The sequence below is a fragment of the Artibeus jamaicensis genome, unplaced genomic scaffold (assembly GCF_021234435.1).
Source record: "Artibeus jamaicensis isolate MK-2021 breed Jamaican fruit bat unplaced genomic scaffold, CSHL_Jam_final scaffold_537, whole genome shotgun sequence".
Classification (NCBI taxonomy): Eukaryota; Metazoa; Chordata; class Mammalia; order Chiroptera; family Phyllostomidae; genus Artibeus; species Artibeus jamaicensis.
In genome coordinates this window covers 24,022,728-24,094,478 of record NW_026522047.1, presented here as the reverse complement: position 1 = coordinate 24,094,478, position 71,751 = coordinate 24,022,728, and the positions used below count along the sequence as shown (strand labels likewise).

Sequence of the window (71,751 nt, the reverse complement as noted above, 5' to 3'; positions counted from 1 at the left end):
CATTGTTTACTTCCTTGCTTATTGGCATTCTTACTTCAGACCCCAGTGTAATTGTTACTTTCTTTGAGAAACATTCTTTGAGCTCTAATATTCTCTACCACAATTTGTTTTTGGCAGATTACTTATTAGGCAAATTAATATTCATAATGATTGCTAAAAATTTACCCAAATTATTTTATTTTTAAATTTTATTTTTCAATTATAGTTGACATCACCCACAGTTTAAAAAATTCAAACATTTATTACATGCTACCAATCCATAAAACAGTGAGTCATACAAAGCAAAAACTATACAGAATCATAGTTGATGCTTGTCAATCTCGTTGCCAGGAGCAGCAATTAAGTAAAGAGGCATAAAGAAGACTGAATAGTATTCGAGTGACTTGGCTTCCAAATGACTAATGAATACTGAAATTGTTATAATGAAGTTATGAGCTCAGGTGTAAAATTAGATTTGGTTGAAGTGTGAAAAGGACACCAAGATATAATTTCTTCAAATGTCCTATTCTAGAACATTAACCCACTGGGATTCTGTTTTCCCCCAGAGCATTACTGTATTCTAACCCATATTGCCAACGATGGAACTTACCCGCCCAACAGTGAGCCCACTACAATGAATATATATTAGCCCTAGAGAAGACATATTTTCTGAAGGAATATATTGGTAGAAAAGGGAACATGAAAGGTCCTTTGGTGAGAGCTCAGATGGAAATGTGATAAATATTAAAAGAGACTGGATAACCCTGACAGGTGTGGCTTAGTGGATTCAGCACCAGCCTGCAGACCAAAAGGTTGCTAGTTGGATTCCTGATCAGGGCACATGCCTGGGTAACAGGCCTGGTCCCCAGCTGGGACCAGGAGAGAGGCTACCAATAGATGTTTCTTTTGCACATCAGTGTTTCTCTCCCTCTCTTTCTCCCTTCCTTCCCCGCCCTCTAAAAATGAATAAATAAAATCTTTAAAAAATAAAATAAAATTTTAAAAGTGTTTCAATAGAGTTACAAGCTCAGGGGTAAGATTGTGATTAGTTAAAGTGTGAAGAGGACACCAAGATGTAATTTCTTCAATCTCCTATTCAGAAGATCCAATCGATGAAGAACAATTGTCTCTTTAACTCAGTCCCATCAAGATTCTGCTTTTCCCCAGAGTACTTCTGTATTCTAACCCTTACTACACAGAGAAACCAGATTTACCAGCTCAACAGTAAGACCATCACAAGTAATATAAATTAGCCCTTGAGAAGACATGTACTTTCTGAAGAATGTTGGTAGAAAACTGAATGAGAAAGATACTTTGGTGACAACTCCGATGAAAATGAGGAATGTGTTATATGAGACTGAAGAAAAGGTGATTCTGTTATACAGTGACAGAATATAGCCAAATGGTATACTACTGCTGTGTAGAAAGCAGAGCTTGTAAGTGATGAACTCGCTGACGAGAGTGATCCTCTGTGGCTGGAGACTGCATCCTCTGAGCCCATCTTGTGGCTATTTTAAGAATTACTGTTAATTAAAAAAAAAAAGAATTACTGTTAATATACCATGTTTAACTGAAATTTAAACCTGTGGCATACTTCCGGCCAAGATGGGGGTGTAGGTGTAAACATTGTGCCTCCTCGCACAACCAAATTTAAAGACAACGAAGATTTAGAAACAGAAACGCAACCAAACTGACAGAAAAGTAAACTATTCCGAAGTCTGACAACAATGAACCATTCATCCAGACCAGTAAGAGGGGCAGAACCCTGGAGAGGGGTCCTGGCAGGAAGAGGCGGTGATTGGCGACTTGGGTGGGTGCACTCAGAAACCCAGTAAGGCTCGCAAGGTGGCTGGCTGACCTTGGACACACATTTGTGCACAGAGAAACCAGGCAGGTTTAAAAATGGTCAATGAGACAGACCACACAACCCAGGGCCCCAGTGAGGGGAATTAAAGCCTAAAAGCACCAATTGGAAAAACTTTCGGGGCCTGAGGTGCCGGGAGAGGCTCCTAGCCCCACAGGAGAATTTGTTGGGGAGACCCATGGGGTCCTAGAACGAACACAAGCCCACCCACACAGGAACCAGCACCAGAAGGGCCCAATTTGCTTGTGGGAAGAGGTAGAGGGGACTGAAATCTGAGAGAGAGCACAGAACAAGTGCCATTGCTCCCTCTCTGACCCCGCTCCCAGTCACAACCTAGCGACTGGGCTGACCTACCCCGGTGAACACTAAGCTTTCGCCCCGCAAACATAACAGGCACGAACAGACCAAAACATTATGGCTCAAGCAGAAGAACAGCTCAAAGCCCCAGAGCCAATACTTTTAAGTGACCAAGAGATAGCCAACCTGTCAGATGCACAGTTCAAAACACTGGTGATCAGGATACTCACAGAATTGGTTGATTTTAGTCACAAATTACATAAAAATATGAAGGCTACAGTAAGTGAAATGAAGCAAATTGCATAGAGAACCAGTAGTGATGGGAACAAATCTGGGACTCAGATCAATGGAGTAGACCAGGAGGAAGAAAGACACAACCAAACCAAACAGAAAAGAATGAAGAAGCAAGAATTCAAAATAATGAGGAGAGTCTTAGGAACCTCCAGGACATCTTTAAACGTTCCAACATCCAAATTATAGGGGTACCAGAAGGGGAAGAGGAACAGCAACAGGTGGAAAACTTATTTGAACAAATAATAAAGGAGAACTTCCCCAATCTGACAAAGGAAATAGACTTCTAGGAAGTCCAGGAAGCTCAGAGAGTCCCAAAGAAGTTGGACCCAAGAAGGAACCCACCAAGGCACATCATCATTACATTAGCCAAGGTTAAAATGAAGGAGAGAATCCTAGAAGCAGCAAGAGGTAAGGGTACAGTAACCTACAAAGGAGTTCCCATCAGACTGTCAGCTGATTTCTCAAAAGAGACCTCATAGGCAAGAAGGGGCTAGAAAGAAGTATTCCAAATTATGAAATCCAAAGACTTATATCCAAGATTGCTCTATCCAGCAAAGCTTTCATTTAGAATGGAAGGACAGATAAAGCACTTCTCAGATAAGGTAAAGTTCAAGGAGTTCATCATCACCAAGCCTTTATTATATCAAATGTTAAAGGGACTTATCTAATAAAAAGAAGATAAAAAATGTAAACAGTGAAAGGACAGAAAAGTCACAGTTATTAACCACACCTAAAACAAAAGCAAACTAAGCAGACAGCTAGATCAGGAGCAGAACCATAGAAATGAAGATCACATGGAGGGTTAGCAACAGGGAGTGGGAGAAGGAGAAGGGAGGAGAAGGTACAGAGAATAAATAGCATAGATGGTAGGTAGAAAATAAGATGGGGGAGGGCAAGAATAATATGGGAAATGTAGAAGCTAAAGAACTTGTGACACATGGACATGAACTTTTAGGGGGTGCAGGGTGGATAGGAATGAAGGGGGGAAATGGGACAACTGTAATGGCATAATCAATAAAATATATTTTTAAAAAACCTGTGGCATACTTGGGGGTATTTAAGTAACCATGGCAACTGGATTTTGTGCACATTGGAACACTGCAAAGGTTAACTGCCTGTGTGTTTCTGGTCTAAACATACCTCAGCACTTCACCTGGCTTTCAAATGTCACAATAGCCCTTTAAGTAGCTTCTAGGCAATAGATTTATATAAATCCATCTGCATACATCCCATTGAGTTTTATTTATTTATTTATCTATCTATCTATTTATTTATTTATTTTAGAGAGGGGTAAGGAAGGGAGAAAGAGAGGGAAAGAAACATCTGTGTGGAAGAGAAACATGAGTGTCCTATTGTGGAAGATTCAATCCATTGGGATTTTGTTTTTTCCCACATAGTATTATTGTATTCTAACCCATACAGCAGACAATGGAATTTACCAGCCTGACAGTGAGCCCATTACAATTTAGATAAATTAGCCCTAGAGAAGACACATTTTTTGAAGGAATATATTGGTAGAAAAGTGAATGTGAAAGGTCCTTTGGTGAGAGCTCACATGGAAATGTGATAAATATTAAATGAGACTTGAGAAAGTTTATTTCTGTTATCCAGTGACAGAAACATAGCTGAATTGTGTACCACCATTGCATGAAAAGCAGAACTTGTAAGTGATAAACTTGGATATTTAGCTGAGGAAAGTGGTCATCTCTGGCTAAAGATTCCACATTCTCAGTTAATACACTATGGTTAACTGAAATTTGAACCAGGGGACCTAGGTTATTTAGTCCCTCTCTTTCTCCCACACTTCCCCTCGCTCTAAAAACAAATAAAATCTTTTTAAAAAGACAATGATTTTATAAAGGATGAAACAAAAGCAGAACAATTAGAATTCCAAAGAATATACAAAAATAATAAATAGTAAATACAATGTCATCCTTATCTAGACTTCTGACTTTGGTCAGTTAAATGTACGGCACAGCCTTGTGACATCTCGGCTAATGCAGCACAAAGCTGAATTAGCCAGGGCACTCTTGCCTAGTAAAGTGGAGCCTGTTACACAGGAAGCCAGAGCAGAAGAACCCCCTAGCTGGAGGCACTTCACATCTGATAATCTTATTCACAGTGCTAACAGTGGTGACCAGGTTACATAGCCTGGGGGTGAGGGGAATGTATCCCAAATTTCTGTCAAATGTTAAGACTAATGATGATTCACCATATACCAGAAGAATATAAAACAGATTATTACTTACTCGATGAGGCTTTGTGGGGAGAGTAGGGTGGATCTCAGAGTATGTCCCAAAATAACTCAGAGCACAAGGAAAAGGGAGTAGCTTGTGGTGTTCATGTTGGTTACTGGGTGCTGGGGGAGGGAGGGTGCTGGCACTACTAGGGACTTGCTTGGCTGGAACTTCCCACCTACCTACACCAAAGGATGGAGCACCTGGGCTTACTTTTCAGCTTTCCCAGCTGTGAGTTAAGGGAAGCAGAGAAGCATGAGTCCCAAAAGCTTTCAACAGTCAAACATCAAAACTGTAATCAGAATCTTCATAAGTCTCAGCCTATTCCAAGGGAGAGGTTTTGTTATCAAGCCCCTAGGGAAAGCATGAAACTGTTCCCACCCCCACACTACTCCCTTGAATACCAGGCAGTGTGATGGAGGGTGCAACTATCAGGTGGAGCTTGGTTTGTCAAGAGCCCTGGGATGAAGAACTAAAGATGTCAATGAAGAACAAAGCCATGGGAAAGAACCTGAGAACTCACCCTCCTTTGAGAAGGCTTGTAACAGGGTGCAGCCAAGTGGGGGCCCCAAACGGGGATTTCTAATGGTGTCCAGAACTCAGGGTGTCCAGAAATATTGGAGAAAAAAATATATATGATGTCCTCACCTCCACCAGTCTGAGCTGGGGGATGGGACACATGGAGCAGGTCCATTGAGAGTTGTTTTGCATAGCAACAGCTTTCCTCAAGCATGGCCACTTAACATATCTATAACCTTCAACTGGTTTCATAGATATGTTAAATAGCTGTGGCTATGCTTTAAGCTAAGGGAATGGGAATGACTTCAACCCAGGATGTAACTGGAAGCAACGCCCCCTGGTTACAACACCTGCGTGAAAGTTTGGAGATGATTGCCTCCACGCCATGGGACTATGCCTGCCTAGACTTATTATGGTAACCCAGTAAAGCTGGAAAAAATATGGTAATGCTGGCAGGTGTAACAGATTGTGGGAGAAGTTGGAAATGGGGCTGCAGAGGAAGATTGGCTCAGGGATTTAAACCCAGGTGCAGCAGCCATGCCAGGTCAGGACTACGAGGCTGTGGCAGAAGTCTGGGGCCACATGGCTTCGGGTTGCTCCCTTTTGCCACATGGGAGCAGGAGAGACTTTGCCTGGAAGAAAGGGATGAAAGGACTCTTGCTGGTGGACCATGAGAAGGTGCCACGTGGCTTTGGATTAACTGGAGATCATGGTAGCAACACAGCTGATGGTGCTGGGAGCCTGGATCATGGACTTCTACTTCTTTTCCTGAGATACGGTACCCAGACTGGGCAGAGGGAGAAGGAAGGACTATGTGCATCTGTGGGTATTCTAAAGGACTTTAGTATTTTAATGAAGACAGTAAGTCATTACTCTGTCTGTATAACTTAAATAAATAATTTCTTTCCTTTTCACCAGTCTCTGGCATTGAGAGATGTCTTTCCTCTGTTGGTGGGCAAAACGAACCCAGTGTGGGGGGAACTCCCGGAGAAAAAAGGGGGTCCTTTCGGTAATAGTATATGTTTACTTCCCACCCTCATTCTGTTCTGTAACAGGCTGAGAGAGAGAAACTAAACTGTTAAACAGACTGAGGATGTACAGTCTGAGACCAGACGGCAACATTTTATGTTGCTTGGCTAATAATGCAATATGAGCAACTATGTTCTATGTCTTACACTTTGCTTTCTTTTTTTTTTAAATTTTTCTGTTTATTTGAGCCAAAATTGGTGACAATTTCTGGGAAGCAAGATCTTACATGCTCCCTACATTTTGCTTTTTATAAAAAGTATGTCTAAAGGGTTTTTCACACTCATGTACATAGATGTATTTCATGTATTGCTATAAGCATGAACTGCTTCTTCAATGTAAAACCAAATGAGATCAATTATATTTGCCAGATTTTTCTTTGAAGAAACAGTACTGTACTTCTATTTTTTGTAATATTTTATTATTTTTGTTGTTGCAGTTTTATAACTTTATTTGACAGCCCGCAGTTCATTCTCATCCACATTACTTCTTTGTAGATTTTAGAAAGTGGTGACAGGCACATAGGTAACCAAGACATAAATCTTGTTTGGAGAATCTTTATCCTCGTTCCGTTTTCTGGACACCACCCCAGAATACGCTATGGACATTCTTTATTCCTTTGGTCCAGGCAGCTTTGCTGTGCCTAGTGTCAACATGTATGTCTGGAGTTCACATCTCTTCATGACATATTTCTGGGTCTCTCTGAGAGCCAGAGTGGACCACTTCTTGAAAATCACTGCATGGATGCGCTTGTGAATGTTGATGGTGTATTCTGTGTCACTACCTCTTTGATGGCACAATGGCTTTTTCTCTTCTCCCATCTTGACAGGAGCCATTATGCAGGGCCAAGATGAAAAGAATTATTTTACTTTTATTTTCTGGTTTTTTCTCAGCAAAGATGGGATTAAAGGGTGTTGAGAAGGTCAAGAGAGTATTACAGATATGCAAATTAGATGGTGCATTATAACACAGGGTTAATCTCTATTAGCATAAGGTGATAATAGGAGATCTCCTCTCCATCTACCAGCACTTCTGAACACCCCCTCACACTCACTCTTGCCCATACCCCCTACAAGGGAGGAGCAACCAGATTTTGGTGAGCAGTGCTCTAAATAGTTCCACCCTCCGAGTGGTATATATGTGTGTATATATATATATATATATATATATATATATATATATATATATATATATATGTGTGTGTGTGTGTGTGTGTGTGTGTGTGTGTGTGTGTGTATATGCCATGGCCACATTATAACATGCTAGACTAGCTTAGAGACTGGTTCTGAAGACTTTTCCTGGTGATCCTCTTCACAGACTCACCCAAAGCAGCTGGTTCCAAGTAAATTGGGAGTCCAGACTATATGGGAGTAGGAGGCAGGAGCACTGGGAAAGCACTGGTCTTGTGTGTGGCTGCTCTAGGAAGACCTTGACCACAGCTTGCAAGGGAATCCTAACTTGGAGTCAAGTTAAGACACATGCTTTTATTATTGTTCATCTCCCTCAATGAGCCTTGCTCATCAAACTGTTTGCTAAAAATACAGATACTGTGATACCAATTTGAGGGGTGACCGATATCTCCATGTGCAAAGCGCCCAGAAGCCCTAGTCTGAAGCCACCTGTTGGAATCTTCTAGAATATCTCAATGTCTAGTATCTATTACTGTGTAAAACCAGGTGCTCCTAGAGGTTTATCTAAATTTTGCCCTGGCTGGTGTAGCTCAGTGGATTGAGCGTGGGCCTGTGAACCAGAGCATCGCAGTTTGATTCCCAGTCAGGGTACATGCCTGGGTTGCAGGCCAGTTCCAAGCAGGGGCCCATGAGAGGCAACCATACATTTATATTTCTCTCCTTCTCTAAAATTAAAAAAAAGAAAAAAAAGAGAAATTGATGGGTATGCTGACACAAAACTGAAAGGGAAGGTGAGTGTTATTTTCTTTGTTTCATGTGTCCCTGAAATAAAACAAGATCAAAGACCCAACCCCAATGACACAGGTAGTCTGAGTTCAGGCCTCAGATTCAACCGAATTAACATACAAGCAGGTGGAATTTTAATGCCTGCCTTGGTCTTCCCTCAATCTCAGTATTTCTCAATTTAGGAGATTTGTTAGTGGGGAGAGGAAGTGAGAACAGGGCAGAAGATGATGGATTTGGAGTGGAGAAGAAAGGGGAGTTGAAAACAACTGTGGGGAAGGAAAGAAATGGAATGAAGCTGAGAGTTTTGAGATGAAAGAAAATATTTAAAGAAGAGAATAAGAATAATCATCTCTGGGCTAAAATAGAGCAGAAAATTATTGCCCTATTTAAATGGCAAACTGAATTCAAAAGGTAAATCTTTCTAATTATTTTTAAAATCATAGAATGTTTAATGCATCCAGAATGGGAGAGAAAATATTATAATCTCGTGTAGGAAAAACTCATGCTATGATTATAATCTTTTTGTAATTTCCACCTATAGTCCTATAACATTTTGCCATTTTTTTTACAAGAAAACCCTAGCATTTCACTTGTAGACTTTTTAGTATATATTTCTAAAAAAGATTCTTTATTCACATACTTCTTATGCCATTTATTATCTCAATGTAACACAATTATCATTTTTTAAATCCTCAGATACCCAATTTCCCAACTGAATTTTGATCAAGTATTTCTAAATCAAATGAAATTAGATTTACAAATAATATTTAATATATTTAATATATATTAACATTTAATACATATTTAATACATCAAATATAGTATTAATATTATTTAATTAATCGAATAATTATTGTCATTTAAATAATGACAATATATTTGACAATGACAATGACAATAATGACAAATAGTTTAAATAATTATTAGTAAATAATAATTACTAAATTATTTATAATTTAAATAATTACTTGTAATTATTTAAATGATAATTATTATTTATATTATTTAAAGTACATTAAATATATTAATGTTATTTAATATATATTTAACATATAAATAACACACATTTAATATATTAAATATATTTATTTAATATATTTAAATGTTTATAAATAAATATGTAATGTTTATTTGATATATTTATTAATAGAGTAAATAAATTTTTGGAATTAGGAGATAGAATAGGTGCTTGCTCTATCCACTCCACTTATTGGCCTGGTATTGCAGCACTTTCAGGAACAGTGTACCAAGACAAGCAAACAAAAAATGGTTTAGTATAGCTTTTTTTAAAAAATATTTTATTTATTTATTTTTAGAGAGAGGGGAAGGAAAGGAGAAAGCGTGGGAGAGAAACATCATTGTGTGGTTGCCTCTCATGTGTCCCCTACTGGGGACCTGGCCCGCAACCCAGGCATGTGCCCTGACTGGAAACTGAACCGGCAACCCTTTGCTAAACAGGCCCATGCTCAGTCCACTGAGCTACACCAGCCAGGGCTAGTATAGCTTTTAAGTCTACTTTAATTTCCACATTCACCCTCTATGAGATGTTATTTTTTCTTTATATTTGTGTTGAAGAAGTGAGACTAAATTTTTAGTAGAGTTTGTCGCAGTCTGGATTTTACTGATCATCTACTCAACGTCTTGATGATGGTTTATCAGAGAAACAGAACCAGTAGTATGTATCTAAAAACATTATTAAAAAATATTGGCTGACAAGGAAGTCCCGTGATCTGCTATCTGTAAGCAGGAGACTTGGGAAAGATGGTAATGTCGTTGGAAGGCAGAAGAGTTTTAGAACGCATGGTACAGATTTCAGTGTGTGTCTGAAGTGCTGAGAACCAGGAACATCCAGGAGAGGATGTGGATGTGGAGGCTTATTCTGTCCAGCTGAGAGTGAATCCAGTGTTCCTCCAGTTTTTGTTCTCTTCAAATCCCCAATGGACCAGTGGATTAGATAATGCTCATTTGGGGCAGGGCCATCTACTTTGCTCATTCACTGATTCAAATACTAATCACTCCCAGAAATGTCCTCACAGTCACACCCAGAACTAGCATGTCACCAGTGATCCACGACATCCAGTGGCCCAGTCAAGTTTCACATAAAATTGACCAGGTAGTCCTTCACATGTTTCTCCATCTCTCTTATTTCCTGTAAATAGGTAGCTGGACTTGTGCTTGATGAGATTTAGGTTAATTTTCTGCCAAAATTTTTTCACAAATAGTGTTATGTACTTATTTCAGCAATTCTATGATATGCTTATCATTTAAAAAATATATTTCTGTTATTGATTGAATTAAATTTTGGAGAGCCAAGAGGAGAAAAAGAGAGGGGGAGAGAGAGAGATGGACTTGTTTTTCCACTTAATCATGCATTTGTTGGTTTATTCTTGAATGTGCCTGGACCAGAAATTAAACCTGTGACCTTGGCTTTGGGTGAATGCTCTGACCAACTGGAAACCTGGCCAGGATCACTCTTTTTGTGATGGTTGAAATGAATGATAAATTTGCTTAGATTGACTAATTCATTTGGAGTTGCAAACAGATCAAAGTCTTTACTGCTAACTTATCCTTAAATATTGTCATAATAACTAATTTTGTCTACCTGACACATTTCTTCCTCCAGAAATGGAAGGGTTGATGCTGGTTGAACTTTTAAATGCAATCTTGTTTTGTCCACAAAACCACGTATGACTTGGATTGTCCTGGGTTTTTTACCATGTAACTTGGGAAAATGTGTCAGTATATATATAGAGGATGAGAAGAAAGATTGAATATCTCCTGGTGGCTTGAATTCTTCTTAGAAGCTCCTGCTGCCTTCCACAGAGAGCAAGAACTGGGCAGACAGCAGTCCACAGTCCTAGGTTCTGAAGGATCATACTAACTGCTGAGAGTTTCTTCAGACAGAAACCTGCACTGCATAATGGACTTTGCAGCTTCTCTTGTTGAGCTCCAAGCAGAGGCCAGCTGTCCCCTCTGCCTGGATTACCTGAGAGACCCAGTGACCACTGAGTGTGGATATAAATTCTGTCACTCCTGCATCCACCAGCGCTGGGAAGATCTCTAGGACATCTTTCCCTGTCCTGTCTGCCTCCACCACTGACCTGACAGGAACTTCAAGAACAGTCAATTATGTCACATAACTGATATTGTGAAGCAGATTCCCACCATAAGGAGGGAGAGAGAACTGCAGGAAGAAAAACCCCTGTGTGTGAAGCATCATGAGGTTCTGACCCTGTTCTGTGAGGAGGACCTGGGGCTGTTGTATCCCCAATGCAGTGTCTCATCAGACTACGAGGATTAGCCCCTGATACCCGTTGAGGAATCTGAACCCAGTAACAAGAGGAAAGGTATGTTGTGCACCTGAGTAGGGAGATTGAAGATGCAGGAATTGGATAGAAATATCAAGCTGCAAAAACTTTGCAAGTGATGAGGAAGATGGAATATTGGAAACGGGAATTACACTATGAATGTAAAGAAGTTAAGCAAGATCAAATTAGAGCAAGATCAAATTAATTCCATTCTATTAACGGAAGAAAAGGATGTTGAAGAAAAACTAACTGAAAATAGAAGACAAATCTCAAACCATATGTTCATGTTAAATAATATATTAAGCGAAATGGCAGGGAAGTATTTCCAGACAGACCTGAATTTACTGAAAGGGATCGAAAGTATCCATAAGAGGTATGAACACTTAGAGACCCCAGCAGTTTTTCCATATGAATTAAAGGAGGAGATTTGCATCCTCTCTCCACATTATTTTGGCCTGCATAAAATGATCAGCACATTTCAGGTAGATTTGACCCTGGATCCTGAAACTGCCCACCCAAGTCTCATTATCTCAAGAGATAGAAAAAGTATGACATATAAGGCACCGAGTGGTCTTTATGATCCCCAGGTACGCACTTCTTACCCAGCAGTCCTCAGTTCTGAGGCATTTGATGCTGGCAGGCACTATTGGCAGGTAGACATAGGAGGCACAGGTAAGTACTTCTTAGGTGTGTGTAAAGAATCTTTCCCCAGAAATACTCTTAAGTCACCATTCCCAAGCAACAGATGCTGGCAATATCCCCTCTGGACAAGTTCATGTTGTCTATGCTCTATTCGAGTGATTGGGTTTTCTGGACTACAAGTTGGGATAGGTTTCATTTTATAATATGATCAACAGGTCATATTTGTGTAGATTCATTGATATGTCTACTGAAAATCTTATACCTTATTTCTCTAGTGCACCTTCTTCAAAATCTCTCAAAAACTCTCACAGAATCAGTATCATCAGAGACAAATCATGAAAAACTTGAAGAACAGTTTTGTATGTGGTTATTTTCTTCCTTTGTTTTTTTGGAAGCAATAGTTATAACGAAGATTCTGGTTCCAGTTTTGATGTTTGACTGTTGAAAGCTTTTGGGACTCATGCTTCTCAGCTCCCCTTAACTCACAGCTGGGAAAGCTGAAGAGAAAGCCCGGGTGTTCCATTCTTTGGTGCAGGTAGGTGGGAAGCTCCAACCTACCTATTGCTCCTGGTGGCTTTATTTCACACAGAAGTTAAAAACAAACCCATGTGCAACTGTAACCCTGGTGTCCTTTCTGAGCTCATCAACCCCAGGGTGGTATCTCCTTTAATTATTCACCAGCAGACCTTTTATAAACTTGGATTAGATGTGAGCCGCTGTTAGAAGTCTAGATGCCAAGGTCCCATCAACAGACACCCCACCCCCCGCCCCAGGCCAGAACTGGCCAGTACAGACAACATCGAGATAAGATGCTTTAAGACTTCCTCCATGTGGGTGTGTGTCTAATTTGTGAATAGGATATAGGATCACGGCTTTCTTTCAATCAGCAACATTATAACATTATAACTAGTAATTTCTCAGTGAATGTCTAATAGGCTTGTGTTGTTAATTTTTTTAAAGGAGGAACTATATTAAAAATTCGATAACAGACCCCATATTGTAGGGGGTACATTGAAAACCAAATTGCTTTTTGACTCCAAACCATCAGGATCCAGGCTATTTCTCAGCCTTACGATTTTTATGTTTCTTCTGCAAATTTCAGGAATGTAGTGTTCATATACAAATATACAAACAATTTTTCTTTATTGATTTTCCAATATGAATATGGTATGGCCTTTGCTTTTTTCACACTTTTTAAGAGTACTATCTGGAGATATTTTTCAAATTTTCTTATGTAGATTTATTTCATGTATTGTTTTTATTTTTTCTTTTTATTTTTTTAGATTTTGTGTGTGTGTGTGTGTGTGTGTGCATTTTAAGAGAGTAGAAGAGAGGGAAAGAAACACCAATTTGCTAGAGATACATGGATCAGTTACCTCTTGCACACCCCAAACTGGGGATGTGACCAGCAACCTGGCATGTGCCCTGACTAGGAATGGAACCAGTGACTTTACGGTTCCCAGGCTGGCCCACAATCCACTTAGCAACACCACCAGGCTTTGAGTTGTTTTTGAATATTCACTGCCTCTTCAAACTTTAAAAAAAAAGAGAGAGATTTGTGGTAGATTTTTTTCAGAAGAAACAGTGATGTGATACTTTTATTTTATATAAATATAAGTGTATAGAATTTATAATAGACTTTCCTATTTTTCCCAAGAGCAGTGCGGAATCACAAATAAAATGTAGATAAGATCAGAAAGTGAGGGACGAAACTGCTTGTCTCATAATAGCTGGAAAACAAACACAAATACACCATTCTTCCTGGGGTCAGAATATCCCAGGAATCGTGCAACATGCTAAGTGCTATGATTATGGCCATGCCACATGGCAAAACTTTAAGCCACTAAAATTTGGTTCTGGTGTGAAGACTGTGGCACAAACACACCAAGAGGGTGTGAAATGGTTTGTTGTTCACTTAATGAGGCCCTATATAATTCTGTTATACAGTGACAGAAAACAGCCAAATGGTATACTACCGTTGTGTAGAAAGCAGAACTTGTAAGCGATGGTCGCTGAGGAGTGATCCTCTGTGGCTGGAGACTCCATCCTCTGAGCCCATCTTGTGGCTGCTTTGAGAATTACTGTTAGTATACCATGTTTAAAATTTAAACCTGTGACATACTTGGGCTATTTAAGTAACCATGGCAACTGAATTTTGCGTATGTTGGATCATTCCAAGTGTGAACTTCCTGCCTGAGCTCTGTTCTAAACATGCCTCAGCTCCACCGCTGGCTTTCAAATGTCACAACAGTCCTTTAAGTAGCTCCTAGCCAATATATCCACAGAAATCCATCCCAATTGAGATTTTTATCCCCATTCATCCTACTGAGTTTATTTATTTACTTACTTATGGATTTAAGTAATTTCTTATTTTACAGAGGGGAAGTGAGGGTGAAAGAGAGGGGAAAATCACCCATATACAAAAGAAACATCAATTGCTTGCCACTTGCCCACCTCCCTCTAGAGACCAGGCCAGTGCTTAATCCACTGAGCCACACCAGCCAGGATTCATTGAGTTTAAACATTAGTCTCAATGATTCATTTCTTAATGAATTACCAAAATTTCAAAATAATACTAGTTTATTATTCTACCAAATAAAGAATATTGTAAGGCTATTTTACTTAAAGGGAGTATCTTCTTTATTGTGGGAATTTACTGAACCACTGTAGGATTAGATATTGTAAATGTCTGTTAAATCTGTTTACAAGTTATAGTTCAAGACTTTTAAATCTAGCATTCATCATTAATGGAAATTTCACTAATATCTAATTGGATCAGGAATTAATGGCAAACTAGCTCTTCACCTCACAATACATGCATTCTTCCACACCCCTTGCAGACAGAGGCTTGCAATTACTTTTAGAAAGTAGAGTGGGGGTAAAAAATGTATCTCTTCCTGATGTTGGCCTTCGAGGCCCAGTGTGCAATTTAGCGCTCCCTTTCTCTAGTTGTAGTGAGCCAGTGCTGTGACAACCCATGACTGAGGGAGTTAGATTCCTGAGCGGGTAATGCAGCAGTGCCCCACACCGCACTTTGTAAGAATGAGTACTTGTTTTATTCTTGCTAAGCAATTGAGATCACCACAGCATGGTATGGCTACTGTGACCAGTGCCAGGGTCCCTTGCACCTCAAGGAAAGCTGTGCTAAGCATCTTTTCAATTATGAAGATAAATAAATAGTAAGCACAGAGATATACAAGGTAAAACTTTTATTTTGTAACACTATGAACAATACACATACAGGCTTTCAAACATGGGCATGTTCTAAAAGGTCAACAGTTTCATATAATGTTAAACATGAGTATGTGACATTTGGAGGATATACATGAAAATGATTTTATAAAATAGCAAACAAATGAAAATAATTAGAATTCCCCAAAATTATACAAAAAATAATAAAAAAATACAATGTGATCCTTATTGAGACTTCTTAGGTCAGTTAAATGTAAACAAAGCCTGGGGAAAACTTAGCAAAGCAGCACAAAGCTAAAGGGCACCCTTGCCTAGCAAAGCAGAGCCTGTTACACATGAAGCCAGAGAACCCCCCAGCTAGAGGCACTTCACATCTGGATAATTCTATTCACACTGCCAATGGTGGTGACCAGGTTGCATAGTCAGGGTGGGGACTCATGTTAAATTTGCTTCAAATGTTAAGATTGATAATGACTCACCACCACCTACCAGCAGTGTATTAAAAGGTTTATTACTCACATTAAGAAGTTTTGTGGGGAGAGTAGGGTGAATCTCAGAGTATGTCCCAAAATAACTCAGAGCACCGGGAAAAGGGAGTAGCTTGTGGTGTTCATGTTGGTTACTGGGTGCTGGGGGAGGGAGGGTGCTGGCACTACTAGGGACTTGCTTGGTTGGAACTTCCCACCTACCTACACCAAAGGATGGAGCACCTGGGCTTTCTTTTCAGCTTTCCCAGCTGTGAGTTAAGGGAAACAGAGAAGCATGAGTCCCAAAAGCTTTCAACAGTCAAACATCAAAACTGGTACCAGAATCTTCATTATAACTATTGCTTCAAAAAACAAGGGAAGAAAATAACCACATACAAAACTGTCCTCCAAGTTCTTCATCGTTTGTCTCTGATGATACTGACTGTAAGAGATTTTGAAGAAGGTGCACTAGAGAAATAAGGCATAAGTTTTTCTGTAAATGTATCAGAGAATTTATACAAATATGACCTGTTATTCATATTATAAAATGAAATCTCTCCCAACTCATAGTCCAGAAAAATGCCAACTTGCATGATATGTCCTCTACGGCATGTTCCGCATATACTAGCACAAAGCTCAATGTGCCAGCACCTACTGTTTGGTGCTAGTGATATAAAAGCATTTCTAGGGAAAGATTCTTTACATATACCTAAAGACCATTCACCTGTGCCTCCTATGTCTACCTGCCAATAGTGCCTGCCAGCATCAAATGCCTCAGAACTGAGGACTGCTGGGTAAGAAGTGCGTACCTGGGGATCATGAAGACCACTCGGTGCCTTATATGTCATACTTTTTCTATCTCTTGAGATAATGAGACTTGGGTGGGCAGTTTCAGGATCCAGGGTCAAATCTACCTGAAATGTGCTGATCATTTTATGGAGGCCAAAATAATGTGGAGGGAGGATGCAAATCTCCTCCTTTAATTCATATGAAAAGACTGCTGGGGTTGCTAAATTTTCATACCTCTTATGGATACTTTCAATATCTGTAAGTAAATCCAGGTCTGTTTGGAAATACTTCCCTGCTATTTCAAGTAACAGATTATTTAGCATGAGCATATGGTTTGAAATTTGCTCTCTATTTTCAGTTAGTTTTTCTTTAATATCTTTCTCTTCCACAAGTAGACTGGCATTGATTTCATCTTGCTCTCCTTTCAACGAATTCTTAAATTCTTTACATTCATACAGTAATTCTCTCCTGCAACTCTCCATCTTTTTCTGCACTTCGAAAATATTTGCCACTTGGTTTTCAAATCCCGTTTCAGCATCTTCAACCTCCACTGTCAGTGCCTCAAGATAATTTTTGAGCCTCTTTCTGTAGATAGCTGCAGCTTCCTCAATGGGTATCAGGAGATGATCCTCGTAGTCTGATGAGACACTGCACTGGGGACACAAGAGCTCCAGGTCCTCCTCACAGAACAGAGTCAGAACCTCATGATGCTTCATACATAGGAGTTTTTCTTCCTGCAGTTCTCTCTCCCTCCCTATGGTGGGAATCTGCTTAACAATATCAGTTATGTGACATAATTGAGTGTTCTTCTTGAAGTTCATGTCAGGGCAGTGGTGGAGGCAGATAGGACAGGGAAAGATGTCCTGGAGATCTTCCCAGCGCTGGTGGATGCAGGAGCGACAGAAATTATGTCCACACTCAGTGGTCACTGGGTCTCTCAGGTAATCCAAGCAGAGGGGGCAGCTGGCCTCTGCTTGGAGTTCAACGAGGGAGGCTGCAAAGTCCATTGTGCAGTGCAAGTTTCTGTCTGAAGAAACTCTCAGCAGTTAGTATGCTCTAGGAACTAGGAATAGTGAGAAGCTGACGTTTTCTCAGTTGTTGCTAACTGTGGAAGGTGGTGGGAGCTTCTAAGAAAAGTCCTAGCCACCAGCAGATGTCCAGCTTTCTTGTCACCCTCTCCTTATTTAATGCCTTTTTTCCAATTGTAGATCATCTGGTCTCCTCATAGGCAAAAACCCAGGACAATCCAAGTCATATGTGCTTTCTGTGGGCAAAAAATATTATCATTTAGAGGACAGTTCAATCAGCATTAATCCTTCCATCCCTGTTTGAAAAAGTACCTCAGAGTCCTAGCTGCGTGGCTCAGCTGGTTACAGCATCATCCAGGTACACCAAAGTTGTAGGTTTGATCCCTGGTCAGGGCACATACAAGAAACAACCAATGAATGTATGAGTAAGCGAAACAACAAATTCATCTCTTTCTCTCTTCTCTTCCTCTCTCTCTAAAATCAATCAAAAAATTTAAAAATTAAAACAAAAAGTACCTCAGACCAAAACAATATCATGACAATATTTAAGGAGGAAGAGTTAGCAGTGAAGATTATCATCTAATTTGCAACTCTAAAAGAATTAATCCATCTAGGTGAATTTATCATTGGCCTTAACTCTCACAAAAAGAGTGACGGATATTAGAACTGTTGAAGGGAGAAAATAACACTATTTATAAAGATGTTTTGCTAGAAAAATGAACCTAAATCTCATCAAACAGAGGCCTACCAACCTACTTACAGGAAATATAAAGAATGGAGTAACATGTGAAGGACCACCTGGTTAATTTTACATGTCAACTTGATCGGGCCACTGAAAAGTCCCACATAGCTGGTGAAACACTACTTCTGGGTGTGCCTGTGAGAGGACTTCTGGGAGAGACTAATATTTAAATTGGTGGATGAACAAAGCATTAGGCCCTCCTCAATGTAGTGGGCATCATCCAGTCCACTGAGGGCTTGAAAGGAACAAAACTGGGGGTAACATTAAATTCACTCTCTGCTGGACTGAATAAGCTAGCACATCCACCATCCTGCATGCTCCTGGTTCTCAACCCTTCAGACCCAGACTGGAATCTGTACCATTTATTTTCAGACTGTCAGGCCTTCCAACTACACCACTGTCTTTCCAGTCTCCCACTTGCAGAGTGAAGATCATGTGATTTCTGTCTCCTTAACTATGTGAGACAATACTTGTAAATAAATTTCTTTCCAGAGATATACTATTTCTTTTTCTCTGGTAAACCTCTAATATCACACTGAGCAAGGAATTAGTAAAATACAGACTGTGATAAACTCTACTCAAAATTCAACCATGTTCCCTGACACAAAAGTAAAAAGAAGATAAAAAAACCTACGGAGAGAGAAGACAGGAATTAAAGTAGGTATAAAGTACATACTAACCGATTACAATGTATAAGCCTAATTATATCCCATCTTGAAATACCTGATCAAATTTTAATATGGAAGTTGGATATCTGTGGATAAAAAAAAGAATGACAATTATGTTAGATTGAGCTACTGAATGGTATTAGAACTTTGTAAATTGTTTCTTTTGGAAAGTATAATAAAAAGTTTACAAGTGAACTCTTGTGATGTCTTTGGATTTGTTTCACAAAAATGGCAAGAACTCGGTAGGATTGTAGGTAAGGACTGGCAAAAGATTTATAATTATAGCCCCTGGGTTCTTCACACCTGGGTTCATTATAATATTCTCTCTCCTATAATGGGTTCTTAACATATTCTTTGATTTAAAAAAGGGTTTTGGGTTTTTTTTTGCTTTTTGCCCTGAGTGGTGTGGTTCAGTGAGTTGGGCCTTTCCTGCAAACCAAAGGTTCCATTCTGGCCAGGGCATATGCCTGAGTTTTGGTCCAGAACCCTGGTTGGGGGATGAGTGAGAGGCAACTACACATTGAGGTTTCCCTCTCTTTCTCCTTCCCTTCCCCTCTATCTAAAAGCAAATAAATAAAATCCTTTTTAAATGCTTTTCCTCCAAAGATTTAGTTTTCAAATTCTATTTCAGTAATTCTCTAGTTTGTTCTAGCCAAGCAGTTCTCTTGCTCTCTTCTTTAAGCCTCATCTTTTCCTCCCTTCATCTAAATGCTCTCAGAGCCATTCCATCTTTTTTCTTCCTCACAATGGTTTCAAACTAGTCACTTTTCTCCTCCACTCAAATTCATCATCTTCTTCCTTGTTCTCAATTCACACCTACACTCAACAAATTTCCCAAACTGAGATAAACTCAGATTGAGGAAAGACCAAGGCAGGCATTAAAATTCCATCTGCTTCTACATTTTGTGGGTTGGAGTCAAGGTTGATCTCAGACTACTTGTACCATTGGGGGGGGGGTTCTTTGATCCCCCATTCTGTCAGGGACCAGTGGAACAAGGAAAATTACATTCCCCTTCCCTTTCAGTTTGCTGTCAGCATACACATAAACTTAAATAAACCTCTTGGGACATCTGGTTTTAAACAATAAGAATATGTGCGGCACAAAACTTAAAAATTTCTGAATAGTATTTCCAATTTTCTTCTGTAAATTCTTTCTTGGTATAACAAGAAATATACTTGGTCTTTGTCCCTAATTCCTGGCACACAGATCCTAAAGCCCTTGAAGTTTCCTGAGTGATAGTGGTGTATTCTAGTTGTTATTAGGAGCCCTCTTTTAGAACATTTGAGTTTATACTAATGATGTGACAGCATGGGCCACGATAGACACATAGGAGCCTGGTCACCAGAAAGACCAATTGATGAGAAGATTAGAACTTTCAGCCAACCCACTGAATTTTGGGGGCTGGAGATTAAGTTCTGTGAAAACAGTAAAAACTATTGATGGAGAATTGAAGAGTTTCTGTGTTGGGGAGCACATCCAAATGCTGGGAGGGTGGCACACATTCCAGTTTCACAAGGATAGAAGGTCCTGTCCTCAATACATTTCCAGATCTCCCCCTTTGTGCCTCTTCATCTGGCTTGTCATCTCCACCCTTTATACCAAAGGTGGTAAACCTAAGTAAACACTGGAGTTCAGTGAGCCCCACTACCAAATTACTGGAACCCAAAGAGGGGGTCGTGGGAACCTCTAATTAATAGCTAGTGGATGAGAAGTACAGGTAACAACCTGGACTTGGGACTGGCTTCTGCAGTGGGGCCAGTCTCGTGGGTTTGGACGCTGTGGGGTTTGCCTCTACGTCTAGATAGATAGTTTCAAGTTCTCCCTGTCAGAGTCTGCTTCTTATAGGAGATTTGCTTGGTGATGCATCATCCTTATTTGGATTGTTTAATTGTAGGTCTGCTGATTTTTTCTTCACACTCAAAATGTGTCTAATGTACAAATTCACTCTGGAGTCCTTGAAACACCAAAAACAACATGATTTCACCAAATTCCAGTTTGTTGCCGAGTGAAAAGGGAACATACGCACCTATGAAAATATCAGTAAATATTTAAACTTCAATTACGTAATCAGATACACATACAAAACCTTAAATTGGGAAGCACATCGAGAAAGAAACCGGAACAGCCATGAACAGAGGCCTTGACACGCGGCGGGTCCTCACGTGGAGTCCGAGGATTTGCCCGCACCTGCCTCTGACCTGGGCCAGGCGAGCGGCACACGTCATGTCCCCTCCACACCCATAGGTGCAACTGGCCCTCCCCGTACGGCCTGCTCCTCCGAACCACTAAATTACCCGCTCTGCCGCCCGAAAATCTATTCCAAAAAATCCGGTGAGTACCTTTGTTTCTCCCGCAGCCCCCAAACCGCTCTGACAGGGCCTGTTATCCTCCTCACCTCCTTCACCCACCACGGCAGACGCCAGTGCCGGTTCACCCCAGTCCGCACCCCAGTCTCGGTCGCCCCCACTTCGCCCCACCCCAGAACCGGGTTCCTTCCGTCTGTGCAGCTCACGCCAACGTGCTCACCCCGACCGGCTAACGGGCGGAGTCTGCGCAGCTTCTGCGCAGTTTCTGCGCAGAGGGGAGGGGCTGAGCTGCCTCCCTAAGGCCGAGGGGGCCCGCAGTCTGCTCCTCCCTCCCCGCTGAGCTGAAGGCGTTTCTCATCCAGGTCAGAGAGCACAGGGCAGCCCACCTCTCCACTCGCCATCCCGGACCACGTGGCTTTCCCATCCGGTAGTCAGCGGCCGGAAGTGGCTGGCCGTGCAGGACGTTTCCCGATTTTTCTTTCGGAGGGCAGCTGCGAGGTTTTCACCTCCTGTTTCTCCTGAATTTAGTCTCCCCTCTAATTCCATCAGTGACCTGGCTTCTGAATCCATGGAATATTTTGAAAAGTCCTCGTTTTGTATTTTCTTAAATGAAATTGCCCAAAAGTTTCTGCCTGTTTCTTTGGAGGTTGTGTGACTACCTTCCGCCCCTTAAAGGAGGTGTTTCGAGAATCTGTCCTTGTCTTCGTTTTCTGATTCACAAAATCATAATGTAGTTGTCAGCCTCTGCAGGCTCACGTGTGGCAGGCAAGCCCCAGTAGCAACAGCTCTCCCTGCTCATTCAGGAGATGGGGACTTTGTTGGGGTGTGGAAGGAAGGTGAGGGAGAGGTTGTGACTGGCCCAAGGTTGGTGTTGTCTGTTGTAGGCAACAGATGAGTCAATGCACGCTCTCGGAGATGAAGATAGGTTTCAAAGATCTCTAATTTTATTGATTACAAAATAATAGTCTAATTATAAATTTGGTGGCCAAGCTTTACCTGCGCAGGGGCGAACCCTCGGGGTGTCCAGAGACACGGTGCCCAAAAGGGCTGCAGATGAGAGTCGCGCCTGGCTCACAGACTACGGGGTTCTTATAGGGCAGAGCAAGCGAATGCGGGGTTACAGAAGCAGATGTGGCAGTTAGCTATTAGCCAGGTTGCTAAGTTAAAAAAACGGCGAAAGTCTCTAATTGGTGGTTGGGAGCTGGGGTCTTATCTGGCGGGCCTTGGTCAGTTACCTTATTTGGCTAGGAATTTTAACCCAGCCGTTCCCTGACATTTATTTATTACCCAGTCTCAGGAACTGCAGATGCCTAACGGCTGTTTGTATGTTTCTACTACTAATGGCTATTACATTGTCCAGTTTCTTTCTTCAAAAGAAACACCAATATTCAGTAGATCAGAGTTTGGAGCAAGGACAGGGTGATTGATTGAGAAGATGGGAGACCTAATTTTCAAATCCTTCTGAGGGGCATCTGGAACCCAGGCGTCTTTTATTGTTAAGGGAAGGAAGGAGGGACAAGGTGTGGGTACTGGCCCTAGTCAGGTAGGCTTGTTTCGAAAGGGACGCAAGGAAGTCTGCAAAATATGGAGACTCTTAAATTTTTAAAAAATAGTTTCCACCTCCCTTGACAAGGGGGCTGCTAATTCCTCTAGTTAAATTAGCATGTCACTAGAAGGAGCTATTAGCTCGCAGACCATTAGAGAGAGGAAGCATTTCATTCTAATACAGGGCTGTGACTGGGCAGTCACATGACAGCTCGAGTGAACAGGTTTATCTGGGTGGAATGCATCAGAATTTTGTCTTTAGGGGACGTAAGGTGTAGTTTTGTTTTTTTTTTTTAACTCTTCCTGGTGCTTTCGACCTTTTCTGAAATCCTCAGTTAATTCTGAATCTCCACACCCAGATTTGATCATTCTCAGGCTCTGCCCCTTCATTGACATCTCTCATTCAAATACTCAGCACTAATACAGGGCTCACTGCTCATGGACTCGGACTAGCAGCCTGGAACACAGGGATCACTGTGCATCCTCCACCAGCAAGGAGAGAGATGAGCCATAGAATGAAGGTTTGGGCCTCCTCTTCATAACAATAGCCGTCTGCTCTGAGGAGAGTATGAAGGTTTTCTTTAATTAGGAACACAAATGCCTTTACTCCAGAACTATCCTCTGGAATGGTTTTTTGTTTCGTTTTGTTTTTTAGATGTTATTTATTTATTTATCTTTAGAGAGGAAGGAGAGAGGGAGAGAAACATCAATGTATGGTTGCCTTTCATATGTCCCCTGCTGGGAACTGACCCTCAGGAAACCGGCCTGCAACTCAGGCATGTGCCCTGAGTGGGAATCTAACTGTGATCCTCTGGTTCGCAGGCCTGTGTGGAATGGTTTTTAAAGGTAGAATGGTATCCCATGTATTATGATAAAGATTCCTATGGTAGAATGGTTACACAGAGACTTTCCTCTATTTGCTTGTCTTGAGGAATTCCCACTTAATGGCTTTTTGAAGAAATTTCCAAATAGTCTACACCAGATGTTGATGTGATTTACATTAATTGTATTTGTCTAGAGAACATTCTCCTTGTTTATCTTCAAGTGAGAGCAACTTACATAGTCTACAACTGTCTATGTGTCACATACTTTCACCCTGTATCAGAGCATTGTTTTAAATGTGTTCCCACCATTAAAGAAAAGACTGGATGTGAAATAGTATAAACATTATAGATGTTTTCTGAAGCATTTGTAGGTCATCTTCTCCTCTAGATTAATGTTTCCCACAATGTATTTACTTGTCTAGTTTACTCCCTGAACATAGCGAAACAAAACAATAAATAAAGTCATATTTTATTATTGAAGCAATGCCTTTGGGTATTTTATTGGCAATTACATTGATGCTGTAATCCAAGTTGGGGAGGGTCAACACCTTTACTGTATTGTCTTGCAATTCATGCGTGTGTGGTATACTTTTACATTTTAAAGGTTTTCTAGTCTCTTTTTACTGAGTAAGAAGCCCTTAATATATCTAACTGATGTGGCTCAGTGGCGTGGATATCGCCCTGATGTCCAAAAGGTCACACTGGTTTACTCCCAGTCAGGGCGCATGCTTGGATTGTGGGCCAGGTCCCCAGCAGGGGGAGTACAAGAGGCAACTAACTGGTCTGATCAATGCTTTTCTCTTTCTCCCTCCTATATTGTGATCCTATAAGATACATCCTCATTTTTAGGATTGCAAAGTTTAAGTGTTCAGTGGGAAAGTGTCATGGTATCTGAAACGTACCTTCAAATGCTTTAGCTAAATAAGTTATAGATAAAGAGGAGGGATATATACAATTGTAGCAGTAAAGCAAATTGTTCATTTGAAAATCTGAGGCATGAGTATAGACATGTTAACTGTACTAATTAAAAAAAATTTTTTTTGCAGATTTAAATTTTACTAAAAAAATGTGTGGAAAAATAGGAGTGTTTGCTTCTAGAGAGATGAATTGGTAGAATTAAATGAAATGCTGAGTTGAAACAGACTCAGATACACTCATTTTTTTATTATATCTTTTGGTGCTGTATAAATTACCTTGTACCCAAAATTAGTAAAGATAATTTTTAAATCATGCAGAATAATCTCCTTCCCATGATCCCCCCACGTTTTCCTTCCACAAAATCAGAATGTTGGAAAAGTTTTAACTTATATGATGTCTATCCATCAAGTAAAAATATCTGTAACTTCTAGGCACTATAGACTAATGGAGTCTATAAAGAATAACATACCCTTTTTAAAAAAAGAAAAAAGAAAAAAACTGAAAATAATGTTTTAAAATCAATAACTGCTAAAGTCTCTTTGCACTTCGAGTTTTTTATAGCTTATTAATTCCTTATCCATTTTTTTTGTGGGGCACTGATCTAATGCTGGTATCATTTATGGAATAACTATTTTGTGTGTCTGTTACTAAGATAATATATATCCTCTTCTATTACAAACAACATCACTGTAACTTTTGTCTGTAGGGGGAAAAAAAACAGGTCCTATAGATAGTAACTTTACAGGGTGAGCTCATCACAAACTTCTAACTGGTGGTGGTGACTAGTCATGCCCCAGGCATATAACTTCTTTGCTTACCTTTGCCTTAAGCAAGTCCTGTTTATTGTTTCTGTGCATCTAGGGTAACACATCTTTGAAATCCCCACCTTGCTTTCTCCCACCTTCATGTAATAGCCCTTACCTTCTCTCCATAATTTCAAATGCATAAAAGAAACTGTGAAACTTTTTCTGTGGTGTATTTAGGTTCTTGCTCCCAGGCATATGTCCTCAGTTTGACTCAAACTCATAAAAATTCTTCACCAAGAAAAAAAAATTGTTTACAAGTTTGGCTGTTTTATGACATGGTTTACATTTATTTTGCATAAAAAGAATCCGAAAGTTCATCGGAATGAAGTAAGTTTTCCTAGGACACCTTGCTAGTAAGTAAATAACAGCTCAAGCTCCTTATGTCTCCCACGTACGTGGCACGTTTCTAATCCTTCCATTTGATAAATAATTGCTTGCATGGAAATTGTCTTATAAATCAAGATTTTCCTTTTCTTTGATTATTTTTTGGAGGGCATTCTTAACTGGTTAATCACCAGGTCAAATGGTAATGAAAAGTACAGATCTCTAAGCGTTTTGAAAGAGGTGGTTGCGGCAGCACAAAGAAGCAACATTCCATCTCTGTGGCTCCCAGAAAGTCTCCATGCTAAGCCCTCCTTTCAACTTTTGTTTGAGAGACAATTCTCTTCTGCAATCCAGAATTCTTGTGATGTTCCCGTGGGATGTTTGAGTAAACCATAGAGCACAGGGTCTCTAACGTAGTAAAGCACTCAGTGAATGGTAGCTTTTATTTGAAAACAAGAGGGTAAAAAATACTGGAGGAAACATTGATTCACCAAAAAATATAGCCTATTGGTTCTTTAAATACATTCTTTTTCTTGGAGACAATGATTCCAGAATTCGAACTATTGAAACCGGAGGGCAACCGAATCTGGGGCTCATGTTGCCTGTCACCACTCAGCCAAAAAGCAGAGGCAGGGATTGGATGATAATTGTGCTTTTGTTAATATCAGAAGCTAGAAGTCTGCGAAGGTGGCAGGTTAAACCCTAACATCCACCTTACCTTGAGCTATCAGAAGTAAGTTTATATACAGGAAACATAGGAATTGGGGGGGCGGATTCCTAGGGGGATCTCTTGGAATGGGGGGCTGACAGGGGAGTCCACAGCTTCTTCCGGAGCTGGCTCCTTTGTTCTGGTGTAACCTGTCTACTTGCATTAGAATTCTTCTCCTTCTCTTTCCAAGGCCAATGAGGTTATGGATTCTCTGGTTAGGGAGGAAAGGTATAAATCTTTTACTCTGAAGTGTTCTTGGTTAGGGGAGATAGGCCTTGCCATTTCATTCACTTGCTGGCTGTAAATTGCTCAAACTGCTTGGCCTTGTACATTTCTCTGTCTCAGTTTTGTCATTCTGCTTGCCCAGAAATGTGCCTAGTTCCTTACCATCCTGCCTCACCATTAGCTGCTGTACAACTATCTCCTTGGAGGGAGCTTCACAGTTTCTCTTCTGTGTGCCAGACAGGTCCAGAGTTGGTCTCTATAAACTTCCCCTACCCAGGGCAGGGCAGGGGAGGGGAAGATTCTGCAGTCATGGGAATGGGTTACAGCTTATTGTGAATATGCAGGGAGCAAGAGATGGACTGAACCCAGACCCCTGAAACTGAAGGGTAAAGCCCCCCATTTCTTGTGCTGTACAATGCTGAGATTGAACACCCTGAGGAGAGTGTGAAAGTGGGGTCCAGAGTTACATTCCTGGGTGAGAGAGGGAATGGGCCTCAGCCTTTCAGATTTCAGTTTCCTCAGCAGGGAAGATGGGGTTAAATGAAGTTGAGAGGATCAGCAGAAGATTACAAAGGCGCAAATGAGATCATGCCCAGGAACATAGGTGCTGGGCTCTCCTGGCCTGATTGAATCACAGGAGATTCCTCTTCCCACCAAGCAGCATCTCTGAACATCCTCTCATCCTTCCTACCCTGGCCAACCTCCTCCTCAGCCAGGAGGCACCGGTCTCTGGTGGTTGTGGTCAGGGTCCTAATACCCCCTTTCTCCCAGAGGTGTGCATGTATATGTATGTCAGGCTCACAGTGCCAACCACATGATCTGGTGTCAGACTGGCTCCAAAGACCCTTCTAGCAGACAGGTGTCAGCAACCATACTTACCTGCCCAGGGCCAGTGGCTCAGATGAGTTTGGGGATAGGCCCCTGTCGGTGCAGGAGGTAAGATGGGTGGCTTCCTGGGATCTGCTCTGTGCTCAGCTAAGACAGGCTGAGACATCATACCTCAAAAGGGAATTCAAATTCGAGTTTGGTTTATTTAATTTATTTATTTGTATTTATTTTTCAATTACAGTTGTCATTCAGTATTAGTTTCAGGTGTACAGCAGAGTGGTTAAACATTTATATACACCTTATGAAGTGATATCCCATAAGCATAGTACCCTTGACACCACACATAGCTATTACATTATTAACTAATATTCCCTGTGGGGTTTGGCTTACTTTAAAAAGCATGAGGTTTATTATGGTTTCCTGGGACCTCCCGGAGCCTTGTCCTAAATCACTGAAACGCTCGATAAAAATGTGGATACCCAGATCTGAGCCTCGAGGGGTTGGAAAGGGGAATTTCTGTGTGATAAAGTGATGGTGAGTGTCCTCAGAGATGGATCTCACAGACGCCCCACAGCAGCCAGTTCCAGGTGAACTGGGAGAGGGGGATGAAGGGGATGATGTGGGTGCAGGAGGTTGGAGCCTTGCTTTCCTGAGCCCAAGCTCTAGCAAGGCCTTGACATCCTTCACAAGGGAATCCACGCTTTTATTATGGTTCCGGTTCCTCAGTGAGCCTCATCTTAAGTCATCAGATGCTTGCTAAAAACACAGAAACCAAGATCCCAATCTGACCTGATGGGTGACTAATATCCGTGTGTGACAAAGTGCCCAGAGGGTCTGGTCTGCAGCTGTCTATGGAACCCCTTCCAGGACGTCTCAGTGGCAGTGGGTTTGTGTTCAGTGGGGATATGTGGGGGCATTTGGTTGGTGTCCAGAAGGTGAGTGAAGAGATCAGGGCCTTGACCCTGATATGCATAACACTTAAATCCTGCGTCGATTTGGTCTTCCTTAATCTCACCATCTGCTTACTTACAGACATTCTTGAGTGTTTAAGTAGGTAGTCCAACACAACTAAGTTTAAGTGGGGCACCCAGGAACTTGGGCAGAGTTTAGTCATTATACAGGCAATCAAGCCAGGGACTAAGATAATAATCATGGCAGAGATAACATGCTTATAGTTCCACAGGGGTGCAGATCTCCAAAACCTGTGTGAGTTTTCAGCAGTCAGAGTTAAAAGGAGAATTCACGATCCTGTCCTTACTGTTCTATGACATCGTGTTGGGGAAGTGACCCATCGTGGATTCAGGGAAAGCTGGGATCAGAAGGAAGTGACGAATGAACTGAGAGCTGGCTAAAAGCACTGGAGACAGCGAAGGGGACCTGCTGTACAAGGTACTGGGGCAGGGGGAGCTGAACCTGCTAGAAAAGGGAAGGAAGGGGAGAGGTGGAGGGAGTTTGGTGCTGGTAGAAGCTGGAGCTCAGCAAAGAATTGTGGTCTGGAGGTGAGAGCAACAGTCCTGTAGGGGAGGGTCATGGTTAGATCCCTGCCGTTGGAGGACAGATATGGGGAGTCCTCCCCCAGTGAATGCTAATGGACTCGGCATTTGGAGAGGAGATCTGGTGGCCGGAGGGACCAGATGGTAGCTTTGTCACAAGGTGCAGTGGTGACCACAAAAGATGTATGGAAAGTCTGGGTATTACTAGATGCCATTGAATACTTTCTCTGTGCTGGGCTGGTTGCTAGGCACATTTTCCTCTCCATAAATCCTTTCTGAGTTGTCCAAGGTCACATGGCCATGAATGGGGGTGCCAGGATTTCAGGCCAGGAAGCTCAGCTGGAGTCTTTTTAAATCACTAGCGGTCACATTTGGTACAAAGAACAACAAGGTCTCTTGTTGATCACTTTGATGTCTCTGGAATTTTTTTCTATTTAAAAAAAATGATTTTAATTATTTATTTTTAAAGAGACGGGAGGGAGGGAGAAAGAGGGAAATAAACATTGTTGTATGAGAGAAACATCGATCTGTTGCCTCTCAAGTGTTGCCAGCTGGGAACCTGGCCTGCAGCCTAGGCATGTGCCCGACCAGGAATTGAACCAGAAACCTTTTGGTTTAGGCGGATGCTCAAACCACTGAGCCACACCAGCCAAGGCTGAAATTTTCAAAATGATCTGCTTTGATTTCATGATTGGCCATTTGTTCCTATGATTAATCTTTGTTACCCATTTTTATATCCATTAGGGTTTATTTGAGTTTCTCTGTGTAGGAGCTATTTATATGGTTTGACAAAATAATATCAATTTTCTGATTTTCAGTCATACAGATGGCTTTCTCAAAGAGAATGGAAATTTTTACCATAATTTATTTTTGTGAACCATAATTTTATTATCACTTTTACTTTTAATAGACTTGCAAACAGTAGTTGCCTGGGCCTGTAACTCTACACCACCACCCATTTAAGAAATCAGTTATTACCGCCACCTGGAAGGCTTTCTCATGTTCTTCCCAATCACTAGCCTGTCCCTCCTCCCCAAACCTTAGCTGAAGCTGATGAACTCGTAAAGTGGGGTTTTTTTCCCATGTGCCCCAGGCATGAAACAGCTCTGGCCACCAACAAAGGCTTTAGGCTAGGATGACCTAAGGACTGTATGTCTGCTTTGCCCCTGACCAATGTCAGAGCAACATCACCAATCGGGTGTCTCCTTGCGCATTGCCAGGGGGGGTCATCAAATAGTGTTTTCTGCACACACTCTGTTACTGTGCCTTGGCTTTTCTTCACACATCATTACATTTGTGAGATACGGCAATTCCACTGTTGATTCACGACCCGTTGTAGGAATGCACTATAATCCATTTATGCAGTCAGATGTTGTAGGACACTGGGTTATTGCCACCACAGGCCTGTTGTGAAAAATATTGTCGCGAACCTCGTGTATGGACTTTTGGTGCCATTTTTATTCCCTTTGCTTCATATGGCTGATGATTATATAACCTGAGTAGAATAACTGCATCCTAAAGTATATTTATGTTCAAAGTCAGGTCATAGGGCAAAATAGTTTTCTGAGGTGGTTGTACCAACTTGCAGCCTCACCAGCTGTATGTATGAAAGTTTTATTTTACCACTCTGAAATGCATTTCACCAGTTTGAAATGCCAAACTGATGACAGCTGCCGGAAAGCAAGATCTCAAATGCTCCTCTGCGTCAGTTTATGTTGAAACCCTGGGTTGGGGGGAGGTGGATGAGGTTATGAAGGAGATAAATGGTATTGGAAAAAAATTTTTAAATGAAACTATTAAAAAATTAAAAACGCTGATCTCCAATTTATTTATTCTGAGCATCACACAAAAATCAGTTTTTTTTGACTTGGAGAGTCCTCATGAATAAATTGAATCTAGTTCAAATCCTGTTCACTTTTTTGTACCAGCTGGATATATCCTGCAGTCTAGAAGCTTAAAGGAAAAACAAGTCAACTTTGATGTAGTGTGAGTTCAGTGCTGTCAAAAATAACTGGTTTAAGCCAAATAGTGCCAGATCCCTTTCTTAGGTTTTTCACAAGGTTCCAATGATTGAACTTGGGAATTTCATTCTTGTTTACTAAATTCTCTTGGAGATAAGAATGTTAAGTAACTTTCCAGTTACATCCAGGCGTTCCAGATGGTAGGTCACTGAGGACGGAGGCTGACCCAGGTGTAGATGATCTAGTCCCAAACCCTTCCATGTGCCACAGTCCCATGCAATGCCCCTGTAGATGAACTGCATTGAGCTGGATAGTGGTGGTAGAAAGACACGTCAGTGGTTGCCTCGACAGTGGCAGTAAGCAGGACTACAAGACAAACGGTAGCCTTTTTAACATGCAACAATATCTTCTCCTCCCCAGGAACAAATAGTTACTTTAGTGCCATGTCTGCTTTCTAACCAAAAAGAATTGCTGAGCTTGGATTCAACTACCCTGTGATCAGCTGGAGGTGGTGAACCGAGCTCCTCTGGACATCTGCGGCCGGTGGTCTCATAGGAAAGAACGACTCAGGACAGGAAGGACAGCGAGATCTGAGTGTGCGTCTGCCTCTCAGTGGAGAGATCTCACAGAGCCCAGCTTCCTGAAGAAAATCCCCCCTTGGCCCAGTCTATTCAGGGCTCCATGGCGCTTGAAGCAGCTCTGGCAGAACTCCAGGCAGAAGTCAACTGTCCCATCTGTCTGGATAACCTGAGAGACCCTGTTACCATCGAATGTGGGCACAACTTCTGTCGTGTCTGCATCCAGCAGTTCTGGGCTGATCTGTGGTACAACCTCCCTTGCCCTGTGTGCTATCACCTGTGCCAGGGGAGGCACTTGAGGAGCAACACCCAGCTGGGAAGGATGATTGACATCACCAGGCTCCTCCAGATCACCAAGAGCAAGACGCAGCAGCAGGAAGAGAGGCGCTTGTGCGAGAAGCACAGCCAGGTTTTGACCCTCTTCTGTGAGGAGGACCTGGAGGTGTTATGTCCCCTGTGCACTCAGCCCCCGGACCACCAGGGCCACCAGGTGAGGCCCCTGGAGGAGGCTGCTGCCCATCACAGGCAAAGGCTCAGCAGTTACATTGAGCCCCTCAAGAAGCAGGTGGCAGATGCTCAGAAACTAATAACCACCCAAGACAGGAAACTGTTGGAACTGAGAGAAGAAGTGCAAAACCGGAGAAGGAAGCTAGCCACTGAATTTGAGCACCTCACACAATCTGTAGAACATGAGCAAGAAGCCGTTCTTTCAAGGTTAGCTGAAGAAGAGAAGGATGTTCAACAGAAACTCAGTGCAAACACAACTGCATTTGCAGACCACATTTCCAACCTGAACAGTCTACTAAAGGTGGTGGCAGAAAAGAGTGTGATGTCAGATGTGAAACTGCTGACTGACATCAAGTGTGTCCTCCACAGTTGTGAAAGCCTGAAACCCCCAGATGTGTATTGGGTCCAGTTACGGGGAGAAGGGTGCAGTCTTCCCCCTCAGTATTCAGCCCTGCAGCAAATTATAGAGAAATTTAGAGAAGAAGTTACTCTGGATCCTGAGACAGCGCATCCTAATCTGCTTGTGTCTGAGGATAAAAAGTTGGTGAAATTTGTGAGGAAAAAGCAAAGAGTTTCTCGGAATCCAGAGAGATTTATGACTTACCCAGTTGTGCTGGGTTCTCAAGAGTTTGATTGTGGCCGACATTACTGGGAGGTCCAGGTGGATGACAAGCCTGAGTGGGCTGTGGGCGTTTGCAAAGGCTCCCTCACCAGGGAGAGCAAGCAGTCCCCACCAGGACAGAACAGATGTTGGACAATTCAGCTGCAGAGTGGTGACTATGTGGCACGAGGGCCCATTCCCGTCATCCTTATGCTGAAGGAGAATCCCAGAGGGATTGGCATCTATCTGGACTATGAGCTGGGGCAGGTTTCATTTTACAGTTTGAATGACAGGTCTCACATCCATTCTTTCATGGATAAATTTTCTGAAGTGCTAAAGCCTTACTTCTGTATTGGATGTGACCCTAAACCTCTTAGAGTCTGTTCTGTAAGAGATTATGAAGATGACCTGTGACTTTGCCTCATTTTCCTATGACTTATGGACAGTAGTTAGAATTTTGTGCAGCTATCAGTGACTCTAGCACCAATACAAAAGGTTTTTTAATGCTTATTTGACTTAACAAACATGAATAAAGTTTTCTTTTTTTTTTTAAATTTTGTTTCAATAGCAATAGAGATGTGGGAACTAACAAATAAAGTGTTACCAAAATTCTGATAATAACGTGTATAAGTTGTACTTTCATGGCTGCAATCAATTTGTGAAAATTTACCTATTTCCTATACCTATGCATTTATGTGCTTCATAATTACCTTTCACATTCCCAGTGGGAGAAAAACAGTTGTGGGGAGGTAGTTTTCAGTGGGTCTCAAGTTTCTGCTGTTTTGGGAGAAAGGAACTGAGTGCTCCAGACAATATTTTCAAGGAACAGTATTGCATGAAAACAGCCTTGGAAGATAGAGATAGTGTCTCCCTACAAAGCAAAGGGCAGGTTGTTTACTTCCGGTATAATGAAGCACTGTCTCTCCCAGGGCAAAGGTCAGGCAGAATTGCTGCCCTTTATAAAGAATGGGGTTTTCCTTATTACTCCAGGGGTATCCCAAATTAAACTCTGGCCTGAAAAATAGAGGTTAATGTCTATCATGCCTACTAGTTATGAAAATCAAGTGAGATGATTTAACATACACTTTGACACAACTGACAGGGAAAGGTCAGTCTTTATTATATCTGTCATAAATAACAGATTGCCATGGTTGCTTAATTTGGGGGCCTAATAGCTTTTATAGTTTTGACTTGGAACAGTCAGTAAGACATTCCCATTTCCTTCCCAGGGCTGGGAGATTTGTCTCTACGTCTTTCCTAGGTTAAACTGCCTGCCACTTTTCTGTCCCTGGTTCGAACATTTAAACCCATTTCTATTCTATTTCTGATTGACATCGTTTTTGATGGTGGTGCAGATATTACTTTCGTTATGAAAAGAAGATGTACATATCAAATGAATTAAAACAAGAACTAAAATAAAGCAAAAAAAGACAAAAATGGATTAAAACACATTGGTAGAATTTAAAGAATAATAAAACTGTGTAAGAATTTATTTAACTTATTTTATGTTGGGCTTTGCCTTTTATTTACTGGCAGACACTTAAGAGTATTGGTATTTGCCCTGACTAGTGTGGCTCAGTGGGTTGGGCCTGGTCCAGAAAACCAAAATGTCGCTGGTTCATTTTTTGGTCAGGGCACAGGCTTGGGTTGCAGGTCAGGTGCCCAGTTGGGGGCGTCTGAGAGTCAGGCAATTGATGTTTCTCTTCTTCTCTTTCTCCCTCCCTTACCCTCTCTCTAGAAATAAAGTCTTTAAAAAAAAAGCGTATTGGTATTCGCTTTTACATTAGCATGTGAATGGTATTCCTACTTTATTTTTCAGTAATTTTTTTTCTGCCTGCAACCTACCAGCATTTACCAATAGTAACATATTTCACTCTAGTCATTTATCTTATATCAGGATAGTTGAAGAATACAACATATCTTACAGTATTATTTCCTACACGATTCCACCAGGATATTACACTGGATTCACAGAACACAAAAATATTTTCAGCTACAAAACCTTTTCTCTCCCAAGTTAAACCTTTTTAATCTTGTTATGCAAATGTAAAAGTTTATGCAAAGTAGAGATAATAGGATAATGAAGATGGGAGTCATTATCAGTAGAACAACTTAATTTCATTAAATTCTGCTCTATATGCATCATATAAAAGGAACATAGTTTAGATCTCAAGAATTTCCTTATAAATACAGTTGGCGTCTATGAACCACTGCTTGCTTCGAATGGGTTTCCTCAGTGTTAACTTTCTGTCAAGAAACTCAGCTGTAACCAGGCTGGCAGGTCTGGGTTGAAATCTCTTTTTGTCTTCCTCGACCTTCTCTTTCCTTGGTTTGCTCATTTAAAAACACGTAAATAACAACGGAAACGGTCCTGCACGGTTATGACAGAGGAGACTCCAGAGTTCTTAGATCAGGACCAAGGACACAGAAGTGCTTACTGTAATGACAGGAAAAGCCCACCTCCTTCCCCTCCATCTCCCTCCCTGCTTCTGCTCCTCCCATTTCCAGGAAGAACTGGTCTTTGCTGGGCGGAGTCCTCATGGCCACACCCCCCACCTATGCTCAAATTTGGTTCTGTGTGCGGCTTCCCACTCCGATTGAGGATTTGTGGCGGAGTGGTCCTGTCCCGGAGCTGCCCGGCTCCAGGTAAGCCAGGAGATGGGCGGTGCGGGACGCTGGAGTGTGGTAAGAGGCCTGGCCTCCTGAAGGGGTTGTTGGTGCCCCAGAGAGATCATGCCCTGCCAGGGAATCCAGACTCAGGTTTAGCTTATTTCAGAACACATCCTGTATATTACATTTCCTGGTCTCAAAAAGCCTCATCTACAACTGCCTGCAATATTTGTTAAAAACACAGATACGTAGCCCTAACCAGTATGGCTCCGTTGGTTGGGCATTGCCCTGCAAAGAGAAAGGTCGCCGGTTTGATTCCTGGTCAGGGCATATGCCCGGGTGGCAGATTTGGGCCCTGGTTGGGGCAAGTGTGAGAGGTGACTAATTGATGTGTCTCTCTCACATCAATGTTTCTCTCTCTTCTTCCCTTCCCATCTCTCTAAAAAGATATAAATAAATCTTAAAAAAGAAAAACAAATGAAAAACAGATCCCACCCTGATCTAAAGGGAAGCAGTATCTCTCGGTGGTGCTGGTCTGAGGCCCAGTGTGGAATCTGGGATGTCTCAGTGACGGGGAGGTTCGGGTAGGTTGGGGAAGTGGGGGGATGAGAGCAATGGGGCCCCTATCTCCAATTCTCAGGCTCTGTGTGGCCTTGATATCCCGTACTCCCACCAGACTGCCTTCTTATAGGGGGCTAAGTAGTTTACCCCAAGCCACAAAGTGTATGGGGGAGCATCAGAAACCTAAGGTAACAAATCCTTCATGAGTTCCTATTAGGTGCCAGGCCCTGAGCTGGATGGGTAAGGATCAATAATAAGCAAGATACAGGCTGAATGTGTTGGTGGTTAGTGTGGAACATCACTACAATGATTAAGTTTTATAGAAAGTATGTGATACTGAACCTTAAAATTGGATGTTGGGGGTGGGGCGTGTGAGCCCTGAAGGAAGAGGAGGAGCTAAGGAGGGACACAGGTGAAGAGACATCTACTGGGCTCCAGGGCAGCAGTATTCAAATGCCCTGGGATCAATTACATCTCAATGAGAAACAAAGGGGTGATACTTGCAAGCTGCTTTGAGAGAATAGTTACGTCAGTGAATGAAGTTATACCTACTTTGTACTTTGTGCAGAGAAATTTTTTATGGACAATTGAAATAAAGTGTTGACCCCTATTCCTTACCCCCACCTCCCCCAAAAGCTCTGGGGCCAGAGGTGGGTCAACCTGGGGCCAGTGAAGGAAGAACTGGGACTGAAGCCAGCTTAGAGTGGGCTTGGTGACAGATAAGGGACAGACCACGAGGAGTCTCAGCTGGAATGGCCTGGTGGACGCTAGTCCCGGGTCACAGGGTCATCCTGCATAGCCCACAAGCCCGAAACCCAAACTGCTATATAACAAGTTTCTGATTAATTTGGTGCCAAAGTATTTGGCAGAATATCACCTGACATGAAGCTTTTTATAGTCTTTAATGATCCCACTTGGTTTGAACACACATATATTCTGCTCCGTAATTATGTGTTTAATTAGGAAGTGTTTCCCTATGTCATCCCATGGACATATATATAATACATGGTCTATGTAGTACATCCATTTTCTAAAATACAAAATTCTGAATACTGTAGTCCAGTGGCCTAGGGGGGAGAGACAACAGCTCGGACTGGACTTAAGTGGAGGGAGAAGTTACCTGCTTTTTCCAGTCTACAATGTATTGTGTGCCTCCTATATCAATACATTTGGCACTACCATCTTTCTTTAAATCTGCAGTAGCTTCTTGAACAGCATGTATTTAACGTGTTTGTAATGTAGTTTATTCAGCCAGTACCGACAATGGATATTTCCAAAGTTTCCACATTTTTGAGATTTAAACCAGTACCAAGGAGAATGTCTTCGAATACCTCTCTTTGTTGTTCTTTTTCTTTTTTGTATATATGTTTGAGTATGTGTTGAAGCGATATGTGTGTTATAAGACAACATTCAACGGAGCAAATTTTAAAGATCCTGCTGGCTTTATTCAATAATTCAGTGGGGCAGCACGCAATTTTGCAGACAGAAAGGAGCTTCCAGGAGCTGTACCAAATGAGAGATTTTTTTTAGGCTGAAGGTAACAGGAAGTCGTAGGCAAAGAAGCCAATGGGTCGGCTATTTTGAGGTTCCTTTCCTTTAGGGGATGAAAGGGGCCTCTGGGGCCGCTGACCCCGTGAGTGCTGACCAGCTGATTCCTGACTGACTGGTTTGAGATCCTGTTTCTGGGAGAGCTGAATCTTCGTTTGATGACTTGGGGCCTAGCAGAGGTCACTTAGATTTGGGCCTGTTTTCTTGTTCATAACATGTGGTTGTTAGAATTAGTGTTAGTGGAATTACAAGGGCAAAGCAAAAATTTTTTCAGTTGTTGGATAGTTCAGCATTACTTTTACAAAAAGTTTTCTACTTCAGTGGTCCAGAGTGCTCGAATAGCTACCACCCAAAGCCAAAACGGGGCATTAATGATTTTTTTCAGTCTTACCGATACAAGAAGCTTAGTAAAAGGGGCAGATTTGTAATTCACAGATTATTACGTTTCTGCATTTTTCCATAATCATTTGCTTCTCTGCTTGTTTTTCTTCATGGGAAATTTTTTTTTTTTTAACCTTCTTGTCTGGTAGGTATTCTGTATTTAGAGGTGACATTTTACTAGCAAACACTGAAAATTTTCCCGGTTTTGTTTATTTCCTGGATCTCATTTCACAAATGAGGCTTTTGTGGCAAATTGTTTCATGGGAGCAGAATAAGTCACACTGTAAGGGTTCTTTGGGACATAAGGATTATTTGGGGCTGATTATTTTTGAAAGGTTACTGATGCAGGAGAATCTCTGAAAACTGTGTAGAAGTTGCCCTTTTGTGAGGGAGATTTACATTTATAAGGGAAATCTCCATTTGTAAGGGTGCTTCTGCCCTTGTGGGAAGAGGATGACTCACTCGAAAGCTCTGGAAACTCTTTATCAATGGGACAGGTACCCGCTTCAATCAGCTTATCAGCCTTACCTTTCTTTACTCTGCTAGATAAGCTCCCTTAACTGTCCCACCCCAACATCTTTTGTCTTCAGCTGAAGACAATATTTAATGTGATGGCCTAGGCCATTTCAGGAAGTTGGTTTTCCTGGGTCTCTCCCGTGTGTATAGGAGGTATGTATGTTATTCAGAGACGTCTCTGCTAAGAAGCTAGGAGGGTACAGGGGAAAGTGAGTTTCCTTATACAACACATGTAGAGAAGCAAGGATATAAAAAAAGCAAACTGAATTTGGTAAATGTGAATTCTGAGCCATCATAAATTCTGTTTCAAGCCTTCAGAAAGGCTGAGGGTTTCCTTACCTTCTGTAGTCTCATGATAAAAATTTATAGCGATATTACTATTCTTACATACCTGATTCCAAGAGTTTGGAATTGTAGGGGAGCAAAAAAATTTCCCTTCTACACTCCTAGGGCCTGTGGCTGATCTAAGAATTAAATTGATGTAAAATAAATTAACAAGAGGAAAAAAACCATTTTAATTACATTTTTTTACATGCAGAAATTTCACAAAGATTTGAGGCTCAAATGGGCAGCCAGCCAGTTGAGACTTCATCTTGAGGTGAGGAAGGGCAGGGGGTCCGGGGGCGGCGATTCACAGGAAGGTGAGAGGAGGACTCTTCAGGACACAAAGGTTGTCCTGTTAAAGCAGGAGTTTCTTAGGTGAAAAAGTTCTCTCTGGTGAGAGCTCTCTTCCTGCTAGAAAGGCCCTTTTTCTAATGTTACTTTTCTTTGTGATTGCTCAGTCCTCCCGCAAACAGGGAAATTTCATACTTTTTGGGCGGGGCAGTTAAGGAGGAGCTAAAAAGCTTTTCCTGAGTCAATTGAGTCTTGATTGCCTTCAGCTTAAAATAACCCACATCTAAAATGGCATATTTGGGGGACGCATGTTCTGAACCCCCTTCAGGATGTAAAATAAATTCTCCCCAGTTGCATGGATAGGTGACTATGGCCGTGTTTTAGTTTGGGTGTGGCACATCTGTCTGTCCCAGAGCCTGCGCCCTTTCCATCGCCCCAGGTCGGGTGAAGGGGGAGTAGATGGGGTGGGGGAAGGTGCCTCCCAGAGGGTGGGAGTAAACAGAGCACAATGACAGGCATGGCGGGGGGATACTGGGGTTAGGCCAGGATAACTGTGTTTGACTGGAATGTGCTAGTGGGGTCCCTTGAAGGAAACTCAGGGTGGTTTTTCTTTTTTTTTTTTTTTAAATAAGAAATAACTTCTCACCCACAGCAACTCATGATTTGAGATAACAAACAACTGTTCTGACCAAGAAAGCTGCTTAATTCCCTCTGGGCTTCCAAATTCTGGAGCAGTTGTCCAGTCAAGCTGTGACTGGCTGCAGGCTGTGGGAAGGGCTCCTCTTGGCAGCTGGAATTAAAAGGTCTGAAGACTCAGGAGTTTATAGGCTACCAGCAAAGCGAGGACTGAGATTTTTGGAGATACCCACTTCTTACTGCAGAGCCTAGCTTCCTGAAGAAGCCCCCCCCTCAGTCCAGTCCATCATGCAGGGCTACATGGCAGTTGAAGCAGCTTTGGCAGGACTCCAGGCAGAAGTCAACTGTCCCATCTGTCTGGATGACCTGAGAGACCCTGTCACCATCGAATGTGGGCACAACTTCTGTCGTGTCTGCATCCAACAGTCCTGGGCTGATCTGCGGGACAGACTCCCTTGCCCTGTGTGCCGTCATCTGTGCCAAGAGAGGCACTTGAGGAGCAACACCCAGCTGGGAAGGATGATTGACACTGCCAAGCTCCTCCAGATCACCAGGAGCAAGAAGAAGCGTCAGGAAGAGAGGCGCTTGTGCGAGAAGCACAGCCAGGTTTTGACCCTCTTCTGTGAGGAGGACCTGGAGGTGTTGTGTCCCCTGTGCACTCAGCCCCCGGACCACCAGGGCCACCAGGTGAGGCCCCTGGAGGAGGCTGCTGCCCATCACAGGCAAAGGCTCAGCAGTTACATTGAGCCCCTCAAGAAGCAGGTGGCAGACGTTCAGAAGTTAATAAGCATTCAAAGCAAAAAAACCTTAGAACTGAGAGAGAAGGTGGAAAACCAAAGGCTGGAATTACACTCGGAATTTGAGCACCTGCGGCAGTTTTTAGAACGTGATCAAGAAGCAGTTCTTTCAAGATTAGCTGATGAAGAGAAGACTGTTCAAAGGAAACTCAGCGCTAATATAACTGCATTTTCAGAGTACAATTCCACACTCAAAGATCTACTAAGTAAGCTGGCACAGAGCAGCATGCTGCCGGAAGTAGAACTGCTCTTAGAAATTAAAAATTTCTACAAGAACTCTGAGGAGTACAGCCCCTCCGTCTTTTCAGTTCAGTTGAGGAAGGAAGGCTGCAGTTTTCCCTTCCAGTATTCTGCTTTGCAGAAAATTGTACAGAAATTTAGAGTAGATGTCATTCTAGACCCTGAAACGGCACACCCTAACTTGATTGTCTCTGAGGATAAAAAAAGTGTGAGATACACAAAGAGAAAACAAAATGTTCCAGATTTTCCAAAAAGATATACAGTCAACACCGTGGTCCTGGGTTTCCCAGTTTTTCGTTCTGGCAGGCATTTCTGGGAGGTGGAAGTGGGAGACAAATCCAAATGGGCTGTTGGGGTTTGCAAAGAGTCTCTTTCTACAAAGATGAGGAGGAGCCCAACGGCCTGTCAGGGATGCTGGAGGGTTCGGCGGCAAGGAGACAGCTACGACGCCCCGGGAGCCAGCAGAACCCCTCTTCTGTCCGAAGTGAAGCCCACCGGCATTGGCATCTTCCTGGACTTTGAGATGGGTGAGGTCTCATTTTACAACATGACTGACAAGTCTCATATCTGCACTTTCACTGACACTTTTAATAGACCTCTTAGGCCTTATTTCTACGTGGGACATGATTCAGATCCTCTTAGAATCTGTACAGGAATAGATTGTGAATGAAAAGTTTCTAATAGGCTGGGCCAGTTTCTTTTTTTTTTTTTAATGGAAGGTGGGTTTTCCTTTTTTAATTGAATTTACTGGGTGACACTGGTTAATGTAATTACATAGGTTTCGGGGGTACAATTCTATAATTATCTCCTACCTCCCCCTAAAAGGTGGGCATCCTACTAACATGACAGTAAATACAACCCCCCTGTAACAGCTGCACCCCTCAGGAAGAAGGTTTCCTTTTGTTTCAGCAGCACAGGACAGACAGCATGAAGACCTTCGGAGCGCTGAGGCTGCCCACCTCTTCTCCCGTGTCCTGCCGCACACTGGGCTCAAGCTCTACACAGTGCTTGCGGTCTTCTGTAGCTGTCTACCCTGCTTCCTTGCTCACGAATTTGCCCTGAGTCCCTAACGCCTCCATCCCCTCTGGGCACTGGAACTCCCATAGCACCTTCGGGCTTGCTGCCATTGTCTCACTCGCCCAGAAACCCTGGTCCTCTGTAAGTGACAACCTGGGTCTATCTCAGTAAAACTGCAGGATCCTTGGTGCTAGCACAGTATCTGCCTGATGAACAGCATGCTTAACATTAAAAAATCATTTTATTCATTTCTTTTTTAATGTATTGGGGTGACGTGGGTTAATAAAATTCTATAGGTTTCAGGCATACAGTTCTATAACACACCATCTGTATATTGTATTGTGTGTTCACATCAAGTCGTATCTCCTTCCATCACAGTTTTCCGCACCTATAAGCATGCATAACATTTAAAATGCTTTGGTCATTCTTTTGTTTTGCTAGTTTGGGTACTTAATTTCATTTTCTTTTATTGCTTGAAATGTTCATTGTTGGGTTTAAAGAGTGCTGGTGTTCACAGAGCCGGCACATTAGAACCTGAGCATCCTCATTTTTGAACTATACCTTTTTCTCTGTAAACCAAAGTTTATCCCATAAACCTTACACACTGACTAGATTCACATTGAATTGAAAAATAAATAAGGATTAATCACCTACCATCAGTGTCTTCCTTTTGGAAAAGAAAACAGCTGCCCTGGCTGGTGTGGCTCAGTGGATTAAGTACGGGCCGGCCTTTGAACCAGAGAGTCCCGGCTCCAGATTCCCAGTGAGGGCACAAGTGTGGGTTGTGGGCCAGGTCCCTAGTAGGGCATGAGAGAGGCAACCAAACATTGGTGTTTCTCTCCCTTTCTCCTTCCCTTCCCCTCTCTAAAATAATAAAATCTTTCTTAAAAAGAAAGAAAAGAAAACGGCTGACAGCAAAATCATAGAGAGACAGATTTCCAGAGAAGGCAATGGTTTTGAGACATACTTACCAAAAAAAAAAAAAAAGGAAAGGAGAAAAGGGGGGGAGTCAGAAAACTTGGACATAATCCGAACTTTAAAAATAGTCTGGCTTTAGTCTGTGAATCTTGTCTTTTGGGGGAGTCAATGCTATTGTCTGCAGGTGATACACCATCACCTTTACTTCACTAGAAAACTCTCAGAATGCCCCTCAGTGGCTGTAGCTGAAGGAAACACATGTTTGCCCTCCATCGGTAACAGTCGTGCAATTAAATGGCTACATCCCTTGCCAGATAGTTGTGTCTAGGTTAAGGATTTCCAAACCAAACACTGATTATTCAGCTAAATACCAAAGATGTTAAAAATAAAATAAAATAAAATAAATTAGCACGCTTCATCCCTACCCCTCATGTTAAGCTCCCAACCAAAAGTGTTTCTAAGGCAGCATGTTACGGTGCCAACAGCAACTGGTAAAGGGGCACACTAGGAAAACAAGTAATGCCATTTACTCCTAAAAATGCTTCACTTTATCTGGGGAATGAGATGTGTTTAATATCTGTATAAAAGTTGACAGGACATTTTATTCCCATCATAATTTCTAGGTATAATCCAAGACTAAGCGACGTGTCCTTTTTACTTTTTAGACAAACTTAAAAGCCACAGAAGATCCCTTCCCTATCACTGAACTTACTGCTCCAGTGAAGGGACAGTCAATACTGACGTACATGGCAACTTCCTGAAGAAAGGGCAAAAATAAAGAGAATGTTGAAGGTTTCCTAAGTACTTCAGCTGTTGCCACCAGAAGGTTGTACAGATGTAACAGTGACGGTTAGTCTGACACTGGTCAGGCTGACACTGATCCAAGTAACCTTCATAGCTTATTTCTGGACAATGGAAAATTGTAGGAGTCTGCATAGTAAATAACCTAGTGAGAACTTGATTCTACAGTGAAAACATTCTTTATAAAAGCTACAACGGCCCAGCTGCACCTCAGTACCACACAAGCATACGGAATATATGCTAAGGCTCTATGGGAAGAAATAGTAACACAAGAAATGCCTTCCCTGTCAGTTTAAAAGTGGGAAAACATGATCAAGTCCCTGTTGTAAGTTCATTGGCATGCCAGGTTCCCTCTATAAACAGCCAAATTATTACAGGGCTCTTAGGTAATATGGAAGAAGTGTTGGCCCAGGAGATGTTTAAACTATACTCTTGGTCCTGGGATAAACCAGGTAGTTAAATCACTTCAAAATGTGCAAGACAGACATTCTCTTTTAGTTACCAAGACTACAAATCACTTCACATGATCCACAGCCCTACATGTTACATAGCCACACAGGTGAAAACCAAATTCAGATTTCCAGCAAAAATGGTAAACTGTTACTTGGGAAAAGCTGCAGTTTGCTATGACAATTTGTCAGGTAGTCAGTCTTAAGTTAGTCTGGATCCCTCAGCAGTTGTCTTGACCTTGAACTCTCACATTCAACTTGGATGAGATCCTAGGTCAGAGGAAGTGGAAGCCAACAACCGCTTACTCAACAGGGCATTGTGTCGCTTCAGGTACACGATGATGTCTCCTTGCCTTTCGACAATTTCTTCTAGACTTGAAGTAGTCCTGCAAAGAATCAAGATAGTAATAGGTTACACATATTCACCAATACTCATTAGTCTTTTTGCCAACGTGTCCCCGACCAGTTGAAGACTGGTGAAAGTACAGCATATTGCTTTTGTTACTTTTTCTTACATGTTATATAAGCCAAGGCAATATTCCAAAGTGAGATTCTTTTATTCGTCTGGGTTTCACTACAGTCAAAAAGAAGTACCATCAAACCTAATTCTAGAAGCACATAGGCAGAGTCATAATCCCCAAGGAGAATGGTTTCTAGATTTCCGGGGGGGAGGAGGGAAACTTAATTCTCTTTCTGTCAACTATTACTCCCCACCTGAAGCTCACCTGAATCCAGTCTCTGAAGTAATATTGCTGGGGTAGGCATAGACTTTTTCTTCTTCAAGTACATCAGGCTGTGGTTTGGCTTGATTAAACTTTCGAATCTTCACTGAAATAAAGTCATTGTCAGGTTATATAATTATAAAAATGTTTCCATTTCCATTGATTTAAGTTACATTAATCGGCTATTTTCAAAAAAGGGAATATGCATAGAAATGCTTCATAAAGAGAATAAGTACATTCATTTATTGACGTACTCAAACATTTGAAAGTCTTCTGTGTGCCAAACCTGTACCAAGCACTGGGAACAGTGGTTATTGATAATAGTAGGTATTATTTTTCTGGACTAAAAATACAGAAGGCAGAGGTGAACTGGCTTACATGGAACTCATTCAGTTCTCAAGATCACCCCAAGGTGGGTGCTTTTCTTCTTATTTTCTATAATCAAGTAAAATGCAGCCCAGGGAAGCCAGACAAGCACCCTGGGCTCTAACCCAGGAAGCACGACTCCAAACATTGCTGTGGATGCTACCCTCCCTATAAGAAGAGGTACTAGTCCAAGGCAAAATGCAAATAAGCCTATTTATGAAAAGGACCATACATCAGCACTTGCAGAGGGGCTAAGACCACCCTGGAAAGCAGCCCCTTACTCAGCAGGAGTGGGGTGGGGCCCGGGGAGGACCAGAGAGGACCAGAGAGGAGGAAGAGGGCAGGGCTTGAGTCCAGCCTTGACAGAAACCCGAAGTTAATCACAGACAAGTGGCGTGGAGGAGATGGTGTTTTAAATTTTCAAATCTTCACTAAAATAATAAAGTTTTAGTTGAGGGAAAAGCCAGGACAAATACCTAGGATCCTGAGACGGGGAGAGAGCGAGGCAGTAAGGGCGTGTAAGAGACAGAGAATGTATTTTCTACTGAAGTACGTATATTCAAAACTTACACGGAGACAGTAGCTTTAACACAAGATTGCTACAGGAACATAAAACAAGCTACTTTACAGTGTAATGTCTCAGGCTCCTCAATTCCTCACCTCTTCTGACTGAAGGGAGGCAGCCCAGATTATACTTTCAGCGGAGTAGGGGCTCGGACACTGCTGGCCGGGAAAAACTCATGGTGTATCTGCTTGAACTAGAAATATTTATTTTACAAATACTGAGCACTAGCACAGGGTCCAGATATCTAGCAAGCACCACTTTTCGGGAGTATTATGGGGGGATTAAGTTAACAAGCTCTATTGTGTGTGTGCCATCGTCAGACATTCAAAGTCCTGCTCATATAGAGAGTTCAAAAGCCCTATGAAGGTAATCAGCAAAGCAGTTATTATTGGGCCATCTGAATTCCTTGAAGCAAAATGACTTACGTTATTGTATTATATCATTCAACTATGACCTCTTTTGTTTCCCGTGAGTAGGGCTGGGCATAGACAAGGGGTGAGGCTGGAAAGGCGGGCAGGGAAGATGTGAGAGGCTGGTGTGCTGTGATGAAGCATTTGGATTTTATCCCAAAAGCAAATGGATCTCACCATCATCCCTGAAGAGTGGGGATGGGTAGGCGCTAGTTCATGGAAAGCCTTTTATATCACACTAAGACTTCAGATTTTCTTTATTAGGCCCTTAGAAAACTCTGAACAGGGAAGTTGTTAATGATTAGATTTACCTGTAAACATGATCACCTTGGCAAGAGTAAAGAATATGAACTAGAGGACAATTTTACCAGCTGCAGGAAGGCTGATAACTGAATCTGCTTATTTTTAAATGCATGGATGGCTCATCAAATTTAATATCTCAGAACTGTTTCAAGTTTTATTTTCCTAGCTTTCCTTATACAGGCAGTCATGCAAATTAGTGCTCAATAGGAAGAGTCCATCTTGGTTTCTAGAGATTAACTACTTGCAATACAAATAAAGTCATCAAGGTTAGGTCACAACTAGTGTATCAGAGAATCATGCCCTAAAGAGTTACTCTAAACAATGATCAAAAGTAGCTATCTTTTAAAGTAGAGAGAAGCAAGAAAAACTTATTTATCAGGGGACCAACCTTAAATTTTCTGTGACAATGAACAAAAGCAACATCTGTCTCCAGAAGCAACTCCCTAAATCTCTCCTGTGAACGCCTACAGTACATTTAAAGGAATATTAAAGTTTAAAAAGTACACCTATTATTGAGGATATAGAGTGAAAACAGTCATACTTGAGCCTTCTAAAGAAATTCAGTATTTTCAGAAACCCTATACTAAGTAAATTTACAATTGTTATAATTATCACCTATTTATTTTACAAGTTTGAATTACCAGTGACCAAATTTTCTTAAATTAGGAAGCATGTTAAGATTTAAAAGGACAGTTTTTCATGGTGTGTTAAAAAACATTTAAAATTTTATTTAAATAATAGAAATTATGCTCCTAAGTCTTTGACTATAGACTAAAGCAATTCTTTCCAATTAGGAAGACAATGAATTAAAATACAGGGTAGCCCTGGCTGGTGGGGCTCCATGAATTGGGGTTCCCCGTTGCACTGCAGGTCAGGGCACGTGCCTGGGCTGTTGACCAGGTCCCCGAATAGGGGCTCACAAGAGGCAACCTATATGATGTTTCTCTCCCTCTCTCTCTCCCTCCCTCCCTTCTCCTCTCTCTGAAAAATAAATAAAATCATTAAAATAAATGGTACATGACAGAGGAAAATCCTCTCTATTTGTTCAAGTTTAGGTGTTGTGTAACTAGTATAATTGTGCCCCCAAATTAGTTCCTCTCAGAACCCTTGGGATATCTTCCTCTGCTCCAAATGGCGTCAGGTTTTTGTCTTTTTGTTTATAACATTATCTGACTTACTAACAGCATGATTAACTTCCAGTGCTTCAGCAAGTCCTTTCAAACCGTTACAGTAAATCCTAGAGAAACACATCTTAGACTCCATTTAACACTATTGATTTCCCCTTTTTAGATGATGGTGCTCACGTGATCTTTGGAATATTATTGTCACCTTCTGTGTCACAGAGCATTCTGTACAGATATTACAGAAAATTCTTGACTGAAGGCTTGGACCCCTTATAGTAAATAAAAGTTGTAGAGATGTAACAAAATAACACGCTAACTGAATTCTATGCTCGGATCTAACTTAGAACACCACTAACAGCACTCGACAGACATGCTACGTCATGGAATAAAACTGATCAATCAAGATCATTCCAGGTTCATTCTTTCACGTGGACCACTTTCCTGAAATACCGAGCTGTTTCCCCAACACTAAAAAATGAACCTCACTTTAGAACTAGTCTCCCGTTTTTCTATTGCATTAAGTGGGTGGGGTACATTTCCTTTTTTAGCGACAGACTATTCAGGCGTTTTCTTCATACCTCGCACTTCTTTTATTTAGTAAGGTTCAAATGTAATCTACCTAATTTGGCCAATCGTTAGCTGATAATTGCAGGAAAATGTATAAAAGTCTATTAAGATGTGACAGCACTCTTGTTTGTAGACGAGGTATTCCATTCCTATTCTAAATACTTTCCTCTGGGCCCTCAAGGAGATGCACCAAAAAAAAAAAATCGGTAAAAGAAAACACAAGCTGAGACTCATCTTCATGACTAGAGAAGCGATTTCTTTGAAAATGGACAGGTGAGGTACTTTGTTGTCATGAAACAACTGTCGCTCAGTGGCACACAGCAGGCAGAGCACCAACTGCGGAGGACAGACTTCGCTGTGCTGGGCTGGAGTCTGGGTTTCCCCGGGGCCCGGATTTGTTTCTGTTACACTGTCCTTTCATCTGCTGTTCATAGTAACATAGCTGGCTTACTTTAATTTTACTACTGAGAGTTTTATATATATATATATATATTTTTTTTTTAAATGAGAGATTTAAAAGAGAAGAGATAGACAGGGGACAGACAGACCAACCTTCAGACAGCTCTAAATTTGGAAAGAAGTGGGTTCTTTTTTTTTCCAGTTTTTTTAAATTTTATTTTTTTTAATGTATTTATCTTTAGAGGGGAAGGGAAGGAGCGAGGTAGAGAAATATCAATGTGTGGTTGCCTCTCATGCATCCCCTACTGGGAACTGGCCTGCAACCCAGGCATGTGCCCTGACTAGGAGTCGAACCTCGATCCTTTGGTTTGCAGGCCCACGCTCAATCCACTGAGCCACACCAGCCAAGGCAAGAAGTGGGTTCTTAATCTCTCCCAAAGCAATTTTGGGCTTAATGCACTTTCGCATGCGTTATTTACTTACTTTGTAGTTTGTTACTTTTAATTTGAAATGCCAGGTCTACATTTCACTTGCCTTTGAGGAATTGCACATTTGTGAGCTTTTTGGAATTTTTTCATTTATAATGGAAAGGCTTCACTTTAGTTCACAAAAACTTGTGGATGGCACAGACTTGAAAACGTGACTCATGGGTATCTTCCTGCTGGTTTGAAATGAGAAGAGTTTGGGTGTGGTCAGCAGCAACAGGTCCAGGTGCTCAAAAGGTTCTCAGCCATGCAGGATATCTTTGAGAACAACTTCCTTGTGGCAAAGACCATGGGTTAGGTAGGCTTTGTAAGAACAGCCTAGTTGTATTTATTTCTCACCTGTGTAGATGAGCAGACACGTCAGGGAACAGATCAGTTCCAGGGCCAGGATGGCCAGGATGAGATCAAGATACAGCCTGCTGGACTCCGGGAAGGAGTGCTGGACACACAGGATGAGGAGAAGTGCCGTGTTGCCTGAGAAGAAGGGATGTCACCACGGCATCAGCCAGAGCCCAGTGTGAACCCCAAAAGCCATGCACCTACCCAGAGCCTTTTATAGGCAGCAGTGAAGGAAGTTAGAGGATAAAAACCAAAAAACTACTCACCTTTTGAGGGAAATGAAAACCAAACCAAACCATCAAAGAGTTAATGATGTCTCATAATACAAATATATGACTCTGCCTGGACTTCCTTAAAAACTAAGGAATGATTTTTTGCTTTATAGACTTACTAACAATGATATCCCTTTGGGTCCGTTGTGCATTTAAAAAATGAAGCAGTTTTGAGAAATTTGTGTTTTCCCAGTTCTTCCGGATCTGCCACTTTTCGTGAACTAAAGCTGTCAACTCACTTTCACCTCAGATCCGTCCTCCTTAAACCTGGGGAAATAATGCTTGTCACACAAACCCTGTTGCAGGAGGACAGGAACCGACAGTGTCTGAGTAGGTGTTCCAGAAATGGTGGATACTCGGTAAGTGGTGGGTACCATTACTGTAATATTCTGGTTTTATGGGACCCATCCCAATGCCAGGAACACGTCACACAGCTCCCCCTCCAGGCAGGTCCCCGCTACAGCGAGCCCCAGCCTCTTCTCACTCACTGGGCAGTAAGTGTTTGATAGAGTTTAAAAATGTACTTGGATCTGAGGAAGGAGGACAGATAAATTAGATAAATATTTTCAACTTATTTGGAAGAAAAGGAAAGTCCCATCTCCACAAAATAAATGTATTTTCCTCTCTCTAGAGAATAACAAAAAGTATCAGAATGAGGCTAATCAATATCCAGCAATACTATCACATGTGATTAAAAATATGGTTATACTCTTCTGATTAGCTGGAGTTTCTATGATTTACTTTCTTTTTCTTCAAATAAGAAAACAATATAATTAGGAAAAATAGAAACAAGGTAAATACCTGCCCCAAGCTCTTTGATTTTCTGGGTCCCTGTATAAGCAACATACAAGTGATACCATCTGTGATTAAACTAAGGGTCCAATTGTTTAGTAACATATTATGATTAAGGGTCACATGCTTAACAAGAATTTGAAAGTCAGAGGAAAGGTAAAGTTAGATACCACCCTTTTGGTGGCCTCAAAAATATGAGTCCTAAAAAAATGCTATTTCCAGAAAAATCACTTAAGATGAAACATTATTTTGGTCAGAGAGCATATAAGGTTTTTCAGTAGTTTAAAAATAGGTTTCTGCCTATTTCCCATCTCCTCCAGCACCTTACCCACCCCAGAGGAAAGGTAAGAGTGACATCTTGTGTCCATGAGACAGTACTACACATCAAAAGTTGAACGAGGACACTACACTGTTCCTTAGGGAGCAAGCAGTAAATGCCGCCCCCTTCTGGATGAGTAAAAGTCAGCCATCTCCATAATGAGGTAATCCATGAGATTAAAGCAAGTAATTTTCTTCAAACCCTCAATGCTTATGTATTGATTTATTTAACATAATTTATATTATTGATGAAATAACTACATATGGTTACAATCCTTCAACTATGTGTCTGTGTTCCATAAAATTTGGGAAAGTTGGTAAAGACTCCATAAAATGTTTCTCTGTTGTACTATGGTCCTCCATCGTCCACTAACAAGGTCAGAGTGGATGAACTAGCAGTTTGCCCTTAAGGAATGGTACTAACAGAACACGAAAGAAAAATAAAAATTCAATTCTGTAGAGCTGTTTTTTTTCTGGAGAAAAGTATTCATTTCTAATCTAGTTTCAAAATGTTTAAAGATTTATTCTGGTCTCACATTCAAAGATGGCCTTTTAAAATGATAGGAACTTAAGCTAAACTACCTAAGGATGATCAATTTAATTCCATTAAGCCTTTAAAATGTCTACAACAGTAAAGAGAAGCAGGCAGTCATGCATTCTAAATCCTGTGTGGACTTTCTGACCTTGCTTTCATAATTTGTTTTTCCATTTTGGATAATACATCATATTATTTAACAGTCTTTCTTACTACAAGACAAGTACTGAGCTTCACTTAAAATAGAAGAATTCCCTCTTCTTACCTTCCAAGTATCAAATAGCAGCAACATTTATATCTGCTTGAGATGAATAAGGAAAGCGGGGGCATTTCTACATTTCACACAGGAATTCATGGACACCAGGTTCATAATGAATGGGAACAGAAAATGCCGACCAAAAATATAACATTAGCATATGGATAATTTTAACCTGATTATTTTTAAGAAACAGCAGACACAGGAAAATTTCTGAACACTGAGTAGAAGTTATCCATGTGTAAGTCTGTCTCCCTCTCTGAACCGGGAAGGGAAGGATGACTTGTAAATAAGTCAGTTAGTTTTGAAAAAGGATGATGCTAAATCTTAAGAAGTTCTCATCAATGGAGAAGGCACCTCCTTACACCTGCTAACATCCTTACCCTTGTTTACTGCACTTTTCTTGGTAATCTCCCATAACTGCCTCTCCACCCCCAACATCTTTCGTCTTTAGCTGAAGATGGTATTTAAAGTGGTAGCTTGGGCCATTTTGGGGAATTACTCAGGTATCGTGCATCTCTCTCATGTCTAAAGGAGGCATACATGTTACTAAACTTGTTTGGTTTTCTCCTGTTAATATGTCTTTTATTACAGTGGGCTCTCAGCTCAGAACCCGAAAGGATAGAGGGGAAAAGGATCTGTCCCCTATAATACTAAACACAGATTCCAAAGAAAAATCAAGCATCAAGACATTGAGGTGGTCTAAATATAGTGGCCACAACATATATCATTCTCACAAAAATGAGAAAAACCTACAGTAAGTCCTCACTTAACATCGTAAATAGGTTTCTGTGACTTTAAGTAAAACAGCATTATAAAGAAACCCATCCGAACATAGGCTGTTGATCCAAACAAGAGTTAAGTTCCCATGTCACCCCATCCACATTTTAACAAAACAGCACTGAGTGAGACAACATTATTCAAGGACCTGCTGTATTTGATTGTAAAATCAATCTTTGCATTTTCTTTCTGCTGTCACTTTTGTTACTTGTGCGTGTCAGACAAGCCGAGAGAGACAACTGGGCTTACCCGTGGAGTGTATGGTTAACGCAAGTCTTTTAAGATGCCTTGTTGATCGGTAGATCAGGTTATAGCCTCGGTTTCTTACTTTGCTGTGGTGATACTGAATGTAGCGTTCGAGAAGGAAATGCAGAATCCACAAAATGACTTTTCCAAGGATGATGACCGTCTGAACTTTCAGCGGGTTGGTGTAGTTTCCTGGGCACTTGTCCTCATTTGGATTCGGGTAAGAACAAAGCACACCCGTTAAAAATGCTAAAACAACAAACACAACCTGGTGGAAAGGAAAGCAGTGGGTTTAATATTCAATATTTGTATTTGGGATCCCAGCATATACTCTTAAACCTATGACTTTTGCTATCCAATTTTTATAAATGAGTTTAAAAATACTTTTTTACAAACTTTTAGAACAAAATTTGAAGAAAAATTTGCAGATAACTTGGAAAACAAATAAAATAGAGATCACCCCAAATCTGATCTTAACTGATATAGGTACTTAATGTAAACACAGTTTCTTGTCTACTTCTCTATTACTGAAAAGAGTAAAAATAGTTAATTTATTGCCTTGAAGGTAGCTAATAAAAATCATGATTTAAAAAAGTGTAAAAAAATAAAAATAAAAGTTTATTTCTAGTTTCAGTGTTAAGAGAACAACAAAAAGTATCCAATTACATTGACGAAAATTTATAAGATTGGTGCCAAAATACATGCAAACAGACATTCTTGTATAATGCTGACTGGTCTGAGAATTGCTGTTGGAAAATAATTTGGAAATATCTTTTTAAAAAAATTACTTTATTGTTGTTCAATTGTCTGCATTTTCTCTCCACCACTCCCCCCACCCCAGGCAAACCCACCTCTCTCCCTTGCTTCCACCCAATCTGGAAATATCTTGACTCAGCTGCCTACCTTAGGACTCTGTCCCTGAGAATGAAAAGCACTAGTGTCTAGTACACTGGGGTATGAATATTTACTGCAGTATTCTCCATATTTGTAAAACTTGAAAACTGCCCACATATGTCCATCCACAGTAGAAGAATGGGGTTTTTTTTTAGATTTTATTTACTTATTTATCTTTAGACGGGAAGGGAAGGAGAGAGGGAGAGAAACATCCATGTATGGTTGCCTTTAATGCATCCCCTGCTGGGAACTGGCCTGCAGGGAACCGGCCTGCAACCCAGGCATGTGCCCTGACTGGGAATCAAACTGCAACCCTTTGGTTCGCAGGCCTGTGCTCAATCCACTGAGCTACACCAGCCAGGGCTCAAGAATGTTTGAATTAAGGTACATTCATCCATATAATAGAGTATCATTCAGCCATAAAAGAACTAACTAAATCTCTGTGAATTAGTTTGGATGGATATCTATGATATGTGAAGGGTAAGAAATAAGTTGCAGATTAGTAGCTTAAAGTGTGGTTTCCAAACTGGAAGCACCAGAGACCCTATTAGAGATGCAAATTTTGGGGTCCCCACCCAGAGTGACTGAGTCAAAATCACTGGGGTGTGGCAGGGCAATCTGCAGTTCAGCAAGCATGCCAGAAGTCTGATCCATATCGAAGTTTGATACAGAGCAATAATAAAACAATAACTGCTGTAGGGCAATAACTAAAGTATTATCCATTCTTTGAAAGAAATTGGGTAACACTGCAAATATGTCTACAATAAAATTCTTTGAAGTACAGATATGAGTGAAAAAGTATGCACATTTTAAATGTTGATAAATATAACTAAATTGCCCTCCAAAGAGCACAAATGTGTGTGTATGTATGTGTGTATATATATGTATGTATATATGTGTGTGTGTATATATATATATACATATACATTTAAGATTTCATTTATTTATTTTTAGGGAGGGATAAAAGGAGGGAGAGAAACACTGATGTGTGAGATACATCCATCAGTTGCCTCTCACACGCCCCCAAGTGGGGACCTGGCCCGCAACCCAGGCATGTGCCCTGACCGGGAATCAACCCGGTGACCCTTTGGTTCACAGGCTGGCACTCAATGCACTGAGCCACACCAGCCAGGGCAGCTTCTACATTTTTTAAGCACATCACCTCTAGATGGATCGCTTTCTCCCAGCTAACTTACATGCACTAACAAGAGAAGATTTGCTATGATGACTGTAGGAAGAGGATGGAACCTGGGTCTAAACTGAGCATGTAGTGAGTAATGTGGGTGAAGCTGGGTGTCCAGAAGGGGGTCCTCTTCAATACTTTGGGTTGGATCCAAGGAACCCTGGGGTGCGGAAAAAAGCAAGCAAGCATTGATTACCACTTTCTGGGTTATGTTTCTAAGACAAATTTAGTAAACTATACAATTTTAGAAAACATTACACAAGTTAGAGGCAAAAAACCCCCAACTCTACCTAAAGCCAATTTTGAAAATATACCATTAGCCTCTAGTTAACTAGTATACAAATTGGTGAAAACACAATTATTAAAACAGGTAGAGGATATCTTCATTAATCTTCAAGCAAGGTAATCCATGAGATTAAAGCAAATAATTTTCTTCAAGTCCTCAACGCTTATGCATTGATTTACTTAACATAATTTATATTATTGATGAAATAACTACATATGGTTACAATTCTTCAACTATGTGTCTGTGTTCCATAAACTTTGGGAAAGTCGGTAAAGACTTTGTTAAAGAGGTCTTAAAACAGACTTTCAGTTACGAAAGAAATATTTTAGAGCACTGACCACCCTGATGGACCTCCGAGGAGACTTTAGTTTGTAGCTGTCAGATTCTCAATGACAACTACTACTTGCGATGTCACTGAAGTGACAAATTATGGGTTCTTTCAGAGGCCTTGGTGTTCAGCTAGTCTGTTTCAAATAAATCCCTACCCTCCTTAAATAAGCCAGAGTTGGTTTCACAGCTTGCAAACAATTAACCTTGGCTAAAAAGCATTTGCCTCTTCTAAGTCACTGAAGTGTCTGGGACTTGAGCAGATAATTTTTAGCTTTTTACAGAATGACTGAATTCATATCCACAAAAATGCCAAAGCAGGCAACTTGCTCAGGTCAAAAGTGATTAAGCTATGCAATTGTTGGTGAGACAGATTTCTAGGATTGTACTCATTCTACAGCTAAAAGCTACAGATCCAAGAACCCTGAGGTAGCTTAGCATCAACCAAGAAACTAGTTTTTCCATACATTGTCAGTTGATGAAACCCACCCTTAAAAATTTAGAAACAATCAACTTTTAAAGAATACGTATGAGTCTCAAATCTACTTCCAGGTTGTAGTTAGTGTTCCATTTTCTCCACTGGGGGGAAAAGAGGGAATTTTGTAGTTTAATCAGAAATTGTTTAGTCTTTATTTAGTTAAGATACTTTAACTAAGGTCATTATTTACCGAAGAACCTAAACTCTTCTTGTAGGCCTGGAACTGTGTTTCATGTGTCTTGCCCGACACACATAATTCAGCGAATAGGATCATAGTAATTTTTCTATTAATTTACTAATCCAAATTAGTGGTTTAATGTAACTGTCAACTTTGCATTTTGGAAAGGCAATATTTTTATTTTGTGCTAGTGGGGCAACCCAGTTAATCCTGGGCACCGCACATTTCCCTAAAAATGTTTTAATATACTTAAAGATTTTTGCAATTATGCAATCGCTCTGTACTATATACACTGCAAAACACGGCACTGGTTTTTTACTAATCTGGTTTGGGTCCACCTAAGAAAGGAGACTAAAAAATCCTTTCATTCCTACCATGCCTAGAATCAAAACATCACGGCATTGTTTTTCTCCAATGTTGGTTTCTGGGTGATGATAGTGACAGGTCTGCCCATGGGACGCAGGCGGCTGGTCTGCGTGCTGGAGCCGCTCCAGGTTCAGAGTCCTGTAGAGCCAAGGCAGGGGACCCGCAAGGAGGGGAGATTCGCCCCTGCGCCCTAAGGGCGATAGAGCGGAGCCAGCGGCTGGACGCCCAGAGACCCTCCCGCAGCTAGTGCTGTCAGGCCAGGCGTGCATCACGTGAAGCTCTCAGTTCCGGGATCAAAGATGAGGACCGCACCTGGGCTGGGCACCCGCTGACCCCGCACAGCTCATCCCCACAAAGACCCGGGAGCCGGTGCATCGCGGACCCCACCCGGCCCTGGTGCCACCTAACACCCCGAAACCAGCAGCCTCGTGCTGGAAGCACCGCCTCCTGCCGTGGCTGCCCTCTCCGCGCAGTCCCCGCCCAGCGTGCCCAGTACAGGAAGAAGGAGATTCCGGGGCTAGCTGCCCGCCACGTTTGTAAACTCACATCCTCCAGCCTGCCCCTGGCCGCCATTTCCCGACGCTTGAGGCTGAAGCCTCAGCCAGCAGGCCTGTCCACCTGTTCCCAGGCGCCGAGAGCCCAGGAAATCTGCCACCTTCAAGGATCGGCCTGGCCCAACTCCAGACACGCCCCTCCTCTGTGCGCCCCGCCTCCTGCCCCTTCAGGCCCCGCCTTCTCACTTCCTATTGGTGAAGGCAGAGGGAGGGGCGTACCCGTTCCCGAAGGCCGGACCTTTGGGCAGCAGCAGCACCTGGGATCGGTTCCTGGAGAGTCCAGCTTCCCCGCTCAGGTCCGCTATTGGTCAGAGGCTTGAGCATTAAGGGCTGTCTTCAAAGTCCAAGAATTTAACTGTTTTCCGCTGCTACTTACTTTTAAAACGTTAACTTTTTTCGGTCTCCCTCAGTTTTCGTTTGCAGGCATAGCTCCATGCATAAGTAGATCCACCCGCAAAATATTAGGGTTCCCATTTTTAGCTCAAAACACCACTAAAGGGACATGAACAATAAAGATTCTAATTCCTATGACATATTTACAGAGTTCACCAATGCGCACGAATAAAGAAACTAAATTAGAAGCCAGTCTCACAGATTTTGCTATTCAGTAGCTCCCTAATCTGGCTCAGATTCAGTCCTAAATAAGCAGGCTTCACCCTCTTTTCAGGAGACTCAGTCTCCTGAGTCTGAGTCTCTGTTTGTATAACAATTACAAGAGTAATAAGGTTTTACCCTTTTTCACCTTGAACTTTATATTTCTTTGATAAGTACTTCCCAGTTGATGGATTATTTAGTGAATGATGTTGAGAAAACCAGGTAGCCATTTGGAAGAAAATAAAGTTGGATCATTCCCACATTCCTTAAGCCAAAATAAATTTCTAATAGTTCAAAGATTTAAACATAAAAATAAACCAAGTTCCAGAAAAAAACTTAGCATTGTCTTACAGTAAAGACTGTTTATGCACGATACCAAACCCCAAAGCACTAAAGAAAAAAGTGTAATAAATTTGACTACATAAAAAGTTTGAAACTTTTTCTTCTGTACAAGAAAGAAAGACAACATAAAGTTAAAATCTAAATGCTAGATAACTGGAGGCAACATAGCTATCCATTATTTGTAGAATAGTTAAGTAAACTGTAGTATCCATACTAAAAATATTATCCAGCAATTTAAAAAAATGAGGTAGATCTATATATTTGGGGGGGGAGAGCTCTGTAATATAGTGTCATGAAAGTAGGTTGCAAAATAGTTTTATTCATGAAAAAGTACACTTAATGCAAAAAACAAATATTTTGACATTTTGATGTAGTAATATATGCTATGAAAGTATACAGAACTAGAGAAATTAGGCAAGAAAAAGAAATGAAAGGCATTCAAAGTTGAAAGAAAAGAGGTAAAATTATTTTCAGAAGACATATCTTACAGAAAACCTTAAAGAATACACAAAAATGGTCTTAGAGCTAGTAAACAAATTAACAGCTAATAAAGAGTTTGGCAGTTTTTCAAAAAGCTAAATATAGAATTACCTTAAGATCCAGCAATTCTAGCCATAGGTATACAAGTAGTGTGATTGTTGTGTAATATTACAAATGTAATTAATGCCACTGTATCATACACTGAAAAATAGTTAACATGGCAAATATGTTATAAATATCTTACCACCATAAAAACACAGTTTTAAAGTTTAGAATATACACAAAAACTACTTATCACGCAATTAAGAATGATAGCATTATCTTAACTCACATGATAAAGAGCTAATTTCCTTATTACACAAAAAGCATTTCAAATCAATGTTTTAAAAAGTTTTTAAACAGGCAAATGACAAAAGCAAGTAGTTCACAGAAATAGGCAAACAGCATAGAAAAAGTATGTTTAACCTTTCTCACAATTTTAAAAATGCAAATTAAAACAACAAAAGATGTCGTTTTACTTAGATTGACAAAGATGAAAAGTATTACATTGTAGGAAACATTCATACACTGTTAGAAAAGGTGTGAATTACCGAAACATTTTGAGGACAGTCTGGCCAAATCTGTCAAACCTACCAAGTCAACATTTACCCAAGTTTTTAAATACTTATCCTTTGACTGTAAGATTTTTTTCCGAAGTTATACTAAAAAAAAGTGAGAAAGATATTTGTTTATGGATATCTGTTGCAACATCATTTGTAAACTTTCTCTTTATTAAAAACAGTGACACTTTGAATACTTATCAATAGGGGACTAGCCAAATAAAATATTGTACCAACACAAGTTGTCATTAAAAAGCTTAAGGGCAGATCCATATGCATGGATCTGTATGTGCTACAGAATGAAGGCCAAGTAAAAACACATCACTAAGAGGTTCATGTTTATGTTTCATCCACGCAACTAAACTTAGGACACTCTAAGGTGTAATCCATCACACATAGCCCAGAGCTGCACATGCAGCAAACGGTCGTTGACTTGAACTGAGTGAAAGAGAAATGAGAAGAAAGGTATAAAAATAAGATTCTAATGGGAGGTGGGGGGGTGAGATACACAGAACCAGAAGGATATGATAGGAGAGATAAAAGATGGAGGAGGAGAAATGAGCGATACAGGAAGAACAGAAAAGAATATTTGTAAAAATTGAGGAGAGCGGCAGGGGGCCTGAGGGGCATTGGACTGGGCAGTCACACATGCTTTGTATTAATTAGATCAAGATATGGATAATAAGCCCTGACTGTTGTGGCTTGGTTGGTTGGGTGTCATTGCGCAAAGCGAGGGGTGCCCATTCGATTCCTGGCCTGGCCTAGGTTGCGGGCTTGTTCCCCGGTAGCGGTATAAACAAGAGGCAACTCATCTATGTTTTTCTCTCACATCATTGTTTCTCTCCTTCTCTTTCTTCCTCCCTTCCCCTCTCTCTAAAAATAAACTTAAAATTTTTTTAATGATATGGATATTAAGATGTATGTGAAAGACCAACAGGACTAGTAGAGGGCACAGGGAAATAAACAGTGTAAGTTGCCTGAGGCAGGGCAGGGGAGGCCCCAAACACACAAACATTACAGTCTGACATGAGTGGCAGACCTATACCAGGCCCTGAGCAGATGGCTACAGGGGTGACAGGATCCTCAGCGGGGTCTTCAGCACATTGCCGGGCGCTGTATCAGAAGTAGCTGTATCATCTGAGCAGATTTCTCATTTGGGTAGGTTTGCTGTGGGTATTGCCATGACCTTGCAGCATTGTCCCAAAATGCCCCGGTCTGTGGTAGATTTGCTGTCTGAAGTATAAGCTTTAACCCCCTGGGGCAATCAGAGAATGCTTAAATGGAGAAGGTGGGAATGGAGGGAGAAAGGAGCAACTACTTCTCAGGCCCCTGGTTTATGGAGCATCTCAAGCCTGAGATAGTAAGCAAAGTGTTTTGCATCAAATTGGTCTGAATTATAAAGTCTTTTTCAGAATGTCTGTAAGACATACTCTCTTTGATCCCAAGTTATATGACTTACATCATCTCTGCCTTCCATCCCCAAAGGCTTGGAAGCCGTCTTATTGTTTTAAAGAGTTCTTTCGTCCTGAGCACCTTTTCCCAAGTCAGCCTGTCCTCCCGGAGGAGACATGGTATAGTGCAAAGCCCCCTGGGGCCAGAAAACACAGCTCAAATTCCAGCTCTACAACTTGCTGCTCACCAATCCCCTACCCCAACCCACCCTCACTTTTCTTAACTATAAAACGATACTTCTCTCCTAAGGTGACTGAAGGATTAAATCACATGTCGAATCCCTACAGGGCACTTGGCACAAATGAGGCACTCGTGAAATTGTAGCTTCCTTCCCCTTTCTCCCTCCCTTCCCCCATCCTCTCTTCTCTAGAGAGGAGGGGCCAGGTATACCCAGTTCTCTCTGTGGGCACCAGCACAGTGCCGCATGTAATTAAGTACTTAATAAATGCTTTTTGATTAAGCTCAGCATCTTCATAGCAGGCGAAAAGCACTTTGCTCAATCATCCTGATTAGATGTTTTTCCTTGGCAGAAATTCAAATGGCACCGATGCTAAATTCAGAGTGTAGTTTTGGAAAATCACATAATGATACTTCATTTCTCCCAAAGACGGAATGATAATTCCCACACCTGTCTCACAACTTTCCTTCTATGCCATTGGACAGTGGGATGTCTAGAAATGGAAGGCCTGCTTTTTAGTTGATAACATAAATAGTTCTCTAACAGAGAGGCAGAAATTGAGGAGCTAGGGGCTAGTCAGAGAGAACAATGAAGCATTCGTCACTTGTTACCGCCACCCACCCCTCCAAAGGAAGAGGGTCAGCTGGAGAGATGAGGCTTTCAGAAGAAACTCGCTTCTGAAAATCACTTCTGGGATCTCTTTGTCTTCCTCCTTTCACCAAGTTCTGCTGCAATACAAAAAGCACATTTACACCAGGTGTTAGTGAATTCTGTAGAATTTTCTGAGGTTCGAGGAAAGTGTTGGGCTTTCTGTTGTCCTGCTGGCTCAGCCCTTTTCTCCTCCTCTGCTTTTCTCTCCTCGGGATTAAAAAAAAAAAAAAAAAAAAAAGATTCTCTTTTCTCCAGGCTTGAGCAGGCCCTTGATGCAACACTCTCTTTCCCCAAGCAGCTTGTGAAAGTATCCCTCCCAAACAAACTCAGAAATCTCCCTAGGAAATCTCCACCTTGTCACCTCTTCCAATTTCACTTCCACACCATACACCCTACTCCGCACTGATTGCTGTTTCCTAGGAGCAAACGATGAGGTTTGGGCAGGTTGGAGTGTCCATCCCAATGCTTTTGGGACTGCAAGCTCTCCAGGAGCTTTAAGGAACTGACTGGTTTCGTAATAGCTGAACAATTTGGTTTCAAGTTCTCCCCAACCAAAGTTGCATTCGGAGGTGCAGTTCTTATCTAGTCCACTGAGCGATGCTGTTCCTCTAATAGTCAGATGGAGATAGTGGACCAGGAGGCACACTCTTATCAAAGGGGACAAATATTTAGTGTTTCTGGCTAAGTATTTAAAGATAGATATTTGTTTCCTTTTAGTAACATGTGAAGAGGCTTTTTAGTGGATACTAAATAAGTGGGCTATTATTTTAATAGCATCAGGCATCGTGCTTCGAGGTTGACATACCTGAATATCTAAAGACAGAATTTTAAAATGTGAGACCTTAACTAATGTGCCTCAGCCATCACCATCATCATCATTGTCGTCACCATCACCATCGTCATCATCATCATTGCTGAGCTTAGTCTCTTAAGTACTCCATTAGCTGTTGCTGTATACCCGGACACTTTTTCTTTGTGCAGGTGGCAGGAATGTGAAGCCAGGTAACATAAGCAAACTTCTTTAACTGTGAGTTTGAGAAGATACATTGAGTGTCTTTATTTTCCTGCTCTCAAGGAGAGCAAAAAGAGGAGATTAATATTTGTTAAATTCCCACTAAATGTTAGATATTATGTTGCTGTCTTAGAAAAGTTATCTCATTAAACCATATAACCTTATGAGGTAAGTGATATCATGGTCATTTTCTAGAAAAGGAAACTGAGGCTTTGATAAACCAGGTGACATGACCAAAGTCACACAGGTACACTCAAGTATATGTGACACTGAAGTCATAATTTTCACCATATGGCCACACAATGACCACAACAAAGAAAAATGCAGTTTTTTGATCAGAGACAATAATTTTAGTTTTCTGAAATTATTTAAAAAGTGAAAGCTTTGGAAACTTGAATACAGTTTCTATGTTGTCTAAAAATCAATTTTGCCCATTTATTATTATTATTATTTTAATATTTTATTTATTTATCTTTAGAGGGGAAGGGAAGGAGAAAGGGAGAGAAATATCAGTGTATGGTTGCCTCTCCTGCGTCACCTCCTGGGAACTGGCCTGCAACCCAGGCATGTGCCATTGCCTGGGAACCATTTTTATTATTTTTTTAAAACTAATTTCTTCAATGTCACCTCTATAGAACTCTTAGATCATTGAGAGATTCAAACTAAATGCAAAGACAATAAATCTGATTCATTGCAGATTTTGAGTTTCAGTTCAATCTTCTAGTTTTCAAGCAGATATCATATTCAAATGAACTCTGTAAATTTTGGGCAGGTTCATCTTTTCTCTCAGGAGAGGTTAAATGACTTTTGCATCCTAACATGGCCTAAGGATAGAGGAATCTCTACCTTAGTTCCCTTTGGTTCTCTGCATGAGGTTGTCTCAAGGTAACTGAGAAAGAGAAGGTTAAGGAGGGAACAGAAGTTCTTTCTTACTAAGGAATATGGCTATTATTAGAATATTTTGTTCTCCCCACTGTTTTCATGGTACATCTGAGTGTCTAATGGGCTTGTGGGTATTTGATGCATGTTACAGACATCTCTGGCAATTTCGGTGACTATTTCAAGTTACATATTCCCACTAACTAAATAAGGGTGATGAAATCGATCAGAAGCAAAGCTGATGTCGAATATGGGTATTGTGCATGTTCTCTTTTGCCTCAGAAGTTTCGTAGTTCTATTATGTGCCCCAACTAAACCTCAGACCCTGTAAGGTGTAATCCATCACATACAGCCCAGAACTGAACATGGTGGTGTTCACCATGAATGGTGGTTAACAAATGGTGCTCAAGTTGAGCTCAGTTGAGGGGAAGTAAGGGGAAATGTGTAAATACAAGGTACTAAAGGAAGGTGGAAAGTGGGATAAATGCAATCAAGAAGGTTAAGAGGGGAGATATGGGAAGGAGAAGAAGAGATGAGAAAAATGGTGTCAGGCATATGAATGAAGCTATTTTGGATTTTCAGTCTCCTTCAAGCCTTTAGATGGCTGCCTCCAACACTGCATGGAGAACTACCCAGTCAGGTCCAGCACCAAATGCAGAATTGTGAGAAAATAAATGGTTATTTTAAATCACCAAGTTTTGGGTAGTTAGTGATAGAATAGGAACAGATAACTGAAACAGAGATCTATATGGAGAGTTTCATATTTCATGTATGGCTAACCGATCAAACCACCTGCAGATAACAATTAGAAACTCTGAGGAAAAAATTAAAAACAGCTACCTGAGGCCCATGAAGACTGGACAGAAGCAGTATGTTTTTGGAGAAGAGCTCAAACTTGGAAGAATGGAGTAGGACAGTCTGACTTTTCTGTTTATTTTCAGCTCTGCCTTGAGGGCAGACCACAGTCACAGCAGGGCACAGAGAAGCTAATACTAAAATAGAAAGCTAAGTATCTCTCTGATCTAGAATAAGCTTGGATGCAGGTAGAGGAAGCCAGAGCATGAAAAGGGAGTTCCAGAGAGGAAAGCTAGAAAAGGGAATCAGAAATGTAGTGTATAAACTTTGTTCAAGATGCTAGTTGACATCTGCACTGTGTACGTGTGGTGTCAGACTACAAGCAGGGAAGCTAAGGATAAAGGAATTGAGATGGGAGCTGCCACCCTCCACAGATGATATGCAGTTTGCATTGAGTCCAATCAAGCTGACTGTGTGCTCAACGAAACCACCATTCTTCAGAGAAATATCATAGAATCCAGAGTTTCTACAACACGATACCCACAATATCCACTGATAACACAATACTTGGCCAGGAAAACAAGAGCCGTTCTCAAGGGAAAGGCAATCAGTAGTGGTCCATGTCTGACCCAGATGTCAGACTTAAAAGGACTTTAAAGCAGCCATAACTGTGTTCCGTGAGAGAAAGGAAAATATGCTCAAAACAGAGATCTGGACAAGATTTGCAGGTAGAAGAAAATAGGGGCAAGAGAGGGACAAATGACCAACGCAGAGAAGTTCTTCCCTTTTCTCTGTTGGCCTCGTGGAAAACATTTGACCATCCTTCCACCTTTGGCAAGGGTTAAATATCTTGGCAAGGGAAGTGCGTTCTTGAAAGTGCTTCTATTGATAGAAAAGTTGACATTTCCAGGCGAGCAAAATGGGTCAAATTTGAGTGGGTTAGGAGGAGGAAAAATGCAGAGAAGCAACATGATACAGAATGTGAAGAATGAGACTATAGTGTTGTTTAAAAGCATCAGTTTATTATATAATCTTAGGTATATCATTTAACTTGTTTGAGCCTTAGATTTTCTCATTTTCAGATGGGGGTATTAAGAACACTTGCTCCAAAGTGTTGCGGTAGAGATCAACTAGATAAATAAAGTGTGTGTGTAGTATACTCTGTAAAGTGTTGTCTTAGACACATTAGTTAGACACAACTCTAAATTTAGTGTAAGATACAATAAGTGTTTTTATTTTAAGAGAGTTTGGGAATAATAAACAGTGACATACAAAGAAAATAAGAGTGGTTCCAACAATGTTTTCTGTCAGACCATTTTGGAGAAAATTCTGGTCCCCTATTTTTCTGCCAGCTGTGAACCCAATTGTAGAAATTTAGTTTAGCTGTTGAGAAATACAGTTAAACTTTAGGTGTACTTTACAAAGAAAACTTGTGGCTGTTTTTGCATGTAAAGAAACCTGAATTTAAAATATTTTTTGCTGTATTTTTCTCACGTGTTCTGATCTGGTGCTGTGTTTTTTGCATCTTTATATATTTCCTGATAAAATTTCAGCCTGTGAAAATATTAGCTGGCTCTCTCCTTTATCCTTCTTAAATAACTAATGTCATTCAAGGAGCAAGAGGAAGTGAGTTTATTTTAAGCATGAGTTTACCAACTATCTGTTTAATCTGAGAACACATTTAATAAAAGGAATTTCTTTTGGAAAGTGGTAAATGTCAGGGTACTCATTGACATTTCTAGAGGGGTGCCTGCTTCTTGAACATTGAGATTAGCATGAGGACTGACTATAAAGTAGCATAAATACCTGCCTACAAGGTACTACCCAAGCAGCACTCAGATACCCTTTGTATTCACTCCAAATTGGAATAATATGAATGTCTGAATTTTCGCCACCACAAAATGACGTAACACTTTGTCCTTTATTGAAACTAAACTCTTTCTAGTGGGAGGATATATAAAATTACCACCATAATTTGTAGCTCAATATAAGTTTAATCCTTGCCCAAGAACATGGTAAGAAGAGAAAGAAAAAAAATCAAGGTGCCTCTCCTATAAATTATGATAGACTCATATATTTAAACGCCTACTTCATACTGCCACTTAATGTCTAAGGGGCATGTCAAACTTAAAATATCCACACAAAAAAGGAATAAAAAGAGCTTCGAATTTTCTGCCCTTCTCCTCATGGACTTCTTCATATTATAAAATAGAAAAACATCTTTCAAGCAGTTTTTAAGGCCAAGAAACTTGGACACAGGCCACAGTAAAGCCGTCAGCAAAACCTAATGGTTCCTGTTGTAAAATATATTTTTAAAAACCTATTTCCCACTGCTTACTCTACCTCTTCCCTAATCCAATTATTCTGCTCACCTGGACAGTTTCAACGGCTTCCTAATTAATTTCTGTTTCAATCCTTATCTTCATCCCAGTCTATTTTCTACACATTAGCCAGAGTGATCTGTGAAAAGCAAAAAATAAAATCGTGACACGCCTCTGTTCAAATGTTCAAACAGCTTACCCTCTCCCTCTGAATAAAGTCAGGAGCCCTTCTCATGGACTTTAGGTAACAAGAGCAAAGCATTCGTGTTCACCTTAGAATTCGAGTTCACCTTAGTTTGGGAGATTCTAGATCTGCACCCACAGAACCCATCCAGATTCGTGACAATCCTAGGGTGTTTGGACAGGCGTTTAAGGTAGCATGCCTTAGAATCGATATGATGAGACAACACCCAGAACCTCCAAGTTTTAACGTTGAAAGGAAAATTTCTAGAGGGGATAACTAACCGAACCCATTTGCTTCCTTGAATTTTACTTTAAATTTGGGATCTTCCTGCAACTTTTTTAACTACGGCGACCACCAGGTTGGAACCTTAGTTTTGTCATTTTGTAAATGGAGACACGAATAGTCCCCTCCCAAACTTTAAATGAGTTAGTATGTATATAAACTTTAAATGAGCACTGTGATCAAACTTTAAATGAGTTAGCATGTGTATAATGCTTGGAACAAATCCTGGTGCACGGTAAGTACTTAGTTAATTTTAGCTGTTATTATTATAACAATTCTCTGTCATACCTAACTCTTACCATTGCATTCATAGAATATAATTTATCTCAAGCAGCAGCTAATTCCATCTAGCTATCCTGGCTCAGAGGCAGTTATTTACATGAGCAAGAGTAAGGGCTAGGACAAATTCACCCCAAAACATTTTGATGAGAAAGTAACATGTTATCTGAACTCTCTATGTGTAGCATTCACCAATGCGAGCAACAAATGGTCGGAAGCTTTCAGGAGTTTAAGATGGAACTTTATTGGCCAAAGTTTCAAAGCTTTACCTGCGCAGGGGCGAACTCTCCGGGTGTCGGGAGACTCGGTGCCAAAATGGCTGCAAATGAGAGTTGCGCCTGGCGCTTACAGCCTAGGGTTTTTATTGGGGTGAGCAAGCAAGCAAATACAGAAGCAGACGTAGCTGTTAGCAATTGGCTATCTCGAGAGAACACACATTGGCTATGTTCTCTGCTTGCAACAATGGATACTTTTCTGCAAAGACAAGGTCATGCACAAGGCGGTTTATCTTGTTCAGCACTCTTTGTACTTTCTGTACTTTCTATCTTCCTTGCTGAGACAGTCTGGAGCCTGCCTCGGGTTCCTCTTGGCTACTTTTATCTAATACCGGGCTTAACATATGCACATACTGAATCCCCAAATCTTCCACCTGTAAACTCATTTTAATCTTGGATGGGAACATTGATACCATTTTAATTAATTTAAAAAGATTAGTAAAAACTGTTTTTAAAGAATTCTTTTTCATTGTGTTTTTTTAAAAAGAGTCTTTGAAATAGAGTCTGACATGGTGAAAACGTCAGTGCTGGGCTGCAGGTGTAACTAACACTTACCCATCACACCTCATTCAGGAAACCCCGTCCTGCTGTTCGCTGTTCTGTAATGTGGCAAGAACTCAAAAACTTCCTGTCCCGCTTGGGGAACAAAGAGAAATGTAAGCCCTGTGATCAGCAGTTAACAAGCAAAGGAGAACCAGGGTGTTGTCAGAGAGAGAAAAAGTCCATTTTGTTTCAGGGACCATTAATAAGTTGGTTTTGTTCTAAGATTTGTCTTTGATATCAATTTCAATGGAAAGTGGCGAATTCCAGGAAGGAGGGTTATAGGCTGGATCCATTCTGGGGCAATTATAAGGGAGGTAAAATGTGTCATAAATACTTTTCTATGCCCCTCTGAGGGCTTCTGTCCTTTTTCACACCCCTCTTTCCTCTTCCTTTCGCCTATTCCTCAGTCAGATCCCCTCTCACTCTACCATGACTCCAAACACTAGTGCTACAATACCTTCTAAAATTGCTCAGGACCCAGCATAACACAGTCCGCTCTTTGACCATGGCCCACCTTCTCACCACGACGCTTCCTCCCACCCACTGTCCACGTCGAAAAGAGCTTATGCTTTTCCGTGATATTCTCCTCGAGCCTTGATGAGGGCCTGCTGCTCACCGCGTAAGTTAACAAAAGGAGTAAACGGTCAACACTGGTTTCTTTTTTGCATGCCTCTGTACAATGTATGTGCTTATTAATAGGGGTGTCCAGAAGTGGCAATGGCATAACCAAAGGACCAGTGTCTCTAAGAATTTTGGCATAATAGTTGGGGACAGATTTTTTCTGTATTGTATGATGAAGAAATTTAATTTTATTATATCATATTCTAATTTAATCATGTATTACCAACTTTGGCTAAGATTTTGTTGTTTTTGTTTTTATTAATTTTTACCGAGATTTAATTCATATACCATTAAGTTCACCAAAGTGTATAATTCTGTGGTTTTTAAATATATATAAAGTTGTACAATTATCACCCTTATCAAATTCCAGGATGTTTTCATCACACTAGAAGGGAAAATATTTTTGAATAGGAAAATCTTTCAAGATATGTCTCTGAATATGCCTACTTTGCTTCATAAGACAGTGCCTAGAAAAATAATGAATTTTAATGCCTTTCAAAGATTTAGAATTCATTTGAGTAAGAGGAATAGTCAAGGAATAGTCAATAATCACACAATATAATCTCCCTACAGTTACACTGATTACATTTACTGTTTGAATTGATTGCACTTACAATTAAATTTACTACATTTACAAGAATACTGTGATAATAAGTTGTAGGTATTTTGCTCTGCTAAAGAAAAGCAGGCAGATGGGACACAGGCAGAAAGAGAGAGAACGTATCCTTTCCTCACCAGTTTAAAATATTTAGCATGTTCTTTATTTTCACGTAGAGTAGTAAGAAAAAAAAAAAGAAGGGATTTGGGTTGTATTGTTTAGAATTCTCTTGTCTGCAAATAGTGGAAACCAACCTAGTTTGAACTAAGAAGAGAGATGAAGATGGAGAGGAAGATGAATGGGGAGAGGAAGAGGGAGGAGGAGAGAGACAGATGGAGAAAGCCCTCTGAGAGAACGTTTTATAAAGACAGAGAAGCCAGGGACACAGGCCTGAAGACTGGAACTGGAGCCTACAGCATCTTATGAATGAACCAAGGGGATAATTTGTACCATTTCTCATCTGCTACCTTTACGTGCTGACCAGCTTTCTGTTTCCAGATGGCAGAAACCCTGGCTGCCCAAAACATCTTAAATTGCATTAGCCTACAGGTCCAGCCACCTGGTGAGAGAGTTTTCTAATTCTCAAGGTTTGTGAATGGCCCAGTTTTGGTCAGTTGTCCACAGCAGAACCAAACTGTTGGTGATCACTTAGATAGACTTCAGGGGTAAAGAGGAACAGGAAAGAGTTCCCAGAGGAAGAGACACGTGGGCAATCAAATAAGTTTTCTCTGTAGCAATCTTTGTGGTCTCTAAATAGGATGGTTGCTGTTGGAAATTCCTGCAGTTCCCTACTCTTACCACCACTAACCTTGGGAAAAGAAATGGACTCACTGCCTTGTTTGAACATTAATTACAGCCAATACTTCCAATGCTCAGTGTCTTATTTCATGAAGAAAGTGGCAGCACTTCGTCCTACGTTGTAGTAAAATATATAATACAGAGTCTACTTAGCTTCGCCTTTTGATGAAGTGCGGTGAAGACTGACTAGGAAACAGCATTCAGGAGAAGATAACAGAGGCTCCGTTACTGACACAGTCTCAGATATCCATGAGAGTTTTCCATCCCATCATTTAAATAATGAAGGCCCATTTGGAGTTGAAGCCAAATGCTTCTGTTACTCAGCTATAAGCTTGAAAGGCCATAGAACAAAGTCCTCTTAAGATGTTGCAGAAAGTGTTATTTCTTGGGTTCTAGTAACAATATTTGAATAAAGTCTTCTGCGATTGTCATGTTTTGCCTTAAAAGGTGTATTGAAAAATTCTATGAAAACAAGTGGCCAATAAGAAATTTGTAAGTGTGGAACCTCTTTCATAATCAAGTAAATGAAAAACAAAGCAAAAACCATTGGTTTGGTCAGCAGTTGGACAATACATTTAAGAAAATGATCATTATTCATTATTCCTGCAGATGTGTTGAAATGGGCACTGTCAGGCTCTGCCGAAGGGCTGAAAATCAGCACAGACTTTCTTGGTAAATTAGGCCCTCTGTATGAAGTGGTTCTTTTTCAAGTTTTTAGAAAAAGGGATTTATCCCCAACATGTACAAATATATGCAAGGATTATGACATTGTTTCAATAAACAAATATCAAAGAGAAAGGAGAAAAGATTAAAATATCGAGTATAAAGTGATAAAATGGCTAAGGCTGAGCAACAGAGTAGAATGCTCTGCCACTGTTGCGAATGACACAAAGATATTAATTCAGCTCCTACTTCGGCTGATGCTCTGCTTGCTGAAACCTTCGCTGTCTGCAGGATCCCTCCTGCCCGGCTGCAGTTCCCTTTTCAGCTTCCACTGGGCGAACCTCTCTAGTGTTTCTTGTGCAAAATCAATGGCTTTTGGATACAAAGGTCTAGCACTTGTTTCTCACTATTTCCAGATTTATACCACAAACTCCTCATAAGAGTTTCCCTCGATTGTTGATACTTGAAGCTTTACGTATCAGTAATAGTCTGGGTCATCTTTACCCCACCCTCTCAACATTTCCACTAGTTACTAGCATCACTATCACCCAGGTACACTTGATATGATCTCTTAGTGTCGACCTTTTGACTCACTATTCATTCTTCATTCACAGTCTGAATATTTTTCTTTCCAGGGCCTTGAGAACATTCCTGTGCTTCGTGTTGTCATTCTCATACCCTTTTTTACTACATACAACCCCACGCTCATTCTGTTCAATATACCATTTTTCTATTTCTTCTTATGCTAAATTTTTCAAATAATTTCCCTTAAACACCATTTTCATCACAGCTTTTCCCTTACATTATATGCTTAGTCATAACAAATAAAAAACCCTCCCGCTCATCAGGATTGCTCATTATCTTTCTTCTTTACATGCTTCCCTGAGCTTATTTTATTTAATTTTATTTTTTATTTATTTAAAGATATTTTGTTTATTTATTTTTTAGAGAGAGGGGAAGGGAAGGAGAAAGAGTGGGAGAGAAACATCAGTGTGTGGTTGCCTTTCATGTGTCCCCTACTGGGGACCTGGCCTGCAACCCAGGCATGTGCCCTGACTGGAAATCAAACCAGTGACCCTTTGCTTCACAGGCTCGTGCTCAATCCACTGAGATACACCAGTCAGGGCTTAATTTTCTTTTTTAAAAAAATTTAATCATTTATTTTCAGAGAGAGGATAAGGGAAAGAGACAGAGAGGGAGAGAAACATCACTTAGTTACCTCTCACACGCCCCCTACTGGGGACCTGGCCCCCAACACAGGCATGTGCCCTGACAGGGAACTGAACCTGCAAACTTTAGGTTCATAGGCTGGTGCTCAATCCATTGAGCCACACCAGCCAGGACATATTTTATCTTATTTTCTATCCTAGTTCCTCAACTCCATCCCAAACTACCTACTTTCTTTTTCCTGTACTAATACACAAATAATGTTCAAGGAAAGATCAAAGACATTAACAGTCTCTGCCTGAGCAATCATGTGGGGGTCACACTGGAGTTGGCAGTCATGGATTAGCAACACAGCTACTCCTTTGAGCTGTTTCCCCACTTACAAATACAATCAGTAGTACTAGCCTTAGGCTTCTTGTGCGACCCCTCAAATAGAGCATGAAAAAGTGTTTTATAACCTGCTAGGTAATATGCAAGAATAAGGGAGCTCAATGACATGCACAGCTAAATATCCACAAAGATGCTGTGGTCTCCCCTTGATGTGATCTGATTTTGAGCAAAGAAGCATGCATTAAATGATTTCTAATTTGAATATTTTAGAGATTTTAAA

At 41.0% G+C, this 71,751-nt stretch overlaps 4 protein-coding genes and 2 pseudogenes across 6 annotated transcripts; 4 read left to right on the top strand and 2 right to left on the bottom strand.

Moving 5' to 3' along the window:
- The first annotated feature begins 9,246 nt into the window (after positions 1-9,246).
- LOC119045733 (uncharacterized) lies at positions 9,247-9,384 on the top strand (annotated as a pseudogene).
- A 1,668-nt stretch (positions 9,385-11,052) lies between these two features.
- On the top strand, positions 11,053-11,689 carry LOC119045724 (putative tripartite motif-containing protein 61; annotated as a pseudogene).
- Positions 11,690-16,888: 5,199 nt separating this feature from the next.
- LOC119045723 (putative tripartite motif-containing protein 61) lies at positions 16,889-17,581 on the bottom strand. Its single transcript, XM_037140517.2, is given in 2 exon segments — positions 16,889-16,927; positions 16,929-17,581. Coding segments are annotated over 2 exon segments (648 nt in total). The 5' UTR covers positions 17,538-17,581.
- Positions 17,582-31,583: 14,002 nt separating this feature from the next.
- On the top strand, positions 31,584-33,008 carry LOC119045722 (tripartite motif-containing protein 75-like). Its single transcript, XM_037140516.2, has one exon. It carries the CDS (start codon positions 31,590-31,592, stop codon positions 33,006-33,008), a length of 1,419 nt encoding a protein of 472 aa, XP_036996411.2. The 5' UTR covers positions 31,584-31,589.
- A 6,741-nt stretch (positions 33,009-39,749) lies between these two features.
- LOC119045731 (tripartite motif-containing protein 75-like) lies at positions 39,750-42,169 on the top strand. The gene has a single exon (XM_037140531.2). The coding sequence runs from the start codon at positions 39,750-39,752 to the stop codon at positions 41,166-41,168; it is 1,419 nt and encodes a 472-aa protein (XP_036996426.2). The 3' UTR covers positions 41,169-42,169.
- Positions 41,738-56,574, bottom strand: TMEM192 (transmembrane protein 192). Of its 3 annotated transcripts, XM_037140533.2 has the most exons (7): positions 56,421-56,574; positions 55,883-56,012; positions 54,253-54,399; positions 52,166-52,430; positions 48,964-49,098; positions 44,409-44,511; positions 41,738-44,069 (listed from the first exon to the last, which is right to left on the bottom strand). In XM_037140533.2, coding segments are annotated over exons 1-7 (915 nt in total). In that variant the 5' UTR covers positions 56,423-56,574; the 3' UTR covers positions 41,738-43,936. The 3 variants fall into 3 exon arrangements, with proteins under 3 accessions (XP_036996428.1, XP_036996429.1, XP_036996431.1); XM_037140534.2 differs by lacking the exon at positions 55,883-56,012; XM_037140536.2 differs by lacking the exons at positions 54,253-54,399; positions 55,883-56,012.
- Between the last annotated feature and the right edge of the window lie 15,177 nt (positions 56,575-71,751).

What these genes read in the sequence shown, in the direction of transcription:
- LOC119045722 (XM_037140516.2), top strand. Translation starts at nt 31,590, where the DNA reads ATGGCGCTTGAAGCAGCTCTGGCAGAACTCCAGGCAGAAGTCAACTGT.
- LOC119045731 (XM_037140531.2), top strand. Translation starts at nt 39,750, where the DNA reads ATGCAGGGCTACATGGCAGTTGAAGCAGCTTTGGCAGGACTCCAGGCA.
- TMEM192 (XM_037140533.2), bottom strand. An exon ending in ATCTTCTCTTGTTAGTGCAT is followed by an intron (nt 52,431 to 54,252) that starts GTAAGTTAGCTG and finishes CCTTTCCACCAG; the next exon opens with GTTGTGTTTGTTGTTTTAGC. An exon ending in GTGTCTGCTCATCTACACAG is followed by an intron (nt 44,512 to 48,963) that starts GTGAGAAATAAA and finishes ACTTTATTTCAG; the next exon opens with TGAAGATTCGAAAGTTTAAT.